We start from the raw sequence: 72,089 nt of genomic DNA, 5'->3' as shown, positions 1-72,089 counted from the left end.
ATGCTTGCACTGACTTTTAAAGCATCTCAGCCATCACTCCCTATTATTCCTTCATGCTTTAAGGGGCATCTGTTACACAATATTGTGTCATACCTCCTATTCAATTCTTGTTCCATATCTCAAAGTGCCAAAACATTGACTACCATGCAAAATATCCATCATGATATACAAACCAAAATCTCCATGAGGAGTCTAAGGAAAACTGCCCTAAATCCATATTGAAGAAGGTTAACTAAAAGACTAAGTTTTAGCATCAGCACGCTTTGCTCCACTGCCTGCCCGTGTTGATGGATAGTTGAAGAGTTATATAATAGTGCTTCTAGCATGGGTTTTTATAGGAAAACCCATGCTAAAAATCTTCTAGCATGTTTTCCAAAACTAGAGGAGAAGCTTCGTGCATTAGAACCTTTGAGAACAATGAGCTAGATATTGGTTGTTGTTGATATGGTTGAGCTCTCCCATTTGGACCTCTTGATCTTATCATCATGGAATTTCCCCTTGAGATGTGGACCTTCCTCCCTCTTTTGTGGATCCCTAACTCCCTCTCCCTTCCTATAAATTCACTCCCTTCCATCTCCAAATGGTTGGTCTTTGATTGTTGCATCCCTATGTAGAGATTATGCTTTCTTGCTACCCATTCTAGCTTGGAGAAGGAATTATTGAAGATTCTTTTCTTTGACTTGGACATCCACCAAAAGGAGGAATCGTACATCAAGGCATAGGTTGTATGCTTCCCTTTTTATCTTATTAATATATACATTTGATGTTCACTTTCCATAATTATGTAAATATTTATGCTTAACTTAATACTTCTTGATCTATTAAGTAGTTTATGTTTGATGTATGCCATATACACTCTTATATATTTCATAACAATTTAATCTTCCTTGCAGGTACTCATACATGAAGAACAAGTAATGAGCGAGGCTTGGAGCGAAAGATTCAAATTCATCTCCAAAGGATTGAGCGATTAGCATTAGAGTGAGGTAGGTTTCTCCTTCTCTCTTCATTTGTTAAACATAACGTAGGAAAGTGTATGTTAGTTTGTTTAGTTTGTCCCTAGACCCACTCATTGGGCTAGAGGGATTGCCTCTATCCATAGAGGGGATTTACCTTCAAAACGTGTACAAGTTGTACATGTGGTGATGTGTGCATGTGGTGCTGTGTACATTGGGTGTTGTGTACAAGTTTTGCAAGAGGTGTTGTGTACATTGGGTGGTGTGTACACATTGTGTAGGTGGCACTGCTTATATGTGGTATTATGTACACATCATACATTTTGTATTGTGTATATTTGGTATGGTGTTACAGGTATTGTGTAGTCGTTGTATCACGACGTATGTATTCGTGGTATTGTATGGTGTATACGTATATGTATTGTATTGTACACTAGGTATATGTGTATGTGTTGTGTTGTACACCGAGTGTAGGTGTATGTGACGCATTGTACATTAGGCGTATGTGTTGTGTTATGTTGGGTACATATGGTCTTGTAGGCATGTTGGATATGGTGTGCTGTGTACTTATGGTGATGTGTGCATATTGTACATGTGTTTCTATGTACATATGGTGATGTGTGCATGTTGTACATGTGGTATTATGTGCATGTGGTGTTGTGTACATGTTGTACATGTGGCGTTGTGTGCATGTGGTGCTATGTAGATGTTGTGTAGGTGGTGTTGGTTACATTTGGTGGTGTGTATACGCTGTGCAAGAGGTGTTGTGTACATTGGGTTGTGTGTACACTTTGTGCAGGTGATTTTGTTTACATGTAGTATTGTGTACATGTTGTGTTGTGTATATTTGGTATCGTGTTAGAGGTATTATGTAGTAGTTGTATTGCAACCTTTGTATTTGTGGTATTTTACAGTGTGTATGTATATGTATTGTGTTGTATACTAGGTATAGGTGTATGTGTCATATTGTATATTGAGTGTAGGTGTATGTGTGGCATTGTACACCAGGTGTAGGTGTATGTGTTTTTTGTACATCGGGTGTAGGTGTATGTGTCATGTTGTATATCGGGTGTAGGTGTATGTGTCGTGTTGTACACTGGGTGTTGGTGTATGTGTTGTGTTGTACACTGGGTGTTGGTGTATGTGTTGTGTTGTACACCAGATGTTGGTGTATGTGTTGTGTTGTATGTTGTGTATGTGTATATGTTGTATAGTGTGATGGGATAGGCATGTATGGGACTATCTGGGCCCTTATTTCTATTGAACATTGAGGCAGTTTAGTCTCAGGATACCTTTGTTGCTGATATTGAGGGAGGATGTGGTTCAGTCTCTAGATTCCCTTGTTTATTAAAGAGAAGGCATTGGGTACTTGCCAGGTTTGGAAACCAATTTAGTGTGTGTATGAAAAGGATAAAGAATAAAGGTAGAAGCAAAGAATCATTGAAAGATAAGTATCAATATTTTATTTTAGTTTTTAATAATACATGTGATATATGACTCGTATTTATGATGGTTACATGTGATATATAATTTTATTTATGATGTTTACATTTGAGGTAACTGGATGTGATATGTTCATATGTTTATACATGATGATTTGGTCAAAGAGCTAGTTTGACTTGTTGTGACGGGTATTAAACAAAATTGCAAGTGTACCATATTGACAACGCACTAATGAGGTATGATTTGAACTTATTTCAATACTTTTTAGTCTAATGGAAATTATGTACTTGGTACAGGAAAACATGGAAAATGCTCGGTTGGGTGGTTGAAACTGACTACAAGAATTAGCAGCAACGATAAAAGGAATAGGAAAATTCAACAGTATGCTGGTAAAGAATTCAGGAGTAGGGCCATTGTGGGACACTGGTACCCAATAGTGTCCATTGAGTGCCATGATCATGCTACAACCAATATAATGGTTTTGAGGCAAGGATATTCCTTGGTTTTGAGGAATGGATATGCCTTGGTTTTTGGACCTTCTCATGTGAGGAAACCTTTCCAAGGGATGGATCACCTGGGATAGTGGATGCCGAGGAACTTGGAAGGTGAGTGACTACACAAAAGGGGGTGACCAGATTTCCCGAGAAACTATGTAGCAGAGAAGGGAAGGCTGGGGAATGGATTTTTTTTTTGTCGTTAGCATTGCCAGATGGAATCATATGCACATTGGGAGTGTGCCTTGGAACAATGAGCCGATAACTATTCATTGAGAGAACAGGTAGCGCACGGATCTTAATGTTGTACATTGGATACATGTTTGACTTTGGCAGTGGATTTTGGACTTCCTGGGAAGGAGGTGAATCCTGGTATTACATTTGAGGGTGGAGGTGTGAGCCTCTCGATTCCCTTGTTGTTGATACAAGCATCATGATCATATCCTTTTATTTGATGGTTGAGCAAATGAGAAAATATTGTATCGAGAAAATACTGTTGGTTGAAGAAAATGTGCATAAGTATATGTCGTTGTTATTGTAAATACCGTAATGAGATATGTTATAAAGCTCCAGTAAATGGTATGATTGTCATGTTTCTAGTAGGTTGTTCATTATAAATACTGCAATGAGCTAAGTTATAAAGCTCCATGGGAAGTATGTTTTTCTTTTTAGCAGTTTTTCTAGTTGTAGGTGTCATAGAAAACCGAGGAATGTGTTCACCTAAGGGGGAGGGGTTTGTAATAGCCTTGGGTTAAAAATTCATGTATTAAAGTTAATAAAGGAAAAATAAGACCAAGGTCATGGGACATGTATTCCAAGCTGAATGTTGGGAAAAATATCCTAGTGAGCATCACTTGTTGTGTTTATGTCTAAGGGGAAATTGGAAAAGGCAATGGAAAAGGCTTTGAAAAGGAAAAAAGGCATTTTGGAATTTTATTTATGAAAATAATGGAAATTATGAGAAAAGGAAGGTGAAAGGTCACACGTTGCATGTGAGGATGAAATTGAAGGAAAATAATGGAAAAATGAAGAAAATATAGGAATCAATAATAAAACGTCTTCCGAGAATCAATTCAAAACCTTTTTTCAGTTTAGTTCTAGGATTAGTCTCAAAGAGGATAAGAGCACCAAGAGGACAAGGAAAGCAAGCAAGCAAAGGAAGGAGAAGGAAAGCAAAGGAAGGACAAGGGAAGCAAAGGAAAGAAAAGATCAAGCAAGAAAAGGTTGGATCAAGCGACTTCAGCATAAATGCGTGCAGGTAACAGGTTCCACGTATGATTTCCTAGCTGGTTATGGCATGCATGGGATATGCATGTGTATCACAACAAGAAAAAAGGTCATTGGTGAGGGTCATGCCTGTGACGAACCTTTAAGGTCCGTCACCAATGTGACATATGGTGACGGTCTTTAAAAAAGTGTTGTTGTAAGTGTATATAGTGATGGTCCTTTAAGGTTTGTCACCAAAGCCATTTTCAATGACACTTTTGGTGAGAGTCGTTAAAGGCTCGTCACTAATTCTGTCTTTGGTGACACTTTTGGTGAGGTCCATTAAATGCCCATCACTAATTCTCTCTTTGGTGACACTTCTAGTGACGGTTACTTTTGGTGATGATTAATAAATGTTTGTCATCATTGATCTTTCAAATGAGTTTTTTATGACGCTTCATGCCTATAATGGACCTTTAAGGTTCGTCACTAATGTCACGTATGGTGACGGTCTTTAAAAAGTCATTGTTGTAAGTGTATATAGTGATGGTCCTTTAAGGTTTGTTACCAAATCCATTGTCAATGACACTTTTGGTGAGGGTCGTTAAAGGCTCGTCACTAATTTTCTCTTTGGTGACACTTTTGGTGAGGGTCGTTAAAGGACCATCACTAATTCTCTTTTTGGTGACACTTCTAGTGACGATATTTTGTTGACTCTCACCAATGCTCTTTTTGGTTACTTTTGGTGATGGTTAATTTTTTTTTGTCATCATTGATCATTCCAATGAGTTTTTGATGAAGCTATGTACTTGTTACTATATTTTTTGTCAAAATATAACAATTTAAGACCATTGTTGTGGAGTCTTTTTTATTATGTGTCCAAGGTCATAGTGGTTATAATAGTCAGTCAATTTGTTAAGAATTAATTAGTGTGTATCATTTCCCTCAAGTCATAAGAATATAGTTTTCCTATGAGTCAACACATGATTCATCTCTATTAGGTTTATTATCTAGCAAATTTCCTTTAAATAAAGTTCCACTAATGTGTGTAGGAACTATATTATTTAATACATAATCAAGCTCTATCAATTCTATTAATGAGAGAGACCTAGCACTCCTCAATACTCATGGCACACCTTAACATTCTTTGTAATAGTACACTAACATTCTTTGGCACCTCACATGTCTTGGAACATCTTTGTACCTAGAACATCTTGCCATGAGTAGGATTCCCAAGAACATGCTGGCATGCCCTAGCATAGCATAGCACTCCCCTATCATGTGTTGGCATGCCCTGGAACACCTTGGCAAAATATTGCATTGAAAAACATTAGAAGTTGGCACACATTGGCACTTGGCATGTATTTGAACATATTATATTCATGACAGCTAGCACTCATTAACACTCCCCAACACACCCTTATATTCATTCACTTCCATGCATTTTGACCTAGTGATCCCTTGTGTTGTCCTAGTACTTCCTAACACTCCTCAACATGCATTGGCACTCTCTAGCACACCTTAGCACTCTTCAATATGCTCTTCCACTTCATAACATGCATCACACTCCATGACGCACATTGGAACTTGTCACGTGTTGGCACATGGAAAGTATTAGCATGTTTGGCATGCATTGATATGACTTGGTATTATTTGGCATGGTTTAATATTAAAGTTATTTGAGATTAATTATTGAAAACTAGATGAGAAGAAATGGAGGAATATTTGGCACTTAGAATGCATTGACACTTGGCACTTGGCACCTATTGGCACCTAGTGTTGGTTTTCCTAGCATGACCCTCATGGAAAAGGTAAATTTATGACTTATTAACCCTATTATGTTCTCATTTACTTGTAGTTTAACTTGTTCCTCCCTTTTGTTCCCTTGATAGTCCCGACATGCATTGTCACACCCTTGTACATCTTGGCATGCCTTCGCACCTGGAATGTCTTATCTTGTTTAACATGTCTTCATACTATCTGGCACATGTTAGCATGCCCTAGCATTCCCTAACACACCTTGGCAGTCATGATCTTACAACTAGCATTACATTTTCCATGACTTGGGAACATTACATTCACTAGAACACCTTAGCACTCCCTAGTTTTCATGCCCTATGTTATCCTCCACAATGTCCCTGGTTGATGAGGAGATCAACGAAGCTAATCACATACCAAGCTTTTAGTTTAGTAGCTAGTCCTACCAAACCAGAGAGGGCTCTCTCTATGAAATCACAACAAAGAGATGACTAGAATGTAAAGGATTTTAGGCTAGATAGCTAGGTTCAAGTGGGTTTTGGAAAATTTAGGGTTTTGTTGCTGGATAAGGGAGAAAAACTAGTTAGCTAGGTCAGAAGATCAAAGGGTTACAACAAAAAATACAGAAATGAGAAAGGTAGCATTACTTTTGTGCTGGATCTTACAGTTTTTTGGTGTAGTGTAGTGTTTAGAAGAAGCGAAAGGTATTAATGAGCATGAAACATGAATTCATTAAGCAAGAAATAAAGTAACACATAATGATTTTTCCATCAAAATAGAGCTTTATGCAAAGAATTTTGTTTATAAAATGTAAGGAAAACCATTGAATAATTGATGAACGAAAAGAGAAGATTAATATCTTTCATATAAAGCTATAACAGAGAAAAAATAACATCACAAACTTACTGCACATGAATTCCTAGATAATTAATAGTTGCAAATTGTGTCCTTTGATTTCCAGAAAATGTCCAAGTATAAGCTACAATAGTTCTCTCCTCTGAAATCCAACCCATTCTATCACTGAGAAACTAATACATAAAGACCAAAACAACATCTCCCTACTCTTAGGGGTTGAATCAATGACTCTAGGAACTATTCCATGAGGTGTTCTAACCAAACCCTAATGTCTAGGGAAGTTAAAAACGAATTCGACAATTAACTTTGACTCCAACCTCTCTCATAAATGAGGTCAAATTTACATCAAAGCAACTTATAAATAAAAACCACCCATTATTTACATTTACTTTTACCCCTCACATTCACCTACTTCACCCTTTTGACTTTTACTAGAGTCAAACTAGGAATTACAAAAAATTACACAGTGAAAATTTTACAAAAATCTCATAAATTTCCAGGTTTACAATGAGTTGTTGGAGGCCATTTTTGAGTGCCTTTCTGAAGTCCAAATCCAGATTGGAAGCCTTTCCTAGAAATATGGGAGAGTGTATATGTATTTAGAGTATTGTTTCACTCAAAATGACCAATTTTTGGCTAAGATATGGGCATTATCCCAAGGTGTCTCCAGGTGCGCAATGAAATGGAAAGAGAGGGGAAGAAATGTTATTTTTGGCCTCTTTTTTGCAAATTTATGAAAACCTGAGTCCCAGACTAGGAAAGTGGGCAAATGGAGTTTCATATGGGGTCATAAGATTTCCAAAAATGTTGATTTTACATCATTTGGAGCCCTGAAAAAGAAGCAAAGCATGAGCTCGCTGTGCTGCTAGACAAAAAATTTCCAAAAAATTGCAATTCTGAACCAAAACACAAAATTTTCTCCAAACCCTCCCAAAATTTGTCCAGAGATGCCTCCTTAGCACACCCAAAACATGATAACACTCCCTATCATACACTATTATTCATTCATTTCCATGCAATTGAAACTAGTCCTTCATTTTGTTTCCCTGACACTACCTAACATGCCTTGTCAATGCCTCCTTAGCACACCCATAACTTGCTAACACTCCCTATCACACACTCTTATTCATTCATTTACATGCAATTGAAACTAGTCCTCCCTTGTGTTTCCCTGGCACTCCCTAGCAGGTGTTGGCACCACACCCTAGCACCTGACACCTCTTGGCATGCCTTAGCACTTGGCATGTCTTGGAATGACTAACATGCCTTGGAACTTTCTAGCATGTGTTATCACTTCCTGGCATTCCTTGCACACCTTGGCACTCCCTAGTTGTCATGCTCTCATAGATAGCCTTGCTTTTTTGTGACTTTGGAACCCAACCAACTCATTGAAAAATAGTGTTGTCCCTAGAAAAAAGTCTCCCTTTGTCTAAAATTTCTTTTTCCATCCCCTTATCATAATCGTAGGCTTACATATTGCAAGTCCTATTATGAAATTATCCTAATACACTTTGTCCTTGGGACACCTGGAAGACACTCTTATTCGTTCATTTCCATGCACTTTGACCTAGTTCTCCCTTGTGATGCCCTCACACTCCCCAACACTCCTTGACATGCATTGACATTATTTGGCATGTGTTATCATTCCTTTTCATTCCTTGGCATGCCCTGGCACTCCTTATCTATCAAGCCCTCATAACTACCCTTATTGGTTTTAAGACTTGGGAACCAACCAAGTCCTACCTCGACTACAACATCTTGAGAAAGTTACAGTTACTACAACTATACTATCCCTTGTTCACCTAATAATGGCCTATAAATCATCTTAGGCTACGCATGCCCAATCTTATCTCATCTCACTTAAGAATTTACCAAGTCAAGGCTCACGTCTATCCATGGCCATAAAACAACTAAGAAACATAGTTTACATCTTGACATGGCATAGCACCTGGCATGTCTAACAATCCCTTGGCACTATGTGGCACATGTTGGCATTCCATACATGACATGGCATGCTTTATCACTCCCTATCATACTGTACCACTCCTTGACATGTCATGGCACTCTTGCATTCCTTGGAACTACCTAGCATATAACTTTGTCACTCCCTCCTGAGCACACTTGGAATTCACTGACACTCCCTATCATACACTCTTATTCGTTCATTTCCATGCATTTTGAACTAGTTTTCCTTTGTGTTTATGTCACACTCCCTAACACTCCCTAACATGCATTTGCACACCCTGACACGCATTAGCATACCCTGGCATGCTGCCCTAACACTCTAGCATTTCTTGGAACCACCTAACATACATTGTCATCCCCTCCTTAGCACACCTAGAACTTACTAACACTCCTTGTCACACACTCTTAGTTTTTCATCTCCATGCATTTGAAACTAGTTATCCCTTATGTTTCCTTGGCACTCCATAACACTCCATGGCATGCATTGGCACACCCTAGCACCTGACACATCTTGGCATGTTTCCCTAGCTTCTAATATGCCTTAACACTGCCTAGCATACCTCATCACTCCCTCCTTAGCACACCTGGAACTCACTAACACTTCTTGTCACAAAATCTTAATCGTTCATTTGCATGCATCATTTTCACCTATTGCTCCCTTGTGTTCCCCTAGCACTCCTTAACGCTTCCTAGCGCGTGTTTTTGATGGAAAAAACACTATATGGGCAGCTCATTCTCCATTTGTGGAAAAGAAAATTTGGTTAAGTAAGTCTGTAATAAGAAGTGCGAAGATAACCAAACAAGAGAAGGAAACAAAGAAAGAAGATTTTGGTGTTATTTATGGGTCTATTTTAGGGCTAATAGATCCACACATGTGAAGGAAGGAAGAACTATCTACTAAAGAAGAGGTCAAAGATCTTGTTGTTGTCCAAGAAGTCGCATCAAGGAAGAAGATAAGAAAGGTTACATGACAAATTATAATAAGAGTTCATACCATCCAAGCGAAGAAGATCAAGGTTCAAAAGGTTGTCAACCACACATTCTAAGGTTTATTCAAGAGGGCCAAGAACTACAGATCTGATCCATGGAACTGGAATTTGAAGGATAGTCGAGTTATTGAAGGAAGAAGCCTGATCATCATTGACTCAAGGAAAAATAAGGAAGTTGAATCAAGAAGGCTTGTGACTTGGTCTTGGAGAGGTCATTGAGTCAAGGGTCTAGGCCATGGTCTTGGTATTCGTCAATTGAAGCCTATATAAGAAGAAGATATCGTTTGGGTTTTCCTCTCATGTTGGAGAGGTTTTGGCCCTGGTTGATCGCATATTCTATGTGTCTCTTGTCTCCTCATTGTTTATGCATTGGTAGATGTTTGATGAAAAATATTGTTTTGAGAATTGTTTGTTATTGTGGATTAGTCTTGAATGTGTTTGTGTGTGAAAAATTAGTTGGGTTTGTAAACTATGAGCAGAGTAGTTTTTGATTGATGCATTCTTCCTACAATAGAATGTGTCTCTTACTTAAACAATTAATTTAGTGGAAACATGGGTATTTGGACAATTATTTTGGAATTTATGCACCTTACAAGTACATCAACTCATATAATGCATAAATATAATAGAAAGTTGTAACATGTTGCATCATAGAAAGGATGTTGATAAAATATGATAGCTTAAATGTACATGATAGTTTGGAAAGGTGGGGAATAACTCTTATTTAGTCATAGGTAGCCTAATCAATTCCTTTTTTAATATTTAAATGTCCATGATGATTTTGAAAGTAGGTGGGTAGCAATTCTTACTCATGTCATAGATAGCCTAATGAGTACTTTTCTCTATCTAGAATGATACTAGATACAAAACGTTTTGTATTGTGTGATTCTTCAATTTTTTTTTATAATGTATCATGTTATAAAAACTTTAAAGTAAGCTTCTCACTTTGGTTCTTGCATTTGTAGTAAAATCTGAACCCAGCTTCTCAAAGTAGTGTTATTTTGGAGGATACCGACAATATGTTTCACTCCATAAAGGTTTTAACCTATCTTTAGTCTTTGATGAGTTTTTTTGGATGATTGTACTTTAAAAATAAAGATGCATCTGCAGTTTTCTCACTTTCTAATTTAGAATCAATGAAAAAAATCAAATTAATTACTTACATTTATTTGTAGAGTTTACTTGAAATTGATGGAACATGGTGATTACATCAAATGAGTGTGAAATTGAATTTTGAAATTTTATTAATGTCCTCAATGCTTGGAAAATGTAATGGGATTAGATGATAAGTTAACATGTAAGGTATTGAGTGAGACAATGCTTCTCTTCTAAGAAAAGTATATCTAAACAAAGTGCAATACCAGGGAGAGAGAGGATTTTGTAGTGTGCAAAGCTTAGTTGTGTGGGTTTGGGGCTAAGGCATAGTTGCTCCATTTAACTAAAGTAAAATGAGAGGAAATGAGGCAATGCATACTTTGTAAATCTTAGCTATGAGGATTTGGGGTTCAAGGCTTAGCCACTTCACAATTGAAATAAAATGAGATCAAATGAGACAAGGACTTGCAAATTATTAGTTATATGTAATGGCATTAAAGTGAGTAAACACGAAGTATCAAAATTCAAAGTAGAATCAACCCTTGTGTATGAAAATTGAGTCAAGCATTCTTTTATGGTTGAATTCCCCCTCAAATATACATTTGATTAATGCAAAAGCTTAGAAAACCACATCTATGTAATCGAGGTATCCCTCTTAGATGCAAAAACCTTTCCCCTTGGTTTCCCATTGACTTTGAGGTTGTGTTCCCCTACACTCCTATATGCTTACTAGGGATACTACACTCCAACATGACGGATTCTAAGATATATTGTGATAGGGGGGATGAGGGTTTCAGAAATTCTTGTTGCCACAGGAAAGTCTTGCCATGTTTAGTTCAACAATACGGAAGAAAAATGCTCATGTAGAAGGATTTATGGTGCTTTTTCAATTGTGGGAAATAGAAATGCCATACATTATGGTGCTTCTTGGTACAATATTACCGATTCATGGAGAAAGATCAATGGTTCCTTGGGTAGAACTATACCAATGTGTGGGTGGGACCAGGCTCATGAGATTCATTTTTTACTACCATCACAATGAACTACAACCAAATTGACTCATGAGATTCATTTTTTACTGCCATAACAATGAACTACATCCAAATTGGTTATAAGATATTGCATTGTTAAAAGTTGATTTTTAGCTTTAAAGTTTGACATAATAATTATAAAACCAAATATCACTTGTTTAAATAACATGGAAACCCATAATATTAGTATTTGATAATTAAAAATTAATAAAAAACATTTATAGTTTTTTTGTTTAATTATATAAATTCCAAATCAAGATTTGTTTAAAATTACAACTTACAACATGGTTAATTATTTTGTAATTTTGAAAAATAAAAAATATAATTTTTTGAAGTGAGTATACAATAAGATAAGAAAATATACATTCCATACATTTTGATATATTCATAAAATATAATGTTTTTAAAATTTATAAAAAAAATAAAATAATTATAATTAAAAAATTTAACAATCATCCAAATTTAAAATTTAATTTCTGCCTCATTTTCTTTCCCGCCTTAGTGTATTCGAATGAATGTGTAGTTGGAAAAAAACGAAATACCATTTTTCCGCGTTTTCTTCCCTGCCTTAGTGTATTTGAATGAATGTTGAGTAGTTGAAAAAAGAGGAAAGATCATTATGTCATGTTTTCTTTCCCACCTTAGTGTATTCGAATGAATATTGAGTAGTTGAAAAAAAGGAAAGACCATAACAAGTTTTCTTCCCAGCCTTAGTGTATTTGAATGAATGTTGAGTAGTTGAAAAGAAAAGGAAAAGCCATGGGCACAGTACAATATGATCTGTGGCTATATGGAAACAGGTACTGGTGGCTAGATCAATCTTTAGGGTTTCTAGATCCATGGCCATTCTTAGAATTGATTTGCAAATTTGTTTTACATTTTCACATGAAATGTATGTTGAGTAGTTGAAAAAAAAAGAAAGACCATGGGCACGGTACAATATGATCTATGGCTATATGGAAACAGGTACAGGTGGTTGGATCAATTTTTAGGGTTTCTAGATCGATGACCATTCTTAGAATTGATTTGCAAATTTGTTTTATATTTTCACATGAAATGTTGTAGTAATTCCCTAGCAGTTATTGTTTCATGGTTGAATTTGGTTGCGTTGAGAAATAAGATTGAAGAGGATCTCTTCAATGGCTGCCTCACAAAACATGGATCTATTTTCGTTGGGAAAATTTGGACAACGATGGAAGGATCAGAAGCCTTGGTCTTCTTTCAAGAGCCCAAGAAAATACTTGCACAGGTACCCTTTCTCTCCTTTAATTCCTTCCTTGATTTCAATTGCTTCAAACAATATACCAACTTTTTCACCTGAAATTAGATTATTTGGGTTTTGTTTTTTAATAATTTAGCTTTAAATGAACTAGCCCCACAATTACTATATTGCCAATGAAATTTATATTAAATATATGTTGAACTCTTATAGTAGTTTGGTAGTATACCACACCAGAAATTACAAAAATAGTAGTTTGGTAGTATACCACACTAGGAAAACAACCAAAAAACAAAAACATAGACTTCTCAAGGTAACTCCCTGCCCTCCCTCATTTCAATGCAACATGAAAATATTTTCTTGCTCTCTTTCCATTTCACGACACTTCTTAATCAGAAATCTCAATTTCAAGCTATATTACCAGAAACCGAATGGAAGTCTTCGTTTATGAAAAAAACTGTATAAAAAATGGAATAGTACGAAAATGATGTTTTATACAATAGTTTTCATTTTTTAATGCAAGAAACTGGGTTTTCCAAAAACGGTTCGTTTCTTGAATTTTTTTTATGGAAAATGTTAATATGGTTCATTTGCAATATGGATCTCTTCCCGATTGGACGTCGACATGAATCATACAAAGCATTGGTTTTCTGGATAGCTTTTGAAGACATTTTCATAGTCTATGGTTATAAGTCAACCATATATAGCTTAGGTGCTAATGGAACAAGTTTGTTGCAAATAGGTTGGGTGTTCTCCCTAGTGAAAACACCTTGCAATAGTGCTTAATATTGACTATTTAGGGATTTTATTAATTAAAGTTATGCTATTTTTTTAATTGTAGCCATTGATGTGTAGCAAATATGGTTAAGTTTTAACAAAAAAAATTGTTATTTTTGTGTTGCTTTTATTTAAAAGTGGATTTAGTGATTGTATCTAATATTTAAAATGTCTATTTTTATATAAAATTATAAATTGAAATGTATAAGGTTTTTTAATATATATTTTTATAAATTAGTAATGTATATAGATATTTTATATATATTTTTATAAATTAGTAGTTAAATAATTTAGTTAATTTTTCTAGGTAATGAATTATTTTATATAAACATTGGGACACAATTTTTTTTTTGCCATTGATCTGGTTTATAACCTCTCAAATGATTGGAAAAGGATTTTGATAAAACCATCCTATATAAACTTTTATCAACTATTAGACTATCTATAATATTAAATATCATCATGCAAAGACATTAATTTAATATATAGAAAATAATAATTATCTATTTTCCATCCCATTAATAGTTTTATCCCATAAATACTTTTTTCATCGGTGATAAGAGAGATTATGTTAGGTAATTTGCAATAATAAAGCTTAAGATCAACAAGCTATTGATTAATATGTCTATAATACTTGATTAATATGTCTATAATACAAACATAATTTCAACTATGATAAATATGGAAAGTTTCATAATTACATAAAAATAGTGATAGAAATAATTGTAAATTTATAAAAATAAACAAGTCACAAAAATCAAAATACAAAATATAAATCCATCATTTAATAAATTTTAAATACAAAGCAAATAGGAGAACGACTACAAGAAAATACTCCTCTTCATTTATAAATAACCAGGGTAGATCTATCTCTCTCGAGCATCAAGAGAGATCAATCTCTCTCTCTTTCTCTCTACAAACCTCTTCAAGTGAAGAGATTTGATCCTCTCAACGCTTGATCCACAATTAAAATGGATCTAGGTTGCTTTAGTTATTAGCCTTTGAATATGCTACATTGCAAAAAAATACCATGGACAAAAACCATGGGTTAGGAGTACCATGGGAAAAAACCATGGGCAACAAAAAAAACTATGCACTAGAGAATTTTATGTTTAATTTTTTTTATCTAATTTGATTTTGTTTTTTTGACTGAGTTAAAATGCCAAATATTATAACATATTCCCCAGGTGGAAAGGGTCTCTTGACACAAAAATCTAACAACCAAAAATATATTAAGAGGGGCCTAGAATAAAATACCTAGATTATGACATTTCTTTTCAAGATTTCAAGGTCTCTCTCGCTTGTTTTAATTTATGAAAGAAAATCGATGAGAAAAAGTAATAAATTAAATAAATATTAAATGCAGAACCATGGAATCTAACAAAACCATGTGCAAAAACTAGCAAATTAAATGAACATGGAATATAATAAAACTATTGGCCATAACATTTTTTCAAAAGTTATTTTAACATAAACAAATCTAGGGACTAAAAAAGAATGGTTTGGTAAGTTCTAACCATGGGTGAACATTTTTTTAAAAGTTATTTTAACATAATCATATTTAACAACTAAAAATGAATGGTTTGGTATGTTATAACCACAAGTGATATTTATATATAATATTTAACTAAGTAGAAATTAAAAAAATCACAATTTAATAATTTATTTCACTTATTTATATTGATCAAACACACTTGTTAATTGGAAACATTGACTCAGATAACAAATTTTAATGGATCCAACAGAATAAAATGAAAATTAATAAAAAATTACTAATATCAAGAAAGAATATCTAAATTTAACTATTAAAATTTAACATAAAAATAAATTTACTATACAAAACTATATATATGATGCATTAAAATAATTAATATAAACCATGACTACATATAATAATCATTTAATCAATGCAAATACAAATATGAGATAACCATTATACACTTTAACAATAATTATGGTAAATAACATATACTAACCTAGATCCATCTTAATTTCAGATATACCAACACCCTAAAGGGATCAAATCTCTTTTATAAATTAGTAATGTGTATAGATATTATATATATATTTTTATAAATTAGTAGTTAAATAATTTAGTTAATTTTTTTTTTCTCACAAACTAGCAATTTAATATCTAGTTCAACTATACTTTTAAAATATATTATTTTTATTATTATAAAGATTAGTTTTCTATTATAATGGATTAAAGATAAAATTTTGAAAGTTTTCTCTTTAGATTTTTTCTTCAAACACGTGTTGTAGTATTTATGGTTCTACAAGTGGCAATAGTTCGAGGCAGCCCTCTATTTTTGGCTCTATATCCAATGGAGATAAGCTCAATCTCGACCATCTTGTTACCCAACCATGAAAACAATAACCCAATAACTGTGTGGAAAATGATACAATAGATCCCAAATTTGAGGTCCACTCATGTCACATCCAAGAATATATACAATGTATGTGGGATCATGTACTCATCCAAAAAATGCAAAGGCTAAATCAAACTTGAATTCGGTGCCAAGTGTTTCTTCACTATTGTATTTTCCAGCCTAGAGGATCAAACATGGGTATTCAAGAATGGCTTATGTGAGAAATGGAAGTTTTGTTGATCACTATAAGTATTAAGGAATGGCCAATGTGATCAGCTAAAGCCTATGAGCAACTACCTATGAACCATAGTATTCGAGAATGTTAATGATGAATGCTTGGTTTTATGTTTCATATTTTTCTTGTTTTTTCTCTCTCCTCGTTTCTTGAATGTGAAACAAATTCTTAGTTGTATGTTTCATATTTGTCTTTTTTTTCTCTCCCCGTTTCTTGAATGTGAAATCTCCAAACTCCATTTCTCGTCTCGTTGTCGTTTCTTGTTTTGTTTCCCCTTTTTGGTTTCTAGTAACATAGATTTCAAGCCCTTCCTTCTAGCTTTGGTTGAATTTCTGCATTGCTCTCAACTCCAAAAGTAGGTGATAGAAGGGATGGGTTGAAATCTTGGTACCCGAGATAGAGTTAAAGAGGAAGAAACATTGAGTCAGACACTGCAATATTCCTCTCGTGGGGTAAAAGGATCACAACAAGGCCATAATAATCCCCCAAGAGAGAATGAAGATACTACCGCATACAGTGGTAACAATCAGAGTATGGTGTAGCGCCATATATTAAGGTCCACCAATGACATCATATTAGCAAAAATCTAAGCATGAAAATAGATTGAAACAAAAATAAAAGGGAAACCCTCACTAACTCGTCAGGCCCTTGCTCAATAATTGGGAAACATTTGGGTATGAAAAATCAGGGATCCCTTCTTCAAAGTCCCTGTTTGCTTTTATAGATCTCTTCATATTGATGGATGGCTTCGACCCTCCTTGAATGGCCATTGGATGAGTGTTGGGCAGTTGCATTCGTTAAACTTCCTAGCAACTGTTTGAAATTTTTTTAATTTAAAACTTTTATACAGAACTTTGACTTTCGCATTTTGTAATTTGGTGCATATGTTTCCGCTCATGCCACATTTGTTTAAATAAACTACATATTTATTTTCTTTTGATTACGTTTCCCAACTATGGCCGTGGATTTATCCTAGACAATTAATGAAAATAAGATATGTTCCAGGGAATTGAACATATGTTTTTCATAACTTGTATCAATATACTTTGACAGCACAGGCACAAAAACCCGAACCCATTGCTTCATCGCACTATGATTGATAGAGACTTTCCTAGCTATTGAGCACAACACATAGCCCATATCATTCGAAGATATACTAGTGTTATTATTTCACCTTGAGATGGATATAATTTATTTTATTGCAGCAGGGAAACAACCACTACATTATGATACATTAACTATACTCAAAGGCAAAAACTATTTTTCCTGTACAACCACGTCGAGAGTAATAAGTATCTTCCCATGTGTCATCATAGCAACAGATTCCATTTTGCTAATTCATTGTGTTTCTCATTCTAGTGGCCACCATTATTGTGGAATTTTCTCCTGTCACTTTTTTCCTCCATGAAAGTTGATAAGAAAATGCTAAGACAATGCTAAATGTCAAATTTTAGCAGATATTCTGAAAACATTTTTGATCCATTTTCTAACATGGTCCACAATTTGCTTTGATAGTACTACGATGTATCTCTTCCAAAACTTGATTGTCTTTCATAGCTCGACAACTAAGTTGATAAATAATCTCTTTAAATCTGTCTTGGACTCGAACATTATTGGATGTTCTTGAAGATGGGCCAAGTGTTCACCCAAAACATCCAAACATATCAATAAAAACACATAATGTAATAGAAATACTCATCCTCATCCAATTATTAAATGTGGAAATATTCCTCTAAAAGCCTGGATTTCCCATACACTGTGGCTATTACATATATAACCCCTGGTTTTATTTTCTCTTTCCTGTTTGGTGATTCAGCTGGAATATGTCAAAATATAGAGTTCCTTGATGTCTTCACTCCAACTTCTTGGATGCCATCTCAAAGAAAGGCTCAAAGGATATTCCAAATATTATCTTTAGAGGTTGCCATTTCAACTTGAAAGGCCGAGTATCCATGCCATCAGTGACACTCTTCTATGCATGTGTACATTACCAAGCAATTTATCATCAATAAACATTATTGCAAGACAATAATTGTTCAAATAAATTTCTGAGACGTTTTGGATATCTAAAGAGATTTCCTTATAAAGCTCAAGTTCACCAAAGCATCCAACATATGGATCATGAAACAGTGGATCCTCACACTATTATATTCACCATGGGATTGAGACAAAGATATACAAATTGTAAACTCCCTCATGCAGATGAGAAAGTGGCGTTGGAAACTATCCACGTTAGAATTGACATTCTTACCATATTCAAATGGTGTCCTTCCTCAATGTAAACAATTCTTCAATAATATGGCCACTCTCCCACATGTGTTACTTCTTCCAATCCTCATGCTTAATTGGCACACTACACCTACACATTTCATTTGACAATGCGTATGTCTTGGGACTTTATATCCACTATAGTGGGCATTCATCCCTCTTCTATTACAAAGTAGACTTCTCAGGGTAGGGGAAATCACAACTCCCTACCCTCCCTCATTTCAATGCAACACGAAAATCTTTTCTTGCTCTCTTTCCATTTCACAGTAGTTCTTCAATCAGAAATCTCAATTTTAAGCCCTTCCTTCCAGCTTTGGTTAAATATTTTCATTTCTATCAATTCCAAAAGTAGGTGATAGAAAGGATGGGTAGAAGGCTTGGTACCCAAGCTAGAGTTAAAGAGGAAGAAACATTGATTTAGACACTAGAAGATTCCTCTTGTGGGGTAAAAGGATCAAAACAAGGTCACAATAAGCCCCCGAGAGAGAAAGAAGACACTACTACATGCAGTGGTAACAATTAGAGTATGGTGAAATACTATATATTAAGGTAAAAGATGCTACTACATGCAGTGGTAACAATTAGAGTATGGTGAAACACTATATATTAAGGTACCATTATCATCCCCTCAAAACTTTGATTGCTAAGGAGAGAGAAAATATTTTAAAAGTAGAATCTGGCAAATTTGAGGCTATAATTAGCAAAGTAGAAAGCTTGCACAATTTTGTTTAGAGACCTCGTGAGAAAGTTACAAATGTTGATACACTCTTTGATTTCACATCCACACTCCTCGCTATTGTTAACAGATCACAAAACATTGATGGTGATACTCTAGTTGATTTTATTGGTAGTGATATTATAAGAATCTATAGTGACCAGGCATATGGAAGCAAGTCTTTGGAGGGAAATGATGATCAAACCCAAATATTATGGAGAAATATTGGGCTTTTAGCTGCTTCTATTTTCCAACATGTGGCAGAAATTTGCACTATGCTTGGACCAATGGATAATGAACCCAAGCAAAGGAAAGCTATAGTACAGAGACAATAGACTAAGCCGACAGAAAGCACTCGACCTGAAGCAATGAAAGAATGCCTGGAAGATGAAAAATCAGAAACAGACAAGAATATGGCAAGCATATTTAACATTTTGCGAAAACAGAAGCAAGCCAGATTAGAGAATTTGGTTCTAAATAGAATATCATTTTCCCAGACAGTAGAAAACATCTTTGTGTTATCATTTCTAGTAAAGGATGGTAGAGTTGAAATAAATGTCGATGAAAATGGAAAACATTTTGTTGTCCCCAAAAATGCTCCTAGAGCTACAGAAATGGCATCTAGAGAAGCTTCTTACAGCCAATTTGTTTTTCAGTTTGATTTTAAAGACTGGAAGTTGATTATGGAAGCTGTTGAAAGTGGTGAGGAGTTGATGCCTCACATAACCAATCCACTTATGATTCCTTGTTCTAAGAAGGCTGCAGAGACTCCTATCAGAGAGATTTCAAGAAACAGGGGAAGAGTGGTACCTACAAATCTTGAGGTGTAGGAGGATGAATGTGGAAGTGATGATGGTGGTGGAGGTCTTCAAAGACCAACACTAAAGAAGTGAAATAAGTGTCCCCTATGACTTTTGCTACTTTTTTGGGTGCTTTTTGTTGGAAACTATCTCTATTTCTATCAGTGCATTGTAATTCATACAAGAAGCTAATCTTTAATCTAAGCAATCTGATATATAAATAATGCTATCTTGTTCTCATAATTAGTTATAATTAAGTTTACTGGTAGTGCAAACCCCTGGTCATGTAGTACACCCCTTTAGGCATGGTTCCAAGGCCTGGGTAGAAGGCTGGCATCACGTAAAAGGAAATTGTTAATGTAAGATGTCAAGTTTGATCTGCTAAACCATGATTAGTCTCCTTGTGAAAATATGTTGTAATTTTATGTTTGAAAAGTATTTTGAGATACCACACAAGAACAAAGTTTCTGATTGTGTAGTTGGTTTAATTTGAGAATACATAGAGGTGAGAGTAGGGTAAGGCTAGGTGAAAATAGATGTAAATACAAAAGTTCAAAAAACTAGCTAGCGACCCTTACCATACCCAAACCCTTTTACTGGCACTACAGGGATAAAAAGATCCACCCAGAGGCATGTGGAGAATATGTATGGATATGCATGCTATGGATTGACTAATTGCTTGAGCCTAGTTCAAGCAGGTGCAACTAGTAGATGGCAAGAGATTGGGAATATATATCTATTAAGTATGTGTATATGAAATTCATTATGTCCCCTTTTTATTTTCAAGGTGGGAGGAATGCAATGGAGAATGGGAGATCGTAGTTTTCCTCTATATCCCACGTATCAGGACAGTAGGATAAGTCCCAATACTAAGAGTTGGGTTCACTCATAAGTATATGATTGTAAACGGCCATCATGAACTTTATTAAGCTAAGTCATCCTTTAGTTCAGTTTCATCCTTTAGTTGAAGCTTCAAGCAAGATACTCGGCCTTTTTTCAACCCTTCAATCTTCTTGGAATAGCTACAGAACAACCCTATTTAACCCACATTGAATGCCTCATCTTGTTGTGATCTTAAACTTCAAACTTCGGCCCTTCTCCCCATAAGAGCACCCAAGAACAACACTCAAAACAACCTCTCTTTCACACGTTTTACCTACAACAAAACATAATACTTCCACGTTGCTTCTAGGGCTTCTTTCTCACTATCTTATGGATCCTTATTGTAGTGGCTAGGGCCTCCCTTTGACTACGTCTAGGGCCTCTCTGAGTGCTGCTTTAGATCTTCCTTGACTGCGACTATATGCTTCTTCTTGATGGCTGATAAGGGCCTCCGTCTTGCTACAGATGAAGGCCTCCTTTGTTGTGGATAAGAGCCTTCCTTTTGCTGTGTATTTGGCCTCTCTTGACTGCAACTTAGGCCTCTCTCTAGACTGCATCTTAGGCCTCTCTATTGTTGTGGCTAAACCTCCTTTTGACTGTGGTTAGGGCTGCCTTTTACTACAGCTAGGGCTTCCTTTTTTATTGTGGCTAGAGCTCCTTCAAGACTGCGTCTACGTCTCCCTTCATGACTGCAGCTAGGGCTCCTTTGTGACTGCAACTAGGGCTCACACTATTGTAGCCTGCTAGCCTTGCACTGCCTAGGGACTCCTGCACTGTAGCACTCTCTGCTGCTTCATCCGCATCCATCTCTACCCACATCTGCCAGTCCTACTACTCTCTCTTCGGGGCTCCCATAGCAAGGTATAATCCAAGAGGTTGGGTACCTCAAGTATCTGCCCCTCATCGCTTGTAGTCCTCCTGACTACAGCTCGATGTCTCCCCACCTCTTCTCTAGATGTACATGAGCACTCCCTGTAGTCCCTAGCATGCCCTGGGACACTACGACATGAGCACTAGTGCATTAACTATGCTAAAAGGTCACTTTCTTGTTAATTTGACCATGAATATCTCTTCTACAAAGCAATATTTCTTAGCTTTGTTTACATTAGTGGTTTGATAAGAACATTTCTACAATCTCTTCACTGAATTTCTTAAAGTTTTTACATTTAAGCATTTTGACAAAAAAGGTCTAACATTTTACCATAGCTAAGTAAGGATTCTTTAAATAACCTTCTAGCTTGGTTCCATTTTGTTCCATCTAAGCTTGGAAAAGTGTCATGAATTTATATTGAACAATGTAAGGATCTAGTATTCTCACCTCCAGTTCTATTGTTCAGTTATTAGACCAGTGAAAATTATATGCAAAATTGGAAGGGTTGGACATGAATGTTCCAACCATACTCTTATTGGCCTGCAATACATATATTCATAACACATACCTACAATACTATTGTTCACCTATTCTACTAGTGCATATTGTAGGCAAATTGTTAATGTTGGACTTCATTGTCTCAAGTTCACACACCAGCGCTAAAGATGCAACGTATTGTGTGCATCCTTAGATATGTTTGACATTGCAAGCTAATTGTTTAAATAAATGCATGTATAAAACTTCTATATTAGCAAAATAACCATCAATATTTTTTTCTAGCATTTTGGGCTGAATTCACAATAGTATGCTAAAAAGTGTCATTTCAATGTCTGGAAATTAGGATATATAAATGTGAGATATATACTCTACATCTTTGGGTTATCTCCTTTTCAAATATGAGTTTTTTTAGGCTACATGTTAATTGTTTGAACTTTGAACTTTGAATAAATTCCTAAATGGACTTTGTAAATACTTGAATGAATGGACTTCGTAAATACTCGAATGAATGGACTTCATAAGACAGTGGTACCATAAATTGTGTTATTTCAAAAATTTGACTTCCATATTTTCACAAAATACAATGTCCTCAATAAATACTTATATGTATAGATACTTATGTTTAGTATTATATGTGTTGGAGCAGTTCCTTTATGTTTTACTATAATCCTGATGCTGACAAGCTTTAGCTGACTTTTTTCATCAATTGTTCATAGAATATGCAAAAGATTTCATTGTCAAAATGTGGCAAAAATTACATTTCTCCTGATTTATTTTTTTATTATTCATGACAAGATAATCATGTTGCAGGAATGAGGTATCTTATAGTCTATTTCAATTTGTGGATATTTTTTTTCCTCCCATTTTTTTACAAGGATGTAGATTTGATTTTCATGTTGATGGTTTTTGCGTGTATCTTATCTAGCCCCAGATGCTGGTAATGGAGCGGATCTTGAGAAGTAGTCATGGAAATAGAATATCAGAGGTTAATGTTACAATACCACTTCCACCTGGTATCAAAAAAGTTTAATGGTAAGTGACATAAAGAAGAGTTATTTAATGACAGGGTTGAAAGGGCAACCTCATGTCTTAGTTCTAAGTCATTTATTTTCATTTCTTAGCTCTAAGTGATATGTTTTTGAGCTTTACCAGATCAATTATTTCACTAATCCCATATGCAAGGATTATATTTCTCGCCTGATGTTAGTTACTTGACATGGTTGATATAAAATTCAATTCTAGGCCACTTTTATTTTAAGTCAGAGATTTTATTGATTAAAAGGATGTTCATATTTTGATTGGTTTACTTGGAGCTTGATTTTTTATTTTTATTTTCTAAATTCCACATGGATGTTATTTGTTTAGGGTGAGCTCTTTCCACCAGTAAGGTCAGATGAGTCCTAGAACATAGGTATACAACCAGAACATCTTTGGCATTTGTTGTGTATCTGTTATTCTTTATATCATTGATGGATGGTTATTAATTATGTAAAACAGAGGATGGGAAGGTCCTGCTAATTCTCTTGACAAAATAAAATAAAATGGAGTGGTAGAATTGTGTTTTAAAGGGTGAGCCAGAAATCAGTACTTGAAAGGTAGAACTTGAGAATGGCAAGCTATCTAATCTAGATCTAGAGACACAATAGACCATGGAAAAAAATGATGGTATTGACGAGTCTTCCCAGAAAATAAGCTCTAATTGTTAGACCACTACCCAAATTTCAGTTATCTGCAATGGAAATAGTGACTCTAGCTTTATTTGTATGAATAATGACTTTGGCCATTGTCCTATTCATTTCCTATGAATGATTTTGATTTTCAAACTCCAACTAGTTTGTTGTTAAATTAAGTAAAGCTTTGATGACAAACTTATAGTTTTCAAATCTCTTTTCTAAATCTATTTTCTTGGGAAAATTTTTCCTTTTACTTTAGGTACTATAGATTGCTACTATGTGACATATGCTATGATAAATTTCCTGGATAAATAGACAGAAGTGTTGTACAACATAGTCTTTTTTAAATCTAAAGAAACAATGTTTCCAAATATAAAGTTTATTAATTAAGAACATGTTTTAGACCTCTTTTCTAGGTTATGATTATATTTCGGTAGGAGATTTTGTGTAAACTGATATTGTGTTGTCTCATTGGTTTTTGTCAGGTAACAATGGTTAATAAAGAATGTGTTCTTGAGTAGCAGGCACACATCTTATTCTACTATCAATAGGAAACTCCATGGTTTTCAGGCATGGCAAAAAAAACACAGATGTTAGTGGGATATCCAAAGTCTGTGCTGGATGAATTTAATACTAGTGATAATTTTGATTCCTTGTCAGATAAAGAATGTCATGAGTCAAATTCAAATAAATAGAAGCAGCTCAAGAATGAAGGTGAAGCTATTGCTTTCTGTCTAAGTCAATTTCTTTTATTTGTTGATTGCTATCATGTTTTGAGTGTGGACTTGTGAAATTATAAATTGCATGTTGACTTATGTAAAGAGGATATATCTATATATATATATATATATATATATAGATATATATTATGATATGTCATTCATGGTTTCTGGAGATCCGTGTTACATTTGGGCAGAAGTTTAGATATCATTCAGATATCTAACACCAAACAACAACAACATTGAGATTTTTCTTTCACTCAACCTATAACATACTGCATCTGTCTTCATCAATGTTCTTCTTCCATATGTTATCAACTTATGACATTTCCTTTGCAATATTTGGTGCATTTTCTAGTTATAGGTCATTTATTGATTATAAATGTCTTTAGACTTTCACTTCTAATTGAGTATTCAACTGAACATATTGATTCTCTTATACATAATTATTTTTACCTCCACCCACTTTTTATAACTTCCATAACCATTAGGTAGGGCCCTGTAGCTTCGATGTTGCTTTGCTTATTCAATAAAATATTGTTGAGAATTTAATCTATTGAAAGTTGTAGAATTTACAATTTATGAAGTTTCAAGGTCTAATTTTAAAAGTCTAATTCTTTAAAGGGTGCTAGCTCAATGGAAGAGCACCTACTTTCCAAGCAGGAGGTTGGTGGTTCAATTCCATCATGCCCTGACATGATCCATATGGAATGAAATTTTGACCATCACTAATGAGCTTTGGTGACATTTTTCAACCATCACCAAAATATGAAATGGTGACGGTCAGCAAACACCACCATATATATGTGTCAATAGTGATGAACCTCAAAGGTTTGTAACCTTAAATCGTTGTTGTTGATATGAAATGGTGACGATCGATGTCCTTCATTATAGTCATTATTCGTGACGAACCTTGAATGTCATCACAACACCTATACTTATGGTGATGTGGATTTTGGTGAGGGTCAACGAACGTCACCATATATATGCACCAATAGTGACAGCCATGAAATATCCATCACAAGAAATCATTGTTGTTCATATGAAATGGTGACGGTCACTATCCATCATTATAATCAATATTCGTGACGGACCTTTAATGTCACCATAACACCTTTACTTTTGGTGACGCCACCTTTGGTGACATTTATTTTTTTGTGACGGAGGCTATGGTTCATCACCATTTCTCATATGAAATGGTAACAGGCGTTATCTGTCATTATAAATCATTATTGGTGATGGACTTTGAATGTCACTACAACACCTATACTTTTGGCGACGCCACCTTTGGTGACATTCAGTTTTTGGTGACGGAGGCTATGGTCCGTCACCATTTCTCATATGAAATGGTGATGGTCACTATCTATCATTATCAATCATTATTGGTGACGGACTTTGAATGTCACTACAATACCTATACTTTTGACGATGCCACTTTTGGTGACGTTAAGTTTTTGGTGACGAAGGCTCTTTTGTCCATTACCAATGAGCTTATGGTGACAATTTTCACCCCTCACCAATGTCCTTTTTTCTTGTAGTGTATATTTGGTTATTTTGTTGTCGATGGCATGGATATTGTCAGTTTTTTATGATGGTTTTAGCCTTGCCCTTCCATTTCTGGATAACCATGGTGTGATGGGATTCTTTCTTGGTTAAGATTTGGATTGCTGGAAGTTTTTGGATTTGGTTGAGGTGGTCTTAGGAAAATACCAAGGGTTGGGGGAAAATATGGTTTTCTCTAGGAAGCCCACATTCATGCTTAGAATATGGAATGAGGGTGATTGGTTGAAAGAAAGATTTGGTTCAGCCAAATCTATGGTCAGGTGATATGTGGAAGTCCTTGACTTGGTTGGATTTTTCATATGGTTAATAAGAGATAAGTTCATCTTGATTTGATGAGTAAATGTACTTGTCATTATGTGGCTTTAATGGTGGTTTGAATATTGTTATTTATCTGGTTATATGCTAGTTATAAGCATGGTTAATTGAAAGATCTAAGTGTGGCTCTTATCACATTTCCATTAATGAATGTATAGTTGATGAACGCATGACCTAATTGGTGTTATGACAACTATTGTGAGAAGGCATTGGCCCTTCTTGTATAACCTCATATAATTTTTCACTCCCTATGTTCATATTTGCATTCATGACCTATAGGTTGCATGTTTACCATGTGTTTGACAAAATGTCAGTCTCAGTTGGGAGAGGTCAGGTTGAGCCCTTGATTGTTTTTTGTGTTAGAGGATTTTGGTGTCATTTATTGTCTTGGTAAGTATCGTCAAGTTCTGGGCATTGGTCTGGAGACTAGCCTTGAAAAAGTGGCTTAAATCTCGTAGTCTTTAGCACAAAACTAGCTGAAAAAGTTTGCATTCTCTCCCTTGTAGGCTTGTGGGAGCGACTGGATGGTTTCAGTCACATGGAAGCCTTGTTATGGGAGTGACTGAGGGTTTAGATCAATGAAAGGCTAGGTTAATTTAGGGGTTGGGCACTTGGTGTGGTGGATTAGCTCTTGGGGGTCCTATAGCACCTGAGGGAGGCATGTAAGATATTTTTTCATCGACTCCATTTCATTGAGGTCATATAGGAGGTTGATTCTTATCATAGTGACCATTGGCTCATGTTTACCATGGGAAATCCAGTAAAAGTGGGTAGATGTGGGAGGAGGCGGTTACAGGGTGGTATCAAAGCATGTTTCAAATACTTAGACTGGATGGGATAAATGCATGTCGTTATGAATTCATTGTCATTGTTAAGGTTGTCATGCATGAGGTCATTGCATTTAGTTTACGTAATCATGATGCTATTGGTATGCTATGATGTTGATGTGTTGGCTGAGATGAAGCAAGAGATGCAAATCATCAAAGCGAGGTTGCAGCACTAGACCTCAGGGTAAGAAAAAATCATCATATAGGTTTGTATGTTTGACATGTAGGTATGTGGTTAATGGTTGTTATAAGAATTAGGGTTACTTATATTCTTGTAATTCTATTGTTGTTATGGTTAGATGTATGATAAATGCTAGTTGATCAATGTAGTCATATGCACATGTGTCAAATAGTCATGAATGAAAGTAACCTATTGTTGTATGCATTATGGTCATATGCCTGATGATTATGGTCATTTAAATTGAGGTCTTGATGTTATTATGTTTTGTGTTAATTTGTATTGACCCTTGCAGATGATTATGTTTATGAAATTCAGGTATAAGTTAATATATTGTGTTATTATGTCATACTACTTTAGAATGATTGTGCATTTGTGATTGTTATGCGTGAAGGAAAATTGTTTATGAGTTTATGATGTGGGCATGTTAGCTAGTTACTGTTATGGATATCATGACTTATTTATGTTTTAGTTGATGTGTTGTGAATTTATCTTGTTTCAAGATGGTTGTACTAACACATTATGCGCTGAGACAGATTATATGCACTTGAATGCAAGAAGGTGCTATTTGTAGTATTATGACTAATGACTGTAAGTTGATTTCAAATTATGAAATGGTTGTTAGTATTGGTAAACGTTGATTTAAAATTAATAGACATGATGTATTTATCTTTGAAATGTGTGACTTACATGTGTGAAAAGTTGTAGGGAAATGTGTTTGGTATTAGCATGAGAATGTAACGGTTGATTTGTTTATATAACTAAGAGTTGGGTGATGTGATAGAATATAGTAAGACTCAATTGTAGAAAGGTAAAAGGTGAAAGAAATGAATTAGTTGATAATTCCTTTAGCTATGTTTGGAAACTAGAATTCCAAACGAATGAATGCTTTGAATATAGGAAGTCTTCTTAACCTAGATTTTGTCTAACATTGTGTGAATATATGTTATATTCCTAAAAATGTATTTAACAGGCATAATAAACTAGTTTCGAGTTATGGATAAATTCGTCAATGGATTGGAGTCCCTTGAGAGATGGCGTGGATGTGTTCAGTTGCAAGGCAATGTTCTTGACACAACAAGGTAAGGCACCTGTGTATTGTTATATTTATTTATACACTAAAAATTATGTGTTTATGATATTATGATCTAGGGATTGCATGGAAAAAGATACTTCCATGAAATCTTGAAGATGGTTCAGGTTTAATTTCCCTTGGAGGCATTGGAACCCATGGGGTTGAGTCATGGTGTTTGTTGGGGGTTTTGTGCCTTCAATATTTTGTGATTTGTTTGAGCTTGATTTATGGGTTTTGATTGCGTTTGGTGTAAGGCATTGTCACTTTGTTTGTGGTGTCATGTTGCTATTGGTGTTTCATGGTTTTCATTTTTCCTATTTCTAGTTCTCACCTTCCATGTTTTTAGGGTATTGGGAATAATTTTGGAAAGAGGAAATTTAGTGGAGTTTAGGGAGATCTGAATGAAACCTAACAAGTAATGTAAGACTTAGATGAAGGCCAATGCATTTATAAGGGCAATTGAATGCAAGAATATGACAACCAGTTGGGCTAGTTGGGTCCATTGGGGTAAATGGGCAGTGGCGGGACAATCATGAGAAAGGTAATAAGAAATGTAAAGTAAATTGATTTGAGGCGTCAGATTCCTTGCCTATATGGAGAAATGTTGTTCTCAATATTGTGCATGTTGTGCAAAGATAAAGGGAGTTCTCTTAATCTTGACCTTGTGATATCTAGTAATTATGTCATGACTATGATCATGCTGATGTCTATATATGTATAAATGTATGTATGTATGTATGTCATTATCTGACAAGGTTGTCAGGGATCATTCTTGTGGACTAATGATTGCATATGCAGGTGAATGGCATGAAGAGGTTTTTTTTATGAGGAATCAAATGGGAAGAGTAGCCCTAACATATTTATGTGGTGAGTATCATGTGGATATGATTTGGTATTATGTGATTGTACTATGCTTGTGTTTATGTCATGGAAAAGTAACGCTAAAGGATATGTTAGCAAAATGAAAGCAATGCCATTTGTGGCATGCTGGGACAAGACACTTAAAGTAAGGTTTCCTGGTAGAGACAGTGTGGTTTATGGGTGTGTAATACTATTGTCATATAATTGTTGTACATAATGTACCTATGGTGTTGTGTGCATGTTTCATATACAGTGTTGTGTGCCTGTTTATATACAATATTGTGTATATACAGTGTTGTGTGCATGTTGCATATATGGTACTGTTTTCTTATAATGTTGTGTATGTGTTGTATATGTAATGCTATATACATATGGTGATGTGTACATGTTGTATAGTGGTTCTATGTACATTTAATGCTATGTATGTGTTATATATGCAATGTTGTGTACATATGGTTCCGTGGGCATTTTAGATATGCGATGTTGTGTACACATGGTGTTGTGTGCATGTTGTACATGTGGTGCTAGGTACATATGGTGTTGTGTGCATGCTGTACATATGGTATTGTGTGCATGTGGTGTTCTGTACATGTTGTACATGTGGAGCTATGTGCTTGTGGTGTTATGTACATGTTGTGTAGGTGGTATGTACACGTTGTCCAGGTGGCACTATTTATATGTGGTATTGTGTACACATCGTACATGTTGTGTTGTGTATATTTGGTATCGTGTTACAAGTATTGTGTACTCGTATCATGGCCTGTGTATTCATGGTATTGTATGATGTGTATTTATATGTATTGTGTTATACCTTGGGTATACATGTATGTCTTGTTGTACACTGGGTGTAGGTGTATGTGTGCCATTTTACATCGGGTGTAGGTGTATGTGTTGTGTTTTACACTAAGAGTAGGTGTATGTGTCCTACTGTACACCGAGTGTAGGTATATGTATCATGTTGTACACCTGTGTTGGTGTATGTGTTGTGTTGTACATTGTGTATGTGTATGTGTTGTACAATGTGATGAGATAGGTAGGTACATGATTGTCTGGGCCTTGTTGTTATTGAGGGTTGAGGCGGTTTAGTCTTGGGATACCCTTGTTGCTGATATTAAGGGAGGAGGTAGTTCAGTCTCTAGATTCCCTTGTTGCTTAAAGAGAAGGCACTGGATACTTGCCAGGTTTTGCAACCAATTCAGTGTGCCTACAAAAAGGATAAAGAACAAAGGTAGAAGCAAATAATCATTGAAAGATAAGTATCAATATTTTATTTCAGTTTTTAATAATGCATGTGATATATGACTATGATTTATGATGGTTACATGTGATATATTATTTTGATTATGATGGTTGTGTTTGAGATAACCTGATGTGTTATGTTTATATGTTTATACATGATGATTTGGTCAAAGAGATAGTTTGACTTTTTGTGACAGGAGTAAATAAAATTGCGAGTGTACCTTATTGATGGGCCACCAATGAGGTATGAATTGAAATTTTTTCAATTCAAATTAATCTAATGGAAATTATGTACTTGGTACAAGAAAGCATGGAAAATTCCTGGTTGGGTGGTTGAAACTGACTGTAAGAATTAGCAGTAGTGGAAAAAGGAATTGGAATAGTGTTGGGCGATTTAGTTTTCTGCTAAATCCCTGTCATTTAATTTATCAATCCGGGGAATCGTGAACTTAGAAGCAAACCAAAATATATGGAACCTTAGATGAAATAGGTGTAAGAAGTTTGTTTAGAATGGAAATGCATATTACAAATCTAAACTATCAGATCTATTTTATGAAAGCATAAAAAATGTTTGATCAATGGAATTATTTTACTTTAGAAGATAGAGAAGAGTTTCTTGTTCAAGAGTCCTGATTGTTCTTCTACAACCTTCCTATAATAACATTACCAAACACCTAAGAAAGCAAGAAGGAAAGCATGTAAATGAAAGCAAGTAAATATTGTTTTCAGTTCAGTTCTTAATGGAGAAGAGTCTCCTAACTTAGGAGGACTTGATTTCTCTAGATACTGAAAGGGAATCAATATTCACATAAATGTAATCTAGGAAAGCATATGAGAAAGTAAATCTTATTTCAATTTAATTTAGCTCATGGAGAAGAGACTCCTAACTTAGGAGTTCCTGGTTTTCCTTCTCACATCAAAACTAGCTATTGAAAGGAGATCAACCTTCACACAACAAAACATGGCCACAACATGAATTCATACTAAAATTATCTACAAGTATTTACAAGAAAGAAATAAGATAAACATCATAATTAAAATTAGTATATTCACAACATTACTTTACAACAAAGTGCACTTATCTCAGTATGGGGATCCTTCCATTCCTCAATGAGCACACATGAACAACTATCACAACTTAAGAATCAAACAACACTCATAACTCATGATTTGGAGAAAATGATATTATTCATGTTGAATGAACAATCATAAATTTGGTGCTAATGAGTAATTGATAATTGTTTTCTCTCCTTCCTCTCCATCATAACATGATTTGGAGGATGCTCCTCTTATTTATACATGAATTAGGGATATCTACTCAATAAATGTAGATCCCTTAAATATCTACTAGACCCATACTTGTCTCAACTTATCCCTAAATACTAGATACAAATCCCATGACACATCAAAATCTCCATGATCTTTCTCCTTGGAATATGGTCAACCTATTGAGTTGAATTTCGAATTTGATCTTGGGAGGCCACATAAGGGTGCCTTGGAAGCTTCCAAATGATCTACACATGTCATCAAACTCAAGCCACTTTTAGGTATAAGAAAATACATCATGGAAAATTTTAGGGGCTAATGTTCGCCCAGTGGGCTAATTTTCCATGATTTTTCCACAAAAAAGATTCGCCAATTTCCAATTTTATAAAAGACGATTCGCCCAAATTTTAGAATATAAAATTATTTTACCTTAAAAATCGCCAACATTATAGAGAGACTATATATAAAATAATTATAAATTTGATCAATTTTACAAATATATCAATAAACATTTATAATTTGCATATTAGGGATTAGTGAGATTCGCCAATGTTTTAAACTTCAAGAAAATTTTCCATCCTTAAAATTTTCCTTGAAATACATGTTATTTCTCTAACTTTTAATCATAAATTCACTCTAAATACATGAAATTAATAACTTTGGAAAATGAGAATATAAACTCATATGGTAATGGAAATATAGGGTTATGTAATGATAATATGATGAAATGAGGTGACAAAATGAGGATAAAGGTGAAAATGGAGTGAAAATTGAGGTTAATTTGGCGGCCCAACATACCCCCCAACTTAAGTTATTGCATGTCCTCATGCAATCTATTACATTGATCATGATTTGATCTTTTGAATTGTCTTGCTGTTACATGAACTTTGGCTGATATCGATTTTTTAACTTCACATAATTTTCTTTTTGACAACCTTGTTCCTTTTTGCAAAGTCTTCTCTCTTAAAAACATTTGATTCAACATATTATTTTGGTTGGTTCTTGTGTGACAACCAAAATTTGTTTAGTATTGGTTCTTGTGTAACAATACTTTCATTGTTTTTGTGTTGCATCAAAAGAATTTGAAAACATTTAATCGAGTGCAACATATTAGTTTGGTTGGTTCTTGTTTAACAACCAAAATTTGCTTAGTATTGGTTCTTGTGTAACAATACTTTCATTGTTTTTGTGTTGCAACAAAAGACTTTGAAAACATTTAATTGATTGCAACATATTATTTTGGTTGGTTCTTGTGTAACAACCAAAATTTGCTTAGTATTGGTTCTTGTGTAACAATACTTTCATTGTTTTTGTGTTGCATCAAAAGACTTGGAAAACATTTAATCAACCATTCTTTCTTTGATCATTATTTTGCAAAACATGTAACTTTTGAATCATAATGCAATAGTAGTTGGTTGGAAAAAGTATGTTGGTTAGGATGATATGTGTAGAAAGGATATATATGACATATGGAAGGTGATCATGGAGTATGGATGTGAATATGAACATGGTGAAACATTTTCCAAAAATTATAATTTTAGTATTAAAGGAATTGTATGATAAAAAGTTAGAAAATAACATACCTTTACTTACCTGAGTGGACAAACTGTGTATATGTAGAAAAGTGTGGCTTCTGCTGTTGAATCATGGAATGAAGAATACAAGAATGTGATCTGTGTCTTGGTTGCATATATTATGGATGAAGTTGCAAATGTGGATCTTTTATTACTATTACTGAACTTGTTGAATCTTCTCTTGAATCATATAGTCTTCGTCTTGTCCCATATCGTGGCACAATTCTTTCCATGTGAATGAATGTGTCGATGTTGAACATGGAAAGAAGTCATTGGATTACCGACCATTGATGAATGTCGTTAACCAATGCGAGGCAAACTCACCATTAATTTCAATGAGTGCCAAGGTACCCAAGTACATCTTGCGAAGTGCGAATGAATGAGCTGATGTCGAGCCACTTGCAAGATCCAACAAACAAGGGACATTAATGTATTCCCATTGTTCGTTGGCGAGAAGACTTGCCATTAGGGCATGCAAGCCTCAAGGTACTATTAATGACTCTAGTCTTTATCCCAGATAAAGTGCTGAGGTCGATGGGTCAAGACTTGTTGAAAGGTGGGCCTTAAGGAATCCCACATCAGTCAACGCGAGTTCGTACAAATGATTGGTAGGTCTATAGATACAAGATGTTATGGTCAAACATTTTTTATGGCAAGGAAAGCAAGGCAATGTAGAGAGATGGATGGTTTATTCATGAGGTAAAAAGGATGAACTGAAAGATAGGCAAAAATGTATGCGACTCAGAAAAGTAGACATGTATGAAGTCATGATGGATAAGGCAATGAATCAATGGACTTTAACATGGATGACTGATGAGGCTTTGAAAGAGAAGTGTGGGAAACAAATCATGACAACAAAACATTTCTTTGTAGCCACAAATGTCACGACATTTGTAATTAACTCCTTAAAGCTTCAATAATGAATGTGATTTCGAGAAATCACATCTTCATGGACTTGGATCATCACGCACCTGTCAAAGCTCAGTTCAAATCTTGCATGAAAATTGTGAGAGCTTTTTGAAGAACATAAAATACAAGTATAAATGCTAGCAACAAAATAAAATGAAATGAATTTTTTACCTGTTGCCTTTGTGCGCTAGTTCCTAACTCCAACAAGACAAGTAGCATAAAATGTTTCCAGCTGTTAAGAAATTTCCATTTGCAAATTTTTTTTTTTTTTTTTTTTTTTTAATTATTTTGAATTTTTTTTATTTTTTTTTAATTGGTTTTTTTATTTTTATTTTTTTGAATTGTTCTAATATTTTTTTTAATGGCTTTGATTTGTTTTTTTTTTAAATTATTTTGAATTTTTTTTTTTAATTGGTTTTTTTTTTTTTTTTTTTTTTTTTTTAATTTGGAGAAAGCACTTATCTTAAGAAAACATTTCTTACAAGCAAACAAGTCATTGACTTGGAAGAAATTCCAACTTAGGGCTAAAGTTCCATCACTGATATATAGTTTTTAAAGTTAACCCATTGCATATTTCTGAGTCCAACTCCGTGCAGTGGACTCATATTTGCCCCTATCAGTCTTGTACATATGAGCAATCTCTGGTACAAGAGGATCATCTGGGTTTGGATCCATCAACAAAGAGCAAATTGAGAGCAAAACCTTGCAGATTGTCAAAGCAGGACTCCACTGTTCCTTCAAGATTTCAAGGTAGATACTTCCATTGTTATTTATATTTGGGTGGAAAACTTTAGTCCTAAATGCAACCTTCAGGGGCTTGAATGGATAATCAGGAGGAAAATGAATAGTCACAAGAAATACACCCCCTGCATAGGGACTGTCAGAAGGTCCCATGATAGTTGCCTGCCAATGAAACATATCATCTACTACTGGACCTGCACTGGATCCATTGCGCCAACAATAATGCGAAAACACTGTTAACAGAGATCCTCAGGCGAATAGATCGGAGAAGAAAATCAGCCCCTGCCTTCCTTTCTTACACGCAGTGGACCAGAAGACACTTATTTCTTGATTCTTCCTTCACAATACCAGAATCCATCAGGGTGCATGATGAAAGCGCTTCAGCTCCTTCTTGGGTGTTGTCACAGGAGGTCAGATTATCTTCAGATACGGAATCACACTACAGCCAAAATTTCTTAACTATAGCTTGCAATTGTGCCATGTTCGGAAGAATCAGCATAGTACACAAACAACTGTCTTCAATATCACAATGCCATCAGCTACCAGCGTCTTTTCAGTGGATCTTACTTGACTTATCACCAAAATGAAGGATCACAAGTGCCAAGAAAAATGCCCTAGAGAACAAATGACGAGAAATGTCAAGAACACTGCATCTACGTGCCAACTGTTCAGAGATGACGCCATCACTTTTAGTAGGCATTTTCAACTAGTATATACTATAAACTTATAAAAGTAGTCAACCTTTTCCAAAATATGACACTAGCCCTTCCTTTAGATGTGTCACGGGTTACAGAACTCACTGAAAATGCTTATTAGTTTCAATGCAAGCTTCAACTCCACTGGTTAAGTTAATAAGGAATATCCAAGCTCCCAACCACATAAAACTTTTAGGATGCATTTAAATTTACTTCACTCAGATTCATTTTCAGCCGTCTTCAAAGGACCTTGACTTAGCCACTTTGCTCGAAACCCTGTTCCTTTGCAATCAGAACAGTGTACTGAACCCTGACCCATGCAAATTACGCACGTTGTATTCCATGACGGGACTTCACAAAGAATATTATCTCCAAGTATAAAAAACCCAGTCCCTCTACACCATTTACACTCTACATATCCATTTGCATCACATGAAGAACAACACACTGGTCTTGGTTGCTTTGAAATAAACCAGGCTTGCTCCATTCGCTTCAAAAACTGCCATGAATTTTCGTGCGCGCTGTCAGAGGAATCCACCACCACAGCCCTTATCCGCCCAACTCTACTATTTATTATTTCTTTTCTAGGGTTTCTTCTCTGATAAATAATTCTTGCCATAGATATAGAAAACCTCAAAGTGGTATGGCCATGGCTTATATGACGACCCAATTCTGCAGTGGGAGTCGATGACGATGATGCTAATATCATGCCTCTCCTAAAATTACAGGGAACAGTAACAATCATGGATGGTGCTAATGATAATGATTTGGCAAGAGAGGGGCATATCACAAATTCCGTGTAAGATCTATTCTCTACCCCAAATGTGTTGTTGGGTCGACATATGTCTCGATTTGAATTCCCGCATCAAATTATACTTTTCTGTGTTAGGGGCAAATTATGGTCTACCTGCCAACAACATCCCATCAAATTAGGTAAGAGAATTATCAAATCCTGAAAAAGCGGTAATAGAATGTTCAAGCCCTCTGAGTGGTATAGATCTTCGATGTCAGAGAAGTCTTTCTGAATCACAAATTAATTTTGGATTAGACATGGTTGACCATGTCTATTCCTGGGATATTGATATCATGCAGATAGGATAACATTTAATTGAAACAGAAAGGCCGATTTTAGGAGGATTTTTCTCTAACCGAGTTTAACAGATGCATGCAAAATTGAGGGCAGTTGAAACCGCCACAAAAGAATTTACATCGATGTTTGTTCTGGAGCTGGATGATGAGATGAGGAATCTGATAGATCTGAGGATTGAAGTAAAGAATGTGATGACAATTCAGGTACGTGGTGCAATCCAAAAGCATGCTGCGTTGAAGTCAAACCAGAAACGTGTAGTAATCCTGATGTTTGCTACGTTGAAGACAAATCAGAAATGTGTTGCAATCCTGATATTTGCTGCGTTGAAGAGTTTTTCAATACAGAACCTGAAGCAAGCTGCGTGGGTGAAGCAAGATGCGTGGGCAACTCTGTCAACGTTGAAGAACCAGATACGTGCTTCGATCCTGAAACTTGCTGCGCTGATGAAGCAAACTGCGTGGAAGGATTTGGCAAATCTATCATTGTAGATGTATTTCTCAACGTTGAATTTCTTAAATCAGATGGATCACGTAGGTCTGATGAAGTGTGCTGCGTTAAATATTTTCTTACTTCAGATCCTGAAGCAAGCTGCGTGGGCAGATCGGTCAATGTTGCTGAATCACTCAAACCAGTTACGTGTTGCAATGGATCTGGCAGATCTGTCAATGTTGATGAATTTCTCAACGTTAATTCAGATGGATCAGGCAGATCTGTTGAAGGGTGCTGCAACAACTACGTGAAAGCGGGATCTGGCAAGACACTTTGCAATTTTTTTTATTTTTTTTTTACATAAATTTTTTAAACTAATTTTTTTTTTTAAACTAAAATTGTTTTTTTTTTTTAATTAAATCCTATTTTTTATTTTTATTTTTTAATTTTTTTTAAACTAAAATCTCTAAAAAGAAATGTAATTTGATTTATTATTAAGAAAAATGATTTTTTTAATTTGTTTTTGATTTTTTTATGTTTTTTTCTAACTTAAAAAAAAAAAAATTGATTTATTTTGTTTTGTTTTGTTTTTTTTTTAAATTAGTAAATCAATTTTTATTTTTTTTAAACTAAAAAAAATAAAAATCTATTCCTAGTTACTATCAAAATAAATAAATAAAAATAAAAATAAATTAAATTTATTCCTAAGAATTTTTATGTGAAAATCATTTTTTTTTTAAATTGAATTTATTCTAATTTTTATATTGTTTTTAAAGAATTTAAATTTTATTTTAATCCTAATACAATATGGAAAATTTATTGATTTAGGATGAAAACTTTTTAGCAAATGGAGACAACTATATTGCAAACTCTGAAAAAATTTATAAACATTCTACTTTCTGATCCTCGAGATCGTGTGAAAACGCAGGAGGAGAGCATACTTATTCGAAACATAAAATATGATCCTACCTACTCTATGCTAATTGAAAATTACAAACTATTACGTGTAATTAAATTTCCAAAGTAACCATTCACGCAATAGTAGTAAAAATATATTCATTTTCAATTTCGCAATTTTAAAATGATAATATACAAGGATGATCGAATCTAGTTTTTGTGAGTATGATCTAATGAAATAAAAAAAAAATCGATCTAACCTTGTACTTGTTTGAAACCATCGAAACCACTTGTCGATAAGGCTTTCATAGGGGTGATTTCCACTCTCATTCAGATCGTGCTACAACTTCTCTTCGTCCTCCTCATTCTCATGTTCAAATAATTGTTCATCATTAGATATACAGGATGATTCTTCAAATGTTAATTCATTGTTTTCTTCTAGAGGAGTAGTTAAGCTTTTGGCTGCTGTCAAGATCTCTTCTTCGCAAGAAGAGGAGATCCTAACACTTGCTAGGATCTGAGCGAGTTGTTCCAAACTTATACCCATAGTTTTTCCATATATACATATGGATCTTTATTGTGTTTTTGTTTTTTTTTTAGTGAATGGGGGGTTTTCTTATTTGTGTTCTATTTCTATGTTTTCTATATGAGAATAAACTTAAATGAAAATTCCTAAATGCAATTAACCCTAAATGATCCTAAATTAGAATTCTTCCTAAACAATCTTCTTAACTAGCTTACATCTAAGTTTGCTTCCCCGGCAACGACACCAAAATGTTGGGCGATTTAGTTGTCTGCTAAATCCCTGTCATTTAATTTATCAATCCGGGGAATCGTAAAATTAGAAGCAAACCAAAATATATGGAACCTTAGATGAAACAGGTGTAAGAAGTTTGTTTAGAATAGAAATGCATATTACAAATCTAAACTATCAGATCTATTTTATGAAAGCATAAAAAATGTTTGATCAATGGAATTATTTTACTTTAGAAGATAGAGAAGAGTCTCTTGTTCAAGAGTCCTGATTGTCCTTCTACAACCTTCCTATAATAACATTACCAAACACCTAAGAAAGCAAGAAGGAAAGCATGTAAATGAAAGCAAGTAAATATTGTTTTCAGTTCAGTTCTTAATGGAGAAGAGTCTCCTAACTTAGGAGGACTTGATTTCTCTAGACACTGAAAGGGAATCAATATTCACATAAATGTAATCTAGGAAAGCATATGAGAAAGTAAATCTTATTTCAATTTAATCTAGCTCATGGAGAAGAGACTCCTAACTTAGGAGTTCCTGGTTTTCCTTCTCACATCAAAACTAGCTATTGAAAGGAGATCAACCTTCACACAACAAAACATGGCCACAACACGAATTCATACTAAAATTATCTACAAGTATTTACAAGAAAGAAATAAGATAAACATCATAATTAAAATTAGTATATTCACAACATTACTTTACAACAAAGTGCACTTATCTCAGTATGGGGATCCTTCCATTCCTCAATGAGCACACATGAACAACTATCACAGCTTAAGAATCAAACAACACTCATAACTCATGATTTGGAGAAAATAATATTATTCATGTTGAATGAACAATCATAAATTTGGTGCTAATGAGTAACTGATAATTGTTTTCTCTCCTTCCTCTCCATCATAACATGATTTGGAGGATGCTCCTCTTATTTATACATGAATTAGGGATATCTACTCAATAAATATAAATCCCTTAAATATCTACTAGACCCATACTTGTCTCAACTTATCCCTAAATACTAGATACAAATCCCATGACACATCAAAATCTCCATGATCTTTCTCCTTGGAATATGGTCCACCTCTTGAGTTGAAATTCGAATTTGATCTTGGGAGGCCACATAAGGGTGCCTTGGAATCTTCCAAATGATCTACACATGTCATCAAACTCAAGCCACTTTTAGGTATAAGCAAATACATGTTATTTCTCTAACTTTTAATCATAAATTCACTCTAAATACATGAAATTAATAACTTTGGAAAATGAGAATATAAACTCATATGGTAATGGAAATATAGGGTTATGTAATGATAATATGATGAAATGAGGTGACAAAATGAGGATAAAGGTGAAAATGGAGTGAAAATTGAGGTTAATTTGGCGGCCCAACAAATAGTCAACAGTACGCTGGTGAAGCATTAAGGAGTAGGGCCATTATGGGACATGTTGAAAAATGTAACTAGGTTCGATCTTCATAATTGTATTTGAGTCATAATAAAAATTTACTTATGAAAAATAATGAAAATAAATTTTATTATTATTATTACGACTTATTAAAGCATGGGTTTCATGCTTGCATCATCATGTTTTAGGTCAAAGTCCCCATTGAGTACTTCTAGGATTTATTCCAAGTCAATAGGGTCATTGTACATTTAAAGAGACCCTTCTTGTGCTTTTGAATCATGTGAAAACATTTTTTTTAGTAAGAAATGAATTTTGTCACCTCCACACCAAGTCAGCCTCAAGAAAAGATAAATTCGGCCTCAAAAAAGGTAATTCGACCTCACTAGAAGCCTATATATCGTAGCAGTTCAATTCATTTGGAGGAAAATCACTCACAAAAGTTCGATCTCCAAGAATAAGCTGTGAAAAAATCCCAAGTTGCAATAGAAGAAGGAAAATTGAAGGATCAAAGGTTTTGGGTTATCTTTCTCTCCCAAACGCATGATTTTATGGGCTTCAACATCAATGTCAAAGTTTTGTTATGACATCAAGAAGTTCTGTTATGACATCAAGGTTGAAGTATGACATCAAGGTTAAAGTACGACGTCAAGGTCAAAGTGCTGCTCCAAGGTAGAAGTGTTGCTTCAAGGTCGACGAGCTAAGTGCTTTAAGGTCGAAGTTGTTGCATTAAGATCAAAGTTTCTAGGTTGAAAATATTATTGTATCGAAGTTTTGTTATTGCTACCGCTGCATCTAGGTCAAAGATAGTATTAGAAAGTGATCATCTGCTGAAAAAGGAAAGGGATGACTTGGTGTGCAGGAAGTCTATGTCTATGTCAAGAGTCTTGGATTATCTCAGGAAAACTATTGAAGGAAGAGTTGTTGACTTTGTTTTCCACAAGATTGGGGTTTTTCCCTAGCTATTCGCCTACATCTGGTGTCCTTGATCTTCATGATATTTCTTTGTTAATTGCTTGCTGAACTAAGATAAAATAAGAACATAACAAAGTTAATAAGAAAACAAGAATCTCACAAGTAATTATCAAGTACAAGAAAATCTTTTTGCCTTTCCAATTTTCTAACATGGTACTAGAGTTAAGGTGAAGAAGAAAGAAAAAGGTAGGTTGAATATCTATTGAAAGAAGACTAAGGAATCTCAATAAGTTGAGTAGGGATCATATAAGGAGACCTTACAAGGAGACCTTACAAGGATACCTTACAAGGAAAGGAGTTTACTACCTTCAAGGAAAATGTCTAACTCCATAAAGGGAGAGAAAAAATTAGAATGAGCATCAAATTATAGGTAGTGAAAGAAAAGGATAGATCTAATCATTGAAAAGAATAAAGTTTTGGATATAGTATATAGATGAATCAAGTGCATCAAATTAACAAAAGTTTAGAGAAAGAAAGGTTTTGGCCATGAGCCTAATAGTGGATGGAATGCATGCGGTCACCAAAGGAGACAAAATATATTTTGTAATCAACAAGGAGAGTGAATAAGAGAACATCTCAAATGATTTTTCCACTCATCACGAGAATAAATGAACCTTCAAGAAATCCAAAGGGCCAATTCTATAGTTATCACAAGATGGGTCACTATAAAAGGGATTGTAATAAGAATCTAGGGAATAAAAGAAGGGACAGAGATCAAGCAAACTTCTCCAAAGAAGCTTCACCAAAGAAGAACAAGATGGAAGGATCCTAAGTCAAGTATCTATTTGTTAGGGACTCTATCCATTACATATCCCTCAAGTTTGGACTAATAAGGAGCCCTCACCCTCACCACTTTCCAAAGATAAGTATCTCACTCCTTGTATTATCTTTTATTTATGGTTTCACTTACTTATATAACTTTTTTTTATATTAAACACTAATCACATTTCTATTCATATTTTCCTTGTTTAGAAAAGGCTTACTGAATACTCAAGGATTATGAAAGAAGGCATCAGAAGAAAAAGAATTGGGATTAAAAGGTTTGTTAAGAAACAAAGGTATGCCTTAGACCATAAGCTTTGTTCTATTCATGATAAAGGTATATTCATTATTTTTGGTAATCTATTCTACATTACTAACATTGTTGTGGCTAGCACTCTTGAATTGTAAAGATTCTTGATTGGGTGATACATCATTAGATAAATCTACCCTCCTCACATATTTGATTATTCTTGTGGAACCCTAAAGAGGTTCTCTGTAAAACCATAAATTAAGGGTATGTCGATGATAATGTGTGAAACCATAGCCTACTTAGGGTTATTGATGAAGTCTAAAGAAAATTTTTGATGCTTTGATGATGTCATGTTTGGGGTTTTCATATGACTATGAAAAACCTAACTTGTTAGGGTTGAAAGGCGATATCTGAAACCCAAAACCTTTAAATTTTTGGTAATATAGGGTTTGCTATGTTATGTGTTGAAACCCTAGATATTTAGGCTTTATGAGTAAGACCCTTATTACCTAGGAATGAATCCCTAAGTATATGTTTGTTTGTCTGATCAAGTTTGTTATATGTCTGACTTTAATTTCTTTGTGTCTTTGGGTTTGCCTTACATATGATGTTATGATATGATTATGCATGATGATGAAATAATAGAATGCATATGTTTTGACCTAATTATAGAAAGTCATAAATCCTATGGTTTGGAGCTAAGCCCTAGTCAATGTTTGATATTCTAGGATGATATTGTTTGGGAATTCTAGGGTTTTGTAGCTAAACCTTAGTAGAAGTTAAATTATTTGTTATATGATTTGACAAATATGGGATTTATGAAAGGTTGATAAAAACCTAAAATTGTATTGTGATCAATTTGATTGTTGAGAATTAGTAAATGAAAGTCTATGGTTTCTTTCAAACCCTAGTAGAAACTAGTCATGTTGTTGATTGAGCTGTGTTTGGTTTTGATTATTGAATCTCATGTATGAAATCAAGGGTTTTAATGAAATCCTAGTAGGAATTATAAAATATGAATTCTTAAAGTTGTTATATGCATTGTTATAATGGTCTCTATGGTTTTCTATATGTTATAAAAGAGTTTTTCATATCTCTGAAAGAAATATTGAAGCTCTATATATAATGAGATTTATATCTTGAGTTGTTGATGTGATTTAGGGTTTGTAACAAAACGTGGGCAAGAAGTTGAAGTATAGAAGTAAAGTATCTTACTAATTATGTTTATAAAGTCTAATGCTTCCATTATTGTATGATTTTTATGAGGTTAACTTCATGATTCTATAGATTTTGTTGTACTTTCTATCTACGTTGTGTAGGTACATAATCTTCAAGACGATGAAGATGTTCATAAGTAAAGTTGATATGATAAGCATGATGAAGAAAGTTATATGGATGATGATGGTCATGATAACTTTAATAAGAAGGATGGAAGCCATGAAATATTCTCCGATGTCGTACAAAAGAAGTTGATCTCCCTAGGTTAAGAGGGAGCATGGGTATATTCCTTGTATAGGAATGATTAGATCCTCCCTGGTTAATAGGGAGTGATGGATATGGTTCTCTACTTCATGTGTCATGCATTAGACTAGGAATAACAACTGTAAGTATTAGTGAAGGCCATGATTAATAGAAGGACACGTCACTCTTGTATTCATGGAAACAAGTCCCTAGTTAGGAGGGAAAACATACTATAGTCATGATGGACACCCTGAAAGAAGAAAATTGGAGAATGCATTTTGAGGAGTTGCTGAGATAATAAAAGAAGGACCTGTTTGTAGAATATATTGTTGCATAAGTAGGAAAGGAAGATGTATGATTGAGGAATCTTCTGTCAAGATTCGTTTCAAAGTCCTAATATGATAAATTCAGAAGCAACATCAGTTGTATGGAAGATCCCAAAGGTTTGTGTTTACTTATGCACATTTGAAAGATTATTACTGATTAGGGTTGTGCTTGTACAAGTAAATATATTTGAGTTTGATAGCATGCATGTTACATGAGAGATATTTGTTACTGATCTATTTCATCTAGGAGGATTTGTTATTGATTGGAATAATTAGGAGTGTTGAGGCTTTCTGTGTAAGACACATTTCCTGGGAGGACATCTGGCTGGAACTTTGTGTTGATGTCTAGTTCCCGAAGTAGGGAGGGTGGCATTGGTCATGGATCTCTAACCTCAGATACGTACCTAGATCCCTGGGTCGATGGTTAGAAATTAATCCTAATGGCACCTATAGAGGATAAAATATTTAGTCCATCTTAGTCCCACTCAGGTAGATTTCCCTTGTCAGGAATCTAGTCCATGGCATTGTGGTGCCTAAATTGTTGAGAGACCTTGGATAGATTGCCCTGGTCAAGAATCTAGTCCATGGAATTGCGGTGCCTAAACTCTTCATAGTTTACATAGTTTGAGATCTTCCTTGTACTTGTATATGATGAATAAATCGCTAGTTAAGAGGGAGTGTTGAAAAATGTAACTAGGTTTGGTTTTCATAATTGTATTTGAGTCATAATAAAAATGTACTTATGAAAAGTAATGGAAAGAATTATTATTATTATTATTATTATGACTCATTAAGGCATGGGTTTCATGCTTGGGTCATCATGCTTTAGGTCAAAGTCCCCATTGAGGACTTCTATGATTTATTCTAAGTTAATAGATTCATTGTACATTTAAAGAGACCCTTCTTGGGATTTTGAATAAAAAGAATTATTTTCAGTAAAAAATGAATTATGTCACCTCCACACCAAGTCAGCCTCAATATAGGAAATTCAACCTCACTAGAAGCCTATATATTGAATTAGTTTAATTCATTTGGAGGAAAATCACTCACACAAGTTCGATCTCCTAGAAGAATTCGTGAAAAAGTGTGAAGTTGTAGTGGAAGAAGGAGAATTGAAGAATCAAAGGTTTTGGGTTATCTCTCTCTCTCAAACGTGGGATTTTTTGGGTTAGGACATCAAGGTCAAGTAATGTTACGACATCAAGAAGTTTTTTTACTGCATCAAGGTCGAAGTACGACATGAAGGTCAAAGTATAACATAAAGGTCAAAGTGCTGCTCCAAGGTAGAAGTGTTGCTTGAAGGTCGAAGAACTAAGTGCTTCAAGGTCGAAGATGTTGCATTAAGATCGAAGTTGCTAGGTTGAATATACTACTACATAAAAGTGTTATTTTTGCTACTGCTGCATATAGGTTGAAGACAGTATTGGAAAGTGATCATCTGCTGAAAAAGGAAAGGTTTGACTTGGTGTGGAGGAAGTCTGCATCTATTTCAAGAGTCTTGGATTATCTCAGGAAAATTATTGAAATAAGAGTTGTTGAACTGGTTTTCCCCAAGATTAGGGTTTTTCCCTGGTTTTCCACCTACATCTGGTGTCCTTGATCTTCATTTAATGTTTTGGTAGTTTATTAATGAACTAAGATTAAAGAAGAACATAATAAAGTTAATAAGAACACAAGAATATCACAAGTAATTATAAAGTATAATAAAATTGTTGGCTTGTTGGGGCCTAACCCAGGTTCGGATTTAATTAGCCAAACAAATCCTTGTACTAATAGCCCTTTTGGCAATATTTCGAGGAGCATGAAATGAGGTCTCACCCGAAGCAGTATGGGGGGATGCTGGAACCAGGTTTCCACACCCTTGAGATGTTTGAGGGGTTGATTTAGTCCAACTGTGAATACCTTCATGTAGGTTACTTCACGCACTTCCTTGGCCTGCGAGGCCTTTGTGCCTTGTTATATTCACCTTCACGCAGCCCTAACCAGGGGATGTGGGACTTCCGCGCTGCTGGAGCAGTGATTTGCACTATTTCTCCAAGCCACACCATGGATCTTACTTATCTTCTTATACCAGTTAGGTATATTTGCATAAATAGATAACTTGTATTGTATGCACTTACTCAACACATTTATATAAGTTCGTGTAGTGAATAAACAGTAAACTTGCAATTCATACCCAATAATGCATAAAACAGGAAAAGATACAAAGAATTATGGTAAAACTTCTCTTTCTTAATGCTTCCCACAGTTACAGACTCAACCTGCCCTGTGGACTACTAGGCCTCTGCGCACTTAGCCGCAGAACCTTCTCCTACCCTACGAACCAAATACACAATTCTACACTTCGACTCAATACTTCATGGATTGTTTTCCTTCTCTCCTTAGATTATCTCTTTAAACTTAGAGCCTCGCTCTATTTATACAATCCCATGGTTCGTGGACCATGGGTAGATCTCTCAAACTGACACTACATTTACAAAGGTAAGGGTGGGCAACCCTATCACTCTATTACAACTTCGCGCTCTGCCCCCACAAATTGCAGAGTCTTTACAATGGACTTATTCAAATCTTGGGATTTAAGCCCCAAAACTTGCCTTGGGGGGATCCCATGCCCAACAACCCCCCAACACAAACATCATGACTCGCCCTCGATTCACTCTGTCGGTGCAGAGATCTTTGCGAGGAGACCTCCCAACTCTGCTTGGACTGCTACAAGGTTGGCAACATTGAGTGACTACCTGTTGTATCTCTTGTACGCATTGTTCCAAGACCATGGTGTCAGAACTACTCCCCTGCATCTGTTCCTATGTCCCCTGCATCTACGCCAGCTTGCCTTCAATTGTTACTATGATTACGAAGGCCTCATCGATCCAAGGCTGAACATGCACCTTCAAAACTACTTCTTTATGTCGCGTTGTGTCTACTTTCTCTTTAAGCACTTTGGCTCGTTGCATTCGCGCGAGTCATTTTGTGAGGGCCACCTTTTGTGCATTCCCTTTGACATTGTCGTACTACTATTGTAGCTCACACACCTCTGTTTCTAATCATTATATGGTTGGGTCCTCCTGTAGATTTGTGAGGACCTCGAATGATTCTTCTACCATTCTGGTGTAGTCCCTTATTGCACTGTTGATCTCCTCTAGCCCTGATGTAATGGCGCTAGCGTGCTGTTCCCTTAACTTCTAGACAAGTTGCAGGCTGCGCCTTCAGCCACAGCTCTGTGATCTGAAGGTTCATCTCTAGCTGAACCTTAGCCATTTATTCTGGCGCCTCATGCACCCCTGTGGCTAATCTCTAGATGCGCACCTTTGCTGGTGCTTCTACTGGGATGGCTAGCTATGGGACCATTTGGAAGGCTTCTTCAAGTACCTATACCATCTTCCTATTCTGAGACACGACCTTGTTGTGCTGCAAGCTCACTTGCTCCATGTTGATCTTCTGCTCACTCAGTCCTAGGTGCGTTCCTTCAAAAGTGATATTGTTCGGGAGGAGCAGAGTCTCCAAAGAGCTCTTGCTCTCATCGAGGTCCTTGAGCACCTTTTCCTTCCCCTTCCGTGGGGGGACATACATGGGAAACTTTGTTGGAGGGTGCATAGCCTCAGTTTCTTCCTCCATGCCCTCGTCCTCGTCTTCTTCAATTATGAAATCCTCAAGATCTTCTTCCTCCTCATCGGTTTCTAGGTTAACCACTTTCCCTTTTTCCTCCATTGTTAATCTGGTTCGCAGTAGGTTTTGAGTGCACACACACACTAGAATCATTGGCTATTTATATTTCTTTGGTCTTGGCATGTGTGGTGATTTAGGGATTTCCACAACAATCCTTGTGCTCTTAGGGGAATCTTCTATGGTCATGGCCTGCGCGGCTTCTTCGGTGGTCATCTCTGCAATTTCACTAGATTCTTCAGATGCTGCCATCTTGTTCGTCTAGAAATATCTCATCCGTTTACTCAGGTGCTCAACCAATGCTCTCCACAGGATGAACAGGGCTCGATTCGGAAGACGTGGGGTGCATGATAGCTCAATTTTCAAATGACCAAGTGTTTTTTGCTGGGAAGCCCTTTGTATTTTATAGCACCTTTTGAATTTGAATTCAACCGTTCCCCCCAAATCCAGTCCATTAATGCTCCCTTGGCAACAGATTCCCATAAAGCTCATCTTAAATGTTTGCCACCCGCTCCATTTGGTCTCAAGTCAAGAATCACATCATGAATAGTGACCACAACTGTCACTTTCCAGCCAACCCACATGGCAACACAACCCCCCTTGCGCAGTCGTGGACCTTGTCACACTTTGCTCCTACGTGCACCCTCGACATTGTGTGGCTCTCAAGAAGAGTAGTTTATAGTCCAGTGCCTCCCTTCAATTGCTGGGAGTGCTAAGACTATACTTTCCATGGCTAGTCAGGTGGCCACGCCACTTGTATAAGATTCCAGCCAGCCATCTATCACTTTTCCTGGAACAAATCTGTCTTTTAGTTTTACTGACTGCGTCGCACACTTTACCCTCTACATCACACAACTTGGGTGATCCTTCTAGTAATATACGGTTCAATCCAAGGCACCAAACTATTCAACTCTTGGCAGTAGTCCTCAAATTCATCAACGTAATCACGTGCACCTTGTTTTATCACCCTGGTTTTCATATTGAGAAAATCCTTCTTTATTTCTTCCTCAAGCTTCTTGACTTCTACTTCTATCAGAGCACTTTTCTCCCTTAATCACACCCTTTATTTCATGAGTTCTTGGAGCCTAAGATCACCCTGTCGGATTTCTTCTTTAGGTCCCAAGCGTTCTTCTTCATTTAGCTGCACTATTCCTTCTTCCAACACTCTGCGAGCCATCATCTCCATTGGCACTACTATGCACAGACTAGACATATTATATTCTATTAGGACTACAATTTTCACTCCATAGGCCAGCCTTGGAGGCGTCTATCCTGTCAGTCTCTTGCACATTATCCTATAAGCCCATAGAAGATATGGTACATGAGGGTCCCAATCACTCCGCTGCACATCATATACCTTGTTCAGTGCTTCACATACTTTGTTAAAGGCTTCTACATGGGTAACCTTCTACACACGCGTTATTTCCACACTTCATTGGCCAAACTGGAGGGACCGTTCATGTAATTTCCTCGCCAACACCTGCTTATTGACCATGTTCCCGAACGTGAAGGTTATGTACATTTGTGCAGGTTGTTTACCATATGCCTGTACCCACCTGGATAGATGCGTGCGTGGATCATCCCATCCATCATTCTTGTCTGCTAGTCACATCTAAGGCTTCCCAAAACATATGCGCATCATTCTCTTGCATTCACGCCAGTCCCCAAAGCTTCCTTGGTGTGTGGTCCACCACCTCGCAGGTGTAGCACACAGTACCCATTTCAAAGCCTCAAAAAGTTGTTGTTCCAGCACCTCTCTTTCAAATCTGTTCAGGAAAGAATCTACCTCTCCTAACACATCATAAGTAGGAAGATCGCTTACTTCCATTAATACGCAACACAAAAATCTTGTCATCATGTTGCAGTTCAGCGTGGTTACCTCATGTAAGTAGTTCTACCATCGCTCTATCTCTTCACTCAAATTTGATGTATAAGAGCTTTTGCGCTCTCATGAGATTCGTCCATCCATGGTAGGATTTACACTGTCTTTCTCTCACGCAGTTATCTTGTAGATGCAGTCTAAGTCGTCATCACTTTCATAATTGTGCATTGGCTCTGTGTAGCGCGATCCTTCTGTAGGGGTTCGCGCACTCAGCTGCGGACTACTAGGCCTCTGAACACTCAACTGCAGAGCATTCTCCTACCCTATGACCCAAAGACACAATTCTACTCTTCGACCCAATACTTCATGGATTGATTTCCTTCTCTCCTTAGATGATATCTTTACACTTAGAGCCTCGCTCTATTTATACAATCCCATGGTCCACGGACCATGCGTAGATCTCTCAAACCGACACTACATTTACAAAGGTAAGGGCATACAACCATATGACTCTATTACAACTTTGCGCTCCACGCCCACAAATCGCAGAGTCTATACAATGGACTTAGTCAAATCTTGGGATTTAACCCCCAAAACTTGCCTTGGGGGGATCCCACACCCAACAAAAATATTTCTTCCTTTATGATTTTCTAATAAGACACTAGCACCCAATAGTGTCCAGTGAGTTCCATGAGCATGCTATGATTGGTATGCCTTGGTTTTTGTACCTTCTAATGTGAGAAAACCTTGCCAAGGGATGTATCACCTAGGATAAATGATGTTGGGGAACTTGGAAGGTGAGTGACTACATAGAAGGGGGTGACCAAATTACCTGAAGGATTGTGTAGTAGAGAAGGGAAGGTCAAGGAATGGATTTTTTTTGGTCATTAGCATTGCCAGATGGAATCATATGTACATTAGGAGTGTGCCCTAGAACAATGAGTCGGTAACTGTTCATTGATAGAACAGGTAGCACACGGATTATAGCGCTAGACATTAGATGTAGGTTTTACTTTGGAAGTGGATTCTGGACTTCTTGGGTAGGAGGCAAATCCTGGTATTACATTTGAGGGTGGAGGTGTGAGCCTATGGATTCCCTTTTTGTTGATACATGCATCATATCCTTTTATTTACTAGTTGAGAAAATGTGCATATGTGTATATTATTGTAAATATTGTATTAAGATGGATTTATAAATATCCATAAAAAATATGGTTATTTGTTGGTTGAAGCAAATGCGCATAATTATTTGTGGTTGTTATTGTAAATATCGTAATGACCCATGTTTTAAAGCTCCAATAAAAGGTATTATTGTCATGTTTTCAGCAAGTTTTTCATTGTAAATACTGTAACGAGCTAAGTTATAAAGCTCCATGGGAAGTATGTTTTTCTTTTCAGTGGTTTTTCTGGTTGTAGGTGCCATAGAACACCAAGGATGGTGTTCCCCTAAGGGGGAGGGGTTTGTAACAACCCCAAGTCAAAAATTCATGTAATAAAGTTAATAAAGGAAAAATAAGACCAAGGTCATGGGACATGTATTCCAAGCTGGATGTTGGGAAAAATATCCTAGTGGGCATCAGTTGTTGTATTTATGGATAAGGGAAAATTGGCAAAGGCAATGGAAAAGGCTTTGAAAAGGAAAAAGGTATTTTGTCATTTTATTTATGAAAACAATAGAAATTAGGAGAAAAGGAAGGTGATAGGTGACATGTTGCATGTGAGGAGGAAATTGAAGGAAAATAATGGAAAATTGAAGAAAATTGAGGCATCAACAATAAAAAGGATTATGAGGACTAGTTCATAGCCTTTTGTTAGTTCAGTTCTAGGATTAGTCTCATAGAGGAGAAGAGAATCAAGATGATAAGGAAATAAAACAAGCAAAGGAAGGACAAGGAAAGAAAAGGAAAGAAAAATAAGGACAAGGGAAGTAAATGAAAGAAAAGATCAAGCAAAGAAAGGTCGGATGAAATAGCTTTAGCGGGAATGCGTGCAGGTAACAGTTTGCACATATGATTTCATAGCTGGTTTTTGCATGCCTAGCATATGCATGTGTATATTTGGTTAATTTTTTATCAGTGGCATGGATATTGTCAGGTTTTGATAGTGGCTTTAGCCTTGCATTTCCATTTCCAGATAACCATGGTGTTATGGGATTCTTTCTTGGTTGGGATTTGGATTGCCAAAAGGTTTTAGATCCAAGTGAGGTGATCTAAAAAAATCCAAAGGGTTGGGGTGGAGATGGTTTTCTCTAGGAAGTCCTCAAAAGGTGGGTGGAGATTAGAAAATTCCTCAAGGGATGGTGGAGGAACTCTGAAGCATCCAATATTAGTTTGTTTTTGTGATCCAAGGATTGATTTACATGAGATCCCATATTCATGCTTGGAATATGGTGTGGGGGTGATTCTATGAATGAAAGATTTATTCCAATCTAATCTATGGTCGGGTGGTACATGGAAGTCCTTGGCTTGTTTGGATTTTTCATATGGTTAATAAGAACTAAGTTCCTCTTGCTTTGATCTATTCATTGGTTTGAAGACTAGCCCTGAAAAAGTGGCTTAAATATCACAGTCTCTAGCACAAAACTAGCTGAAAAAGGTTGTAGTATCTCCATTATAGGCTTGTGGGAGTGACTAGAGGGTTTTAGTCGCATGAAGGCCTTGTCATGGGAGTGGATGGAGGGTTTCAGTCACATGGATGCCTTTTCATGGGAGCAACTTGGGGTTTAGATCAGTGAAAGGTTGGGTTAACTTAGGGGTTGGGCACCTAGAGTGGTGGATTAGTTCCTAGGGGTCTGGTAGCACCTGAGGGAGGTAAGTAAGGTATTTTTTTGTCGAATCCATTTCCTTAAGGTCATATAGGAGGTTGAGTCGTATCATAGTGACCACCATCTCATTTTTACCCCGGGAAAGCCGGTGAAAGTGGCTAGATGTGGGAGAGGGTGGTTACAGGGTGGTATCAAAGCATGGTTCAAATACTTGGACTAGATGGGATAGATGCATGTTGTTATGCATGCATTTTCATTGTTAAGGTTTTCATGCATGATGTCATTGCATGTATGTTATTTCATCATGATGTAATTTGTATGTTATGATATTGATGTGTTGGATGAGATGAAGCAAGAGATGTAAATCATCAAAGCAAGGTTGCACACTTGACCTCGGGGTAAGAGAAGATCATCATATAGGTTTTTATGTTTAGCATGTAGGTATGTGGTTAATGGTTGTTATAAGAATTAGGTTTACTTATATGCTTGTCATTCTATCGTTGTTATGGTTACATGTATGATAAATGCTAGTTGATCAGTGTAGTCATATGCACATGTGTAAAATAGCTATGAATGATAGTAACCTATTGTTGTATGCATTGTCATCAAATTCTTAATGATTATGGTCATTGCATCTGAGGTCTTGATGTTATTATGTTTTGTGCTAATTTGGATTGACCTATGCAGATGATTATGGTTATGACATTCAGGTATAAGTTAATATATTGTGATATTATGTCATACTAATTTAGGCTGATTGTGCATATGTGATTGTTATGCATGGATGAAAATTGTTTATGAGTTTACATTGTGAACATGTTAGTTAGTTATTGTTATGGATATCATGACCTTATTTATGTTTGATTTGATGTGTTGTGAAGTTATATTGTGCTAATCTAAATTGATTGTGCAAACAAGATAACTTCCCCTAAGATACATTAAGGTATGGGTTTTCTTATGTCGACTATTTGGTGTTTGAATGTTTGATTATGTCATCTATTTTGTGTTTGAGTGTTTTGTGTCTATTGCGTCATATATCTGTTGCTTGAATGCTTGATTAATTGCATGATATGAGTATGTGTCTGTAAGATTTCATGAAGGAATGATATTGTTTCAAGATGGTTGTACTAACACATTATGTGCTGAGACAGTTGATATGCATTTGAATGCAAGTGGGTGCTAGTTGTAGTATTATGATTAATGATTGTAAGTTGATTTCAAATTAAGAGACATGATGTATTGATATTTGGAATGTGTCACTGACGTGTGAACAATTGTAGGGAAATGTGTTTGGTATTAGCATGACAAGGTAAAAATTGATTTGTTTATATAACTAATAGTTGCGTGATGTGATAGAATATAATAAGACTCAATTGCAAAAAGGTAAAAGGTAAAAGAAAGGAATGGGGTGAGAATTCCTTTAGCTATGTTTGGAAACCACAATTCCAAATGAATGAGTGCTTTGAATACAAAAAGCCTTCTTAACCCAAATTTTGTCTGACATTATGTGGATATATGTTATATTCCTAAACATGTATTTAACAAGTATATTAATCTAGTTTCGAGTTATGGCTAGAATAGTCAAAGGATTGGAGTCCCTTGAGAGATGTCATCGACGTGTTCACTTGTAAGGAAATGTGCTTGACACAAAAAGGTAAGTCAACCGGTGTATTGTTATATTTATTTATATAATGATATTTATGTGTTTATGACAATATGATGTAGGGATTGCATGGAAAAAGAGACTGATGATGAGCCCCAGAAATGGGTAACTTATTGGGCTCATTTTGCCTATTTTTCTTCATCAATCCACCATTTTTCATAGTTTATGCATGTTTTTTGAGTATATTTATGTTAGTTGAACGAATGAGGATAGTCACTTGACCAAGAAGGCTAACACGTGGTTATTGTAGATTTTTGGACAAATTTTGGACCAAGGCCAAGCATTTATGAGCCAGATGACAACCAAGCATGAAGGAACAAGGGTGAGGATTCATAGGAAGGGTGTCTCCTGCACTAAATGGCCCCTTCCTCGAATTCTCTAGCCTCATCTCGGAGTTCAACAAGCCATCGAAAAAGGATTTCGAAAGGCAGCCGAGCAGTTTTGTGTAAAGTGACTGATCACTGGCAGTTCAAGAAACCGAGCCCCTTGAGTTAAGAAGGGCTACTGGAGACCCTCGTAGTGCATAAATAGGAAGGCTTCCAGCCTTCGTAGGTTACCTTTTGAACAATTGTATTCTGCATTATAGTGCTGCTAGTTTTCTCAGCTAATTTTGTAGCTTCTGCTATACAACTTTCTTTGTGACATGGTTATTTTTGAATAATGGAAAGTAGTTTCATTTGGCATCAGTTCTGAGCTTTTCTTAGGAGCCTGAAGCTCTTGGGGTTGGGCTCAACCCAAGTGCCAAGGCCTCCTTCATGTACGGTTATATGTTTTTAATGTTTTTGCAAAATAATTTCTGTTAAGTAGATTATAGACTTGCTTGGTTACCTAGATCATTGTTGATGATTAGAAAGGGTTTTCATGTTCAAATTGATTTGATAGGTTAATAACAAAGAAGATCTTCAGAAAAAGGCCATCAAGAACCCCTGATCTCACCTCTCCCTCTATGGAACCATGAGCTGAGATCAAGGTGTCCTTGCTGCCCCCAAAAACACTGTCTTTGCTTCATCATGCAATTATTAGTGTTAAATTCTCATTTGCAGAAGTTGATACTAGTTGTGGTTACATGTTCAGGTTCATGATTTCTTAGTTTTCGTAGCTATTTCACATGATTTTGTTGCAATAAACTTTTGTTCATTTTCTTTGTTGATATTTAGGTCAGATTAGGTTAAAGTAGCTAGGTCTTTGGTTTTTCCGAGTCTTTGTTTGAATAGTTTGGAAAATAACTTGCAGAGCACCTGTAATACCTCTTTCCCTACCCCTACTCCCTCAATACCACCTGATCCATCCTCCAACTCTAATTCTTGCCTCGCATTTTCCATGTTCCCTCACTTTTACCTAATTTCCATATTTTTGTGCAACATTGCTCTAACCCTCCTTGAACAAATCCAGCCATCCTTATCACTCACCCACTTTGTTTGCCAAGTCCTAGACCTCATCACACCCTCATCTCACCTCCATACCCACTTCTCCACCTTTTTCCACCATCAGCCCTTCAAAACTCCCTTTCAGAACATCTTGTAGAAACATCCTATAGAAGCCACAGAACATCCTGTAGAACCCCTGCAAACTTCTTGTAGAAGCTCACGAAAGCAGTTTCTTGAGATCTGAGCACTGTGAAACTCTCTGGAAGGGTGCTAGGGACCCCTTAGGCCCTCTTCTAACCTTCCCAACCTCCTGCAAGTGCCTACTCCATTTCCTTTCGCCAGTCAACCTCTGCACAGTCAAAAACAGTTAAAGCACACGCAAAATAATTCTGACAAATTGCTCAAAAATGCAAAAAGATGTTTTCTTCATATTTCTCTTCGGAAGTAGCTTAGTCACATGCATTTTACCTTTTTAGAAGTCAATGGCACCCATTTTTGTAGCTTTTATCCTTTTACTTTCACCAGTAGGGTTAGTCGGTATAACTAGGGTTTTCTAGGGTTTGCGTTCCTTCTAGCTTTCAACTTCTTTCTGCAAGTAGATTAGCCTATGGTTGAGTTAGTTTTCATCCATCACAGTTAAAAGCTTCTCCTGAGAGCTCATAGAAGTTGGCTTAAGCTCCTAGCGGACTTGTGCCAGCTGATCAAGTGACAGCCTGCGGCAAGAGCTAGTACTTGTGCATATAGCACCGTCACTTCCAAGTTTGTTACGAACTACCAGGTTGATAAAAGTAAAGAATGGAGTCCCATGAGTTGCAGCATTATTACTGCAATACTAGAGCCCACCATTATTTTTGGTGCCATTGTCGGGGAAGCGTCAGAGTATTTGTGATTGCTTCTTTTCTTTTATTTTCTACTACAACCTTCTGCTAAGTAGTTTATTTCATTTCCATTCTGCAATTTCGTTCCTGCAAAAGTAGATTAAACATTTCCTACTTTCATAGATTAGCATTTCAATTCTGTAATTTCAATTCTGCAATCATAGATTAGCATTTCAATTCTTCAAGCATAGATTAGCATTTCAATTCTGCAAGCGTAGATTAGCATTTCAATTCCACAATTTCAATTCTGCAAGCGTAGACTAGCATTTCAATTCCGCAATTCATTTCAGCAAAATAGATTAGTCCTTTCCTGCTTTTCATTTCCATTCCACATTTTCATTTCAGCAAGATAGATTTTAGCTAGTTGCAATTCAATCTCTTTCAGTTTTGCAAGTACACGAAGAAAAAAAGCACAAAAGCAAACAAAAATATTCCATTTTCATGCCTCGTAGGAATAGAGACAATACCTGAAAATTCCTACCCAACACCCCACCACATCACTGAGTCACCCTTCTCTCTTCTTTGGTGGCAGTGATCTAGAAGAACCTACAGGTGAACCTCCTAAGATAGACGAAGATCCTATAACAGAAGAAGAGCAAGAAAACATTCCTTTTGAGACCATGGCTGAAAACAGAAATGGTAGAGAAGATGAAGAGAGAATAGAAGGTGCCTTTCCCATCCGAGAGACTAACGGGGACATGAAGATGAAAAACATAAGTCCCTCAACCTTACCTCATTTCCATGGATTGACAATGAAGACCCTAATACCTTCCTGTTTGAGTTTGTTGTCCTTTGTCGAACTTATGACTATGCATAAGACGAGCAAAAGTTGAAACTCTTTCCATCTACCCTCAAGGATGCAGCACTATGTTGGTTCAAGGGGCTACTTGGAAACAGTATCACAACTTGGGCTCATATGCAGCAATCCTTTAACAACAAATATCAGGACTACTGTAGGTCAAAGGAAACAAAGGGAGAGATCTTTCGGATGACCATGGGAAGTGATGAGTCTTTAGAAGACTACGAGGAAAGGTTCCAACTTAGCTATAAACGGGCCAGGTGCATGCTTGACCCTGAATCTCTGAAGTTGGTTTTGCTCCGAGGAGTCCCTGAAGACCTTCTAGATACCCTCCATCTGCTAGCTGGAGGAGACATCTACCAACTACCTTATGAGGACATAAAGACTGTGTTTAGAAACCACTCTAGGGTAGCCCGGAAACGAGGTAGGGGGAATTCACTCTCAGTTAGTGTTATAGACATTTTTGTGCCTTACAGCATTGAGCATGAAATGTCCATAATCTAAGGGATCCAAAGTCCCTAAACATGTTGTTCCTACCCCTAGAGGAACAAGGCCAAAAAACCACAGCAATTCACAGAAGTTCTCCACCTGAAACTGCTCAAAAACAAGTCAATTCAGGATCATGTCAACTGCTCCACTGAGCATCTGCGCTGAATGTCAACTGCTACACTGGCTACCTGCACTGAATGTCAACTCCAACACTGGCTACCTGCGCTGAACGAGATTGGACATGTGGTAGACTCATTCCTCAAGGTGTCAATGCCCAGGAAGCTTCCAAAATGACACTTGCATCAGGGAATTCGACTGGTGATGAGTAAGAGGTTCCAAATCTCCAAGTGGAAGCAAGAACCTCCAAGTGGACTCAAGAACTGAAGTGGGAGAAGACACTAGTCAATTTCATACCAGTCTCAAGCTGACTCATCCTCTCTCCAATAACCCTATATATAGATCTCTTCTACATGGGATCAGGGGGGCTGGAATTCAGTATTTGCAAAGAATTGTTGTTGGTTTGTGGCTAGAAATATTGGGTGTGTTATGCTTTGAAAGGAGCTGAAGAAGGAAGTCCATTCTGCTGGGAAGGAGATGCTGGGTTGGAGCCCTATGGGTTGTATCTCTTCCTGAACACTGTTACTTTCAATAAAGCTATCTTGATTCTTTCCTATATGCTGGTGTATTTTGTGTAATTGCATTAGTATATTTGATTTACTTCTAATCCTGAATCATTTATGAATATGTACATTTCCCTTTGTATTGTGTACTTCTCTTGTTGCAAGTAGCTGTTCTCTTGTCACAAGTGGTTGTTCTCTTGTGATCTCGTGGGATTCAAGTAGCTGTTCTCTTGATCAAGCGAGGAGGCAAGTAGCTGTGGACACACAAAGAGAAGAGGATCTAGTTTGAGGGACAACCGGAAGATAACGGTAAGTCTACCGATCTCCTCTCTTTCATATTTCATAAAGGAAGAAATCATGATAGCTGCATTCGTTTGTTGCTAAGGCGCTATCACACCTTAGGTGGATAGGATCGTCCTAAATAGGCATTTTTCCCCACAACAAATTGGCGACTCCGCTGGGGAAGAACTTGTTTATTCATTTCATTTGTGTTTCCGTCATTTGTTTACTTCATAGACTTGACAGCTACTCTTGAACCGCATCTTTCCCGGATGCAAAGTAAAAGTTGCTGCTTTGATCCAGTATGTTGGACTTGTCTATGATCTAAACTAGATCCACAAACGATTTGATTGATCCTTGTGATAGCCTTTAGTACCCTATCAAAGCATCCCTCTATTTATAACTTGCTTGTGTTTCTGATTTGGCCTGAAACAGTGTATTTTTGAGCATTTTGTGACCCAGAAACCAAGAGAAACGAGAGTTTCTCTTTTCATTGCAGGCACTGTGAAGGCAGTCTGCATTTCATCGCAGGTCCCGAAGGGGCTACCTGCGCTGAATGTCAAACTGATAGTGTTCTACCTGCGCTGAACCAGTGTGGCCTTGTGCAGCTGGGGTTCTTTGTCCTTTCTTGCCCTGTTTTGATCTCTGTTTTTGCAGCCTTTAACCAAGTATAGGTGCTGGTCTGATAACCCTTTTCTTTGCCTAAATTCCGCCCCATTTTTGTACAAAAAGATTGTAAATGTTTTTATGTGTTTGTGGCGTCATTTACAGTCTTCCTTTGCATGAGTAAAGTGGTCTTTCTGTAGCTTTTGATTCAGATCTGATTGAGATTGATCTTAGAAGAGAGTTCATTGGCCGTTTGTTCAGATTGATCATAGTTTTACTTTTGCTTATTGGTTTGAGTTTGTTCTTTTCAAAGTATCAAAAACGAATCTTTATTTCGAAAATCGCAAAGTGATTGTAATCTCTTCTACCCTTGTTGATTTCGAAGAAAGTGAACTTGTTTATTTCGATCATTGTAAAAGCAAATTCAAAGTTGTGCAAAAAGCTTTCTTTCTAGGCATTTATACTAAGAAAGTGAAAACAAACACCTGCATTGTGCATTTTGCAATTGATAAGTTTGCATGTTGGATTTAGGAGAAGTGCATTAGAGTGTGTTGATTGCTCTTTGAGAAAAGATAGTTGCTCTCTTTTCCCTTAGTAGCTAGGATTTTCAAAGTTGAAAGATTGTAAAGCTTGCTTATCATCTTAGACTGCATTTAGGAATTTGTATCATACATCTCATGGTGAACCTTGAAAGGCAAACTTTAAAAATATCAACCTAAAATAAACTGAATGAACCTAACAATGCTTTGCAACATAATGCACAACATAGAGGTCTAGGTAGAGACGTGTTCCGGCGTCGTTAAACCTAGTGACTGTCGATCTCGGGGAAGGTGGGTGATTCTTCCTGAGGGACGATAGCGCTAATACGGACTTATGCTCCCACGTACCGTCGCGTATATATTGGGAGACCCCTATAGGCATATATCCTTTATCCTTAGGAAGCCGTGTCGGTCGCCCTACTGATCGCAATGCAGTGAACACAGCATTCACGAAGATCGACCACCCGTACCGTAAAAAGTATTCTGTGGTTTTGCGAAAAGTTTGGCACACCCTCTGCCTAGATCTCCAGAGCAGTTTCTTTTGGCCTTTTTCAGACTCTATAACAGAAAAAGTCCATCCGAGCATTTGTCACTTCGGGCTCGTTAAAACATCGAAGGAGGCTAGAGTCATCTTTAGCTTTTTCTCGACTCTTTAAAACTGAAAAAGCAAGTTGTGTCTAAAGCGTCGTTAACAATTTATTTTAAACGGAACAATCACCCTTTATTCCTGCGTTGATCTTCGAAGTTATTCTACCTTCATCACAAAGTTCTTGTAGAATCGCTAAGAAATCTTTTGGATAGACTAAATATGTCTGAACAACCGTCGACATCCAGGACTGTGTCATCCGACACAGCAGCGACAGAGCCTCCTGCTGCTACTCCAACGATGTTCGCTGGTATACCATCTGTCCCGACAAATTGTCAACAACAAGCTGGAGTCCAATCAGAGACTGTTTCGACGACATGGTTAGTTCCTATTTCTTCATCCGGATTATCATCTGGTATTTCTTATGTTGAAACTCAACAACTTGATCCAATGTGTCTTCAAAGACCAATCTACCCTTTAAGCACTGGATTGCCACCATATGGAGGGCAGTATGCCTTTTCATTGTTCCCCCCCGGAGAACAACCATATGGGAGTTTACAACAAAGTTCAGGTCAAACTGGAATTACATCCAGCGGATGGGTACCAATACTGCCTCAGCAACCAAGGGTTGCATATTCAATGCAACCAGTCCACCCTGTGTCGAATGTTGCCACTATACCTGGTATGTTGATTGCATCGCAAGTACAAGCGCTACCTGTTGTATGTCAACCCCAAGTTTCTCAGGTTGCCATACAACAGCCTCTTGTCTCGACAACTCAATCACAACCTCCGGTTAGTGCCTCCTTATCTGGAGCGACTCAGGCTCAAACAAGTACTATGACTCCTCATCTTGGTCAATCATCCAGTATTGGACGACAGCGAATGGTCCAACAACCGGAGCTAATTCAAACTCAACAACCGCAATTCCAGCAGTCATATCAAGGACCTGAGCAACAAGTCTTTGTAAGTAATGGGCAACCGTATAATAACGGTTATGCCCATCAAACTTGTCAAAGTTGCCAGCATCAAATACATTATGCTGGTATGCAAAGACCCACTACTCAGGCGATTCCATCTTATCCTGGGTATGCTTCGCCTAACCTGAATCAACAGTTGCCCTTTGTAGCAACTCTAGAATTACCAGATCTAAATTGGCTGATGAATGATCCAATTGCTTATGCCCCTTGGTGGCCAGCGATTCCGCATAAACTTCCATCGGACATTCCTAAATTCAATGGAAATCCAGGTGAAGACCCATCGAATCACGTCATGACTTTTCATCTGTGGTGTTCGTCGAACACCCTGAACGATGATTCGATAAGGCTTCGCCTTTTTCAGAGGACATTGACAGGTCTAGCAGCTAAATGGTATATTGAATTACCTAGAGCCTCTTTCGACAATTTTAGCTCCCTAGCCACGACTTTCTTAACCCATTTTCAATTACCGATAAGGTATGAAATGGGAACAGAAATATTAACCAACTTTAAACAGACAACTGCTACTCATATATCTGATCATATACATGAGTGGCGTCGTCGTCGTAGGATGGTGAAAACGTACGTTCCCGACCAGCTGTTAGTTGAATGGTTTATAAAGTCGTTACTTCCGGCTATAACGGAAGATGTGGCTAAGGGGGGAGTCGTAACGGAGGAGCAAGTTATTGCTCGTGCACAATATCTAGACTTAGTATATACTCAGTCCGGCACGCTCTATGATAAAATACCTGACGCCCCTAGACCGGAATTTTCAATTCCTCCTTCTCCTAAATCAAATAGTGACTCTCATGCCGGCGATGGCGTGATTGGCGCAACAGACATGAAATCGACAAAGGCAATATCTAAAAAGGCCCGTATGATTTCCGGTCAGAATGCAAATGAGGAACTTCTTGCCTCGGAAGTAAGTGCCGTGTCGGATGACAAGGGAAAACGACTGAAGAAACCAGGGGGCAAGAAGAAGAAAGGGAGAAAAAGGAAACCCCCTGCGGGGTGTCATATATGCGATGAGGATCATTGGACGAGAGATTGTCCACATATAGCTGAAGTTAAGAAACTCTTTAAGAGTTCAAAAACCTCAGTAGTTTTGACTGATCCGTTTCCAAACCCGGGCACCAAACTGGTTGCTAATCAAAATGATTCCCGATCCCAAGTGCTTATGTTGTCTGTATCAAAGCAGCAAAATGATGCTTTGATGAGGAATAAAGATTACAGGAATCCAAAGCTGTCGAACAACAAGGCTAATGAACAACCTAGTAGTTCGACAACAACTTTGACCGAAGTTGTGCCACCCATCATTCCTGAGCCAATGATAAAGTCGCAAAAGGGAGCAGTACACAAATCGACAGTTAATCCTTGTGCAAAAATAGCACAGATAGAGGACCTGGCCCAATCGCCGTCCGCTATGTCGATAATTGAGGTACCGCAAAATTGCTTCTCCCAAGAGTAAGATTTATTATCAACAATAGGTGGGATTGACCCAATGGATTCCAATCTTGTGGCCTTTGATCATAAAGGATATGATCCTCAGTTACCAGCTCAACTAGCTTTCCTTATTCAAGTGAAAGCCCTCAACAAAACTGTTCATCGAACAATTATTGATGAGGGGGCATCTACATGCATTATGTCGATGAGTTGCTGGAAAACTTTAGGATCTCCAACCTTGTCGAGGTCTGCGACGACGTTAAAAGCATTCGACGGAAGGACATATACCCCATATGGTATACTAAATAACTTGAAAGTTGAACTAGAGGGAAAAACGATAGAAATAGATGTTGAAGTCATCGATGGGAATCTTGATTACAACATCCTACTAGGGAGACCATGGATATATGCCATGGCCGCTGTTGTGTCGACCTATTTTAGGAAGATTGCATTTCCCTCCCAAGGAGGAATTACAATCATTGACCAACTAACTTTTCTCTCCAACAGTTCGCAAGTTACGGGAAGCATTCCAATGATCCATGGAAGGAATCATTCGCTCCAAAATATCGGAGTAGGTCTCCTAAAAGACCCTGCCTTAATGGGTACTTTTGCCCTACCGCCTCCGAGTAATCTGGCGGAAGTGGCCACAGTGGAATATGAAACCTTCTACATCTAATGGATTTGGACGCCGAGGACGGTTCTAATCTCGTGTCAACCTCGTTAAAAAATGAAACAAGAAGTCATGAGGATAGTTCTTTTACTGTGTCAACCTCATTTAAAAAATGAAACAATCCCCTTCCCAAATCTCAAAGGTAAACCTTCATTCCAACCACCAAGTTGAATGCAATGAAGCTTGGGGGGCATGCACCTCGATTTGCATTATTATGCTGGGGGCATGCAAACTTATAACGAGTAGTTTTAGCATAAAGTTCATGCTCGTTAAAAAATAAACATAAGTTCGAGCAGTGTTTTGGCGCATTCAAGCTCGTTAAAAAATGAACCTATTCTGGTAAATAACCATTGTGTATGTAACCTCATCTGCCATAAAAGCCTTGGTCGTGTTTGCACCGTCACCTCCACTTTTCATTTGGCCGATCGTTCACCTCCATATGATTGTTTACCCATTTTGAGGAATAGCTGCGAAGAGTGATTTCACTTAGCCATCCTTGTGACACTGCCGTGATTGGAAAATTCCAACCTGTACCTGGAATCAGCTGCTACCCCTGTTCATCACTCGTTCCTCAAAAGACGAGTATTCTTTAAGCTCTTTTCAACTGACTCGTAAAACATGAAAAGATGGCCGAGTTTTGGCCTTCCAGCTCGTTAAAGCGACCGGAAGTGCTATCCCTCCTCTAGATTTTAATCTTTTTTGACCTAAGGGATTATTGCACAAAAAGATCGAGCGCTTGTTTTGTTCGGCTCGTTAAAACTATCGAAAAATCATCCCTTCTGTATTGTTTTATACTTTTTCGGACTTAAGGGATTAGATGACGAAAAAGGACTTTTGGAGTTAACTTTATGTACCTTTTCAGACTCTCTAAAAATGAAAAGGATCGAGTTATCCTTGTCGTTAGACTCGTTAAAATCACTAAATAGCGACAAACTTGTCTTTAGACGAGAACAAGTTTCACTATCGCTAGGCTCGTTAAAACATAGCGATGGGCTTGCCCGAAGGGCAGGTTATAGAACAAGCATATGTTATCCTCCTCAAGCTTGACAAAAATAAAGAGGTACTGGTCAAAATGACTGGGGAAAAATTGGGAGAAAATCAAGAAAACTTTGATGGTAGCAGGTCGCTCTTGAACATGACACTTTTCCTCCGTATCACATGGGTTGGGTTGTTTCATTCACCGGTCTCATCACCATGGTCTCGCCAAACCATCCACATTTGGGGTAATGCTACCGATCCATCGCATCAGTGTCATTATATGTTCAAGAGATGTCATTCAGAAAGAGTCAACCGTGTCCCATCCACTACCATACATCATCTTTCATCCTTTCATGACCGCCACCCTGAATCATATTTCACAGATTGTTTTCACCTCCATTAAAATCATTAGCTTTGTTCCGTGTCACTGATGTGGGATTCATTAAGGCCCTCCTTTGACGGATCGCTTCTTGTCGACTTCAGCTCATTATCCAAGAAGTTGATCTAGGAACAAACCCCTCAGTACTTTGAAGCTTGCATGCCTCAATGGCAAGTTTCTCACTTCCGGCGACAGGCATACATCAATGACCTTCGACCAGAAGATTTTGCGTGGTGTTCGACGCCAAGTCCTATATTCACACCACGTGAATTGTACTGCAATACCTTGAGGATCATTATCATTATCGGTGATTCCTCTCGCGCTTGTTAACGGTTTACATCATTGACCGGTAATCAAGCGATGTCTTTCCATGTTCGACTTCAGCACAATTCTCACATGGATCGACTTGTACTTAGAGTGAAGATCGAACGAGTTTGAAGACCCCGGATCTAGTTTCATCCATCTGGGCTGTGATATATATTCAGGAAAAATAAAGACATTTGACATGTACATCATTGCAGCAGATGATCATCCTATTCAAAGGATGATAATTTCACCAAAATTATCAGTCTACCATCAGACGATCGTCTGTTCTATGTACAAAAATGAATTTATAAAGCTGAGCATGGGAATGCCCGCCTCAGCTAGATCATGAAAGCAGTATGAATCATAATGTATTGTATTGTATCTTATTACAGGTCTCCTCCCAGCAAATGGATGAACTTCGGACCCTCCTGGATAAAGCATTTCACCCGATAAACGACCTCATACTTTAGGGGGCAACTGTTATAGACATTTTTGTGCCTTACAGCATTGAGCATGAAATGTCCATAATCTAAGGGATCCAAAGTCCCTAAACATGTTGTTCCTACCCCTAGAGGAACAAGGCCAACAAACCAAAGCAATTCACAGAAGTTCTCCACCTGAAACTGTTAAAAAACAAGTCAATTCAGGATCATGTCAACTGCTCCACTGAGCATCTGCGTTGAATGTCAACTGCTACACTGGCTACCTGCGCTGAATGTCAACTGCTACACTGGCTACCTGCGCTGAATGTCAACTCCAACACTGGCTACCTGCGCTGAACGAGATTGGACATGTGGCAGACTCATTCCTCAAGGTGTCAATGCCCAGGAAGCTTCCAAAATGACACTTGCATCAGGGAATTCGACTGGTGATGAGTAAGAGGTTCCAAATCTCCAAGTGGAAGCAAGAACCTCCAAGTGGACTCAAGAACTGAAGTGGGAGAGGACACTAGTTAGTTTCATACCAGTCTCAAGCTGACTCATCCTCTCTCCAATAACCCTATATATAGATCTCTTCTACATGAGATCAGGGGGGCTGGAATTCAGTATTTGCAAAGAATTGCTGTTGGTTTGTGGCTAGAAATATTGGGTGTGTTATGCTTTGAAAGGAGCTGAAGAAGGAAGTCCATTCTGCTGGGAAGGAGATGCTGGGTTGGAGCCCTATGGGTTGTATCTCTTCCTGAACACTATTACTTTCAATAAAGCTATCTTGATTCTTTCCTATATGCTGGTGTATTTTGTGTAATTGCATTAGTATATTTGATTTACTTATAATCCTGAATCATTTATGAATATGTACATTTGCCTTTGTATTGTGTACTTATCTTGTTGCAAGTAGCTGTTCTCTTGTCACAGGTGGCTGTTCTCTTGTGATCTCGTGGGATTCAAGTAGCTGTCTTCTTGATCAAGCGAGGAGGCAAGTAGCTGTGGACACACAAAGAGAAGAGGATCTAGTTCGAGGGACAACCGGAAGATAACGGTAAGTCTGCTGATCTCCTCTCTTTCATATTTCATAAAGGAAGAAATCATGATAGCTGCATTCGTTTGTTGCTAAGGCGCTATCACACCTTAGGTGGATAGGATCGTCCTAAATAGGCATTTTTCCCCACAACAGCTAGTACCACCTTCTCTAAGCATGAGTTTGCTAATCAGATGGAAGACCTCAAAAGTGAGATGAGACAGACCATTTCTATGCAACTGGATACCTTCTGAATCCAACAGAAGAAAGAGGAAGCTGAGAGGGCTTTGGCCATTTTTTGTCCCAGATGTACCAGGAAGCATCCTAAGACCGAGTGTCCATTGCACTCAGTGGAGGTATGTTTCGTTTGTGAGGAAGACCACCCCACGAACCAGTGCCCAACCTTACCTGGATTTAAAGCCATCTACCAAGGGGTTGAAGGGGCCACTGAGCCACTCTACTTCCTTAACCAAAGGAGGCTGCATGGGTCCAGACCTTACCAGCAGGGGATGAAAGAAACATCCCAAACTTATTACAACCCCAACCAATCTGCTCACATGCCTTCTTGGGGCCCCCCTGATCATCCTTCCCAGTCCACACCTCCTCATTGGTCTTATCCATCTCAATACCATACTCAACCTGCTGCTCATTCGTTTCACTCTCATGTCCAGCCACACCCTTAGTGGAATGCACCTCAACCAGGGTGGAGGCCCCAATACAACTCTCCTCCCACTATTTTTCCTCCACCTCCTACTCAACCACAACCATTACCTCTTGCTCCTCTAAGACAACCCCAGATGCCTACTCAACCGAACCTGAACCCCTACAATAGACAAGCCCAGCAGGTATACACTGGAGAGACAACATGCCCTACCTATGCTGTGGAGATTCAGCAGATCAACCTACGATCTGGAAAGGTCCTTAGAGATCGCCAACCTCCTCCCCCAGAGGAAGAGGAAGAGAAATGGGAAAGTGAACCCAAAGCCATTACACCATTTCCTGAGAGACTAACAGTAGCCACACAACCAAACCTAGAGGAGACTGAACTTCTGGGAGAACTTAAACAGTTGTGTGTGAAAATCCCACTTCTCCAGGCCATAAAAGATGTACCAATATACAACAAATTGATCAAGGAGAAGTGTTTCAGGCACCCAGGAGGCGCAACAGAGATGCCTCGACTATCAATGTCATAGGGTAATTGTTTGATCTGATGTTGGGACAAGTAATCTATCCAAAATATTTGGACCCTGGGAGTCGTGTAGTTGATGTCCACATCAATGGCACCATAATCCCCCACACCTTGATTGATCTAGGGGCTGCCATAAATGTGATGACCAGGAACACTATGCTTAAACTTAACCTTCAGAGTTCCTTAAGAAAGACTTCGACAGTACTGCAGTTGGTAGACTGCTCCACCGTGACTCCCAAAGGGATTGTGGAGAATGTCTTGGTCTCTCTTGATTCTTGGGAGTACCCTGTGGACTTCTTGGTCCTTCAACCAAAGGAAAAACTCACTGGATACCCCCTCATTTTGGGAAGGCCTTGGTTAGCTACTACAGATGCTTACATCAGTTGTCGAGCTGGAAGCATGACCATCAAGAATGGGCCTATGTCCAAACAGCTAGTCCTATACCCTCTTGCCCAACCTCTGTTAGAACACGACTTACCACTCTGGTTGGAGGAGGAAGATGAGGGTGAAGTCTACTCAGCACCATTGTGCACAGTAGAAGCCACCAGGGGAGGTCCTCTAATCGAGGATGACTTGATCGAGAATTTGATTCAAAATCCACCTCCCAGTGCACTATCATTAGAGGAGTTAGTGGAAGGTACCCAAGCCAATGCTTTAGTGGACCTCTGTGTGGCCAATCGACCTCACCCAGAGTTAAAAATGTGGAATTTGGCCCTGAAATAACCATAAAGATCAGCTCATCCCTATCTTCCTCTCAGGAGAAGGAGCTTTGTAGCTTATTGAGCCACCATTTGGATGCTTTCGCCTGGAGCTATAAGGAAATGAAAGGAGTCCATCCGTCAGTCTGTACCCATCACATTTACATTAAAGAGGATTGTAAACCAGTCAAGCAGCCTCAGAGGAGAATGAATCCAGCCCTTAAGGACATCATTAAAGAAGAATTTCAAAAGTTGTTGGATGCAGGATTCATCTACCCCATCTCGGACAGTGAATGGGTTTCTCCTCTGGTGCTTGTAGCCAAGAAAAATGGGAAGTGGAGAATCTGTGTAGATTATCGAGAACTTAACAAAGCCACCAAGAAGGATCATTTCCCTTTACCGTTCATAGATCAAGTGCTAGATGGGATGGCAGGGAAGAAGTTCTTTTATTTCCTAGATGGGTTCAGCGGGTATAATCAAATCCAAATCAGCCCGAAAGACCAAGATAAGACCACCTTCACTTGCCCTTGGGGAACCTTTGCCTACCGGGCCCTTCCCTTTGGGCATGCAATGCTCCTGCCACTTTCCAGAGAGCAGTATTGAGCATATTTGCTGAGCTGGTTCATGATTCGGTGGAAATCTATATGGATGACTTTACTCCTTATGGGGCTAACTTCCAAGAAGAATTTTCTAACCTAGGAAAAATTTTAATCAAGTGTATTGAGATGAACCTGTCCCTCAGTCCTGAAAAATGTGAATTCCTGATGATTGAGGGGACTGTGTTAGGTCATACCATTTCTCAGCAAGGATTACAGGTGGATCCTAATGAAATTGCTATCATCCAAAAGGTTCCACCTCCTCAAAAGGTGAGAGATGTTCAGAGTTTTCTAGGCTTAGCAGGATATTATAGGAGATTCCTTAAAGATTTCAGTAAGCTAGCCTCACCATTGTTTGGCCTCTTAGGGAAAGATGTTGAGTTTAAATGGACTAACGATTGTCAAGGGGCTCTGGATGAGTTGAAAGATAAGCTGGTGTCCGCCCCAATCTTGAGAGGTCCAAACTGGGCCCTACCTTTCCACATCCATACCAATGCCTTGAACAGAGCCATAGGGGTAGCCTTAGGACAAGTTGAGTAGAAACTACCATATGCCATATACTTTGTCAGCAAAAACCTGTCCTAAGAAGAGATGAACTATACTGTAACCGAAAAAGAGTTCCTGGCTGTAGTCCATTCCCTAAACAAGTTCAGACACTACAACACTGGTTATCAAACATTCGTACACACTGATCATGCTGCGATTAGATATTTAATGAATAAGCCTGATGTAAATGCTCGTATCATTATATGGTTACTTTTGTTGCAGCAATTTGATTTGACCATTGTGGACAAGCTAGAAAAGGAAAATGTTGTTGTTGATTTTCTATCTAGATTGGATTTGCCTGTAGGTGAAGAAGGGACAGTGGATGACCAGATGCCAGACGAACACCTGTTTGCTATTTCAGTACTCTCTCCATGGTTTTTTGATATAGCAAATTACTTGGTCTCAGCACAGTTCCCTCCACAACTATCCTCAAGAGAGAAAAGAAAAATTGTGAGGAAAAGTGCCCCATTCACTTGGATTGGGGGTAGCCTATTTAAACTTGGCCCAGATCAGATCTTGAGGCGTTGTGTTAGGGAGGAGGAAGTTTTTGACATCCTCCTGACCTGTCACGATGGGCCCTGTGGAGGTCACTTTGCAGCGAAAAGGACTGCCTTCAAAATTCTACAGGCATGCTACTATTGGCCCACTCTTCATCAAGATGTCAGAAGATACATCAGCCAACGTGACCGATGTCAATGGATGGGGAAATCGACTCCAAGGGATGAAATGCCCCTCCAACCTCAAGTGACCTTTGATCCATTTGATAAGTGGGGCATGGATTTTGTGGGTCCTATCAAGCCTCCTTCAAAGCAAAGGTCTTACATCATAGTCTGCACAGACTACCTGAAAAAGTGGGCAGAAACCAAGGCAATCAAGGAAGCAATAGAAGGAAAAGTGGCTGAGTTCTTAAGGGAAAATATCTTCTACAAATTTGGCTACCCAAGAGAGCTGGTCATTGATCAAGGAAGTCAGTTCACCTCTAACCTGATTGAAGACCTACTCGCTCATCACAAGATCAAGCAGAAAACTTCCACCCCTTATCATCCGCAAGCTAATGGGCAGGTGGAAGTTACTAATAGATCGTTGGAAGAGATTTTGACTAAAGTGGTGAGAAGCAGCAGGAAGGATTGGGCAGATCACTTGGTTGAGGCCACCTGGGCCTACAACACCACTTGGAAAACTACAACAGGTTTCACACCTTATGAGCTGGTCTACGGGAAGAAGGATCTACTGTCCATAGAATTTGAGTACAACACATTGAGGATGGTGGCTCAGCAGGACCTAGATCTCAGCCATGCACAACGGGAAAGATTACTGCAGCTGAATGGATTAGATGAATAGAGAATGCAGGACCTCCTCCACTCAGAAGTAGTTCAACTCCAGAGGAATATATGGCATGATCGGCACCTTAATGAAAAGCAATTCCAGCCAGGAGATTGGGCGCTGTTGTATGACTCAAGATATAAGGATTTCAAAGGGAAATTGAGCACAAGGTGGTTAGGACCATATACAGTGGAGAAATGCAACGACAATGGTTCAGTCTTCATCAGGACCATTGATGAAGAAGCCATCCCCATGCTCGTCAATGGGCATCGATTTAAAATATATAGGAAACCCCTTTCGAGGCAGGAGTTCATTGAAACTTTGGACAAATCAGTGCTAGTAATGGAGTAGGGCCCTGTCTCTACTCCACCCACACTTTGAGCATAAAAAAAAAAACAGAGAAATGAAATAAAAAGATCCCTGGGTGAAAACTTCTTAGAAGTGCCCGGGGTAGACAGTGAGGGTGAAAACCTCATGGAGGTGCCCTATCTGTCTCTCAAAAAAGAAAAAAAGAAAAAAAGAAAAAAAGAAAAAACAGGCCTAATCTCCATGGAATAGTTGTAGGTTGTAGGGAATATATTGCAAGTTAGGAAGGTCGCGCAAAACAAGGACAGGGGTCCACACTAGGCTACAGGACACCCTCACAGACACTTCCTCCATGACCACTCACCTCTCCTAGAATTTGATCACATTCGGGGGCAGATTTCACCTTCTACAAGATGTTTTGCCTATTCTATGGGCAGTTTATATCTTCTACAGGAAACATCCTGTAGAACCTTCGGGCAAGCCAAAATTGATCTAGGAGGGGAATCTGAAGGTTGGAATATGTTTGTTAGGCCTGCAGACACCCCTATTTCCACCCATCACCCTATGGCACCCTGTTCCATCTCTTTACACCTCCGTCACCCACCTGGTTACGTGTTCCTGCACAGTCTTAGAAGAAATCCTGTTTTCCCCAGATTGACAGCAAGAATTTTTAGTGACAAGTCAAGTAACAAAGTCTCACTCACCCTACCTGTCCAAACTCCATCTAGATCCATCGTCTG

General features: G+C 37.3%; 1 protein-coding gene and 1 pseudogene across 1 annotated transcript; both read right to left on the bottom strand.

Moving 5' to 3' along the window:
* Window positions 1–35,183: 35,183 nt before the first annotated feature.
* Window positions 35,184–35,519, bottom strand: LOC149222302 (ubiquitin-conjugating enzyme E2 28 pseudogene; annotated as a pseudogene).
* Window positions 35,520–36,275: 756 nt separating this feature from the next.
* LOC149222301 (uncharacterized) lies at window positions 36,276–36,957 on the bottom strand. The gene has a single exon (XM_089383074.1). It carries the CDS (start codon window positions 36,804–36,806, stop codon window positions 36,276–36,278), a length of 531 nt encoding a protein of 176 aa, XP_089239200.1. The 5' UTR covers window positions 36,807–36,957.
* Window positions 36,958–72,089: the final 35,132 nt, after the last annotated feature.

This window comes from Pinus tabuliformis, chromosome Q (genome assembly GCF_031772625.1).
Source record: "Pinus tabuliformis cultivar Carrire ecotype Pingquan chromosome Q, CPIR1, whole genome shotgun sequence".
In the NCBI taxonomy this organism is placed as follows: Eukaryota; Viridiplantae; Streptophyta; class Pinopsida; order Pinales; family Pinaceae; genus Pinus; species Pinus tabuliformis.
This window is presented reverse-complemented; position numbering and strand designations above follow the sequence as displayed.

Bases quoted from the DNA above. Each gene is read 5' to 3' on its own strand.
- LOC149222301 (XM_089383074.1), bottom strand. From the start codon at position 36,806: ATGATTGTTACTGTTCCCTGTAATTTTAGGAGAGGCATGATATTAGCA.